At 44.2% G+C, this 56,180-nt stretch overlaps 2 protein-coding genes across 2 annotated transcripts; one reads left to right on the top strand and one right to left on the bottom strand.

Annotated features, from left to right (window-relative positions):
* The first annotated feature begins 16,113 nt into the window (after positions 1-16,113).
* On the top strand, positions 16,114-42,752 carry TRIM14 (tripartite motif containing 14). The gene is made up of 6 exons (XM_030566834.1): positions 16,114-16,494; positions 25,212-25,307; positions 28,231-28,464; positions 30,605-30,767; positions 33,723-33,815; positions 40,030-42,752. The coding sequence occupies exons 1-6, from the start codon at positions 16,114-16,116 to the stop codon at positions 40,563-40,565; spliced, it is 1,503 nt and encodes a 500-aa protein (XP_030422694.1). The 3' UTR covers positions 40,566-42,752.
* Positions 42,753-42,785: 33 nt separating this feature from the next.
* NANS (N-acetylneuraminate synthase) lies at positions 42,786-54,831 on the bottom strand. The gene is made up of 6 exons (XM_030566161.1): positions 54,621-54,831; positions 52,047-52,262; positions 47,216-47,315; positions 45,681-45,835; positions 44,328-44,594; positions 42,786-43,586 (listed from the first exon to the last, which is right to left on the bottom strand). The coding sequence occupies exons 1-6, from the start codon at positions 54,750-54,752 to the stop codon at positions 43,377-43,379; spliced, it is 1,080 nt and encodes a 359-aa protein (XP_030422021.1). The 5' UTR covers positions 54,753-54,831; the 3' UTR covers positions 42,786-43,376.
* Between the last annotated feature and the right edge of the window lie 1,349 nt (positions 54,832-56,180).

Raw genomic sequence — 56,180 nt, 5'->3', positions numbered from 1 at the left:
ATATTAGCTTTCTTTCTATTGTCTGAAACTTCCACAGTGTCTAAGACTTATTGAAAGTCAACATTAACAGCAACTTCCTCAGCCAGCTCTTTTTCAACTCTTTTATGCAAGTTATCTGGACTTGCTGATTTTAAAATGTCTAATTTTAGTACCTGCTGTTTAACACCTTCCCTAGGTGCTAGTGGAATGGAGAGTGTGTTTATATGACATGACTACGTATTTACTTCTGCCTTTTCTGCATTTTTGATACTGGTCCATGGTAAAATTGTTAAAATTGTTTTTTTTTTCCCCGATATACTTTAAAAACTCCTTATTGTCCTTAGCTCTGCAGCTCATAGATTTCTCCTTGTGTCCTTTTGCTTCTCTGACCAAGTTTTTACAATTCCAAGCTTCTGATTTATATTCATTACTATTAACTTCCTCCTTTCTTCCATTTGCTATATATTTTATTTTTCATAGCTTCCTTCACTTCCATTCTAAATCAGGTTATTTTCTTAACCAGTGCAGCTTTCATCCTCGATTGTGGATTTGGGGCTATCTGGTTAAATGTTCTTAAACAATTCTCAAGTATCGTTCACATTTTTGTGATTAAATTCTTCCTCCCAGCTGATTTGGCTCATAATTGCTTTCAGTTTTGTGAAACTGGCCCTTTTAAAGCACCAAGTATTTACATCATTGGTCTGGACTTTATACTGTATGCGCATTATAAACGTGATCAAGCCACGATCACTTACACCTAAGTTACCATTAATTTTTAGTTCTGTGATCAGTTCCTCTTTATCTGTTAAGATGAGGTCTAACAGAGAATTCCCCCTGTGTTGGATGTAACACTCTGAGTTAGGAAGTTGTTGCCTATAATATTTAGAAATTCTGAGACTGTCTTAATACTAACATAACATGCCAGGGGAACTCTGAGAGCAATTCTCTCTTCCTGTGGCAACCCCTCAGTTCCTCCAGGACTGGCATGATTCCACACAGGCCTGAACACTGCGATGGACAATGGTGCCACAAGCTAATATTCACACGTCGGATGTTTTTAATTTGCATTCATCTGTGTATTTGGTTGCTGCTTACGTTGCATTGCACCGCACTGCACTGGGGGCCAAGTTAATCAGTGTTTACTTCCAACCTGTCAATGTTGTAATAGTGTCATTTGTTTATCTTACTAGTCTTGGAAGGATGCACTCAACATACAGTCTGGTAAGCCAGGTTGATACTATTAAGGCACATTCCCAGTTACTGCCTTTTCTGTCCTGGAGTAAGAACCAGAGGCCACGTTTCCAGTGAAAAACCTCAGGATGTCCCATAATAGGCTCCCTCACTGTGGTGTGCTGTCCGCTGCTTTCTGTCATAGGCCTGGTCCACACTCTAGGGGCTGGGGGAACGATCTAAGTTACGCAACTTTAGCTGCATGAATAAAGTAGCTGAAGTCGACATACTTCGATCGACTTACCGTGGTGACTTCACTGTGGTGATTCGACTGCTGCTGCTCCCCCGTCGACTGTGCCTGCGCCTCTTGGGAGTTGACGGGAGAGCGCTCGAGGGTCGATTTATCAAGTCTAGACTAGATCCAGTGAACCATAGAATATCAGGGTTGGAAAGGACCTCAGGAGGTCATCTAGTCCAACCCCCTGCTCAAAGCAGGACCAATCACCAGACAGATTTTTGCCCCAGATCCCTAAATGGCCCCCTCAAGGACTGAACTCACAATCCTGGGTTTAGCAGGCCAAACCACTGAGCTATCCCTCCCCGCTGGATCGATTGCCGCCTACGGATCCGGCAGGTAGTGTAGACATACCCATAGTGTTGTGTCTATGGGACCAAGAGGAAGGTAAATGTAACATACACCACTCTCCCATACGCTGCTTAGCCTGGCACTATAACACAGTGCTGGGTATCCCGATGAAACCGTGCTTATACAGCAGCGTTAATGCTGATTGTTTAATACAAGGAGCTTTTGCTTTCAAAACTAATTAATCCATTAAACTTTTTTAAATTAAGGGGTCATAGTACAGGGATGTTGTGAAGTAGCTGAAGCACTTTAGGGAATACACTGCCTTTTACAGCGACCCTGACTAGCCTTAGCAAAAGGAGCTGATTCCTCAGAAATGTCCCCATTTCTGGTATTCTGGTTTCTTTTCCTAAATTGTTTTTGTATGACTCTCCCTGGGTCTCCCTCTGATTTTTCCAGAACAAATTAATGCACTAATTGGGACAAGAAATGCTCCTGTTAAGCTATCAGCAATAAAGTTGCCATACAAATATGGTGGCATTGGGATGCCCATAATCAGGGATGTGGATTTTTATCATTTATTTTTCTTCTTGTGGTCGCGAGCCCAACGCAGATCAGGGCCCCACTGCACGAGGGGTTTGCTATGTACAAACACATAGTAAGGGGCAGTACCTGCCCCAAAGAACTCTCATCTCAGTAGACAAGAGGGGGAGAGGGGAGTATTCTTCCTGCTTTCTAGAGAGAACATTGAGGCATGGAGAGACGAAGTGACTGGCCCAAGGTCACACACAATGTCCGTGCTAGAGCTGGCAACTGAACCCAGCTCTCTGGAGTTCCCAGTCTGATGTCCTACCCAAAAGTCCCCCCTCTTATGCCATGGGGTGTTCCCAGGCAGGAAAAGCAGCTGAGGTTCTATATCACTTTTTATAGACACAATGCTGAGCGCTGGCAAAGGGATGCCATGCCACGGCTCTAACCGGGTGTCACTCAGAGCGGGAACTGGGTGTGCAGAAGTCAGATGGGCTGTGGATGATTGTTGGGGGTGGAGGGGAAGAGTTGGATGGAGGGCTGCTTAGAGGAGGAGGAGGAGTGAGAAGTGGGAGGGGCTGGAAATAGCAGGGGAGAAGCAGCTCAGACTCTTCCCCACCCCATGGTTCTTTGGAGACAGCATGGGGCAAGGTGTGAGAGAGGAGGGAACGGCCTCCGGGAGAAGGAAGCCTGGTTTCTGAGAGCAGGGGAGGTCACTGATGGCAGCAATAAAGCAAGAGAAGGTGGGCCTGGGTGTCAGGCCAGAGGCACAAGGTGGGGAGGGTAGTGGCAGATGGTTGGAACATCGCTCAGAGGGAAGTTGGCTGGGAAAGTGAACTCCATTACAAACCAGAAAGGCCGCATACGCTGGATAGCAACCAAATCAATACAGCAACCAAATGGATACAGCAGCAAATGGTTTGCAGGTGGGTCGATAGGGTGAGGCGAGGACAGCTGGCTGGGTTAATGATTGAGCAGGGCAGGTAGCTCTGGGCTGGTGGAAAGGCTGCCAACAACCACCGCTGGGGCAGTGAGCCAGCAATGTCGGTAGGGGGCAGATCTCAGGCTGTGGAGGAGCTAAGCAGCTATGGACGAGGTGGGGCAGCTGCCTTGCTCCCAACATTGCATGTTATGCTGAGTAAACAAGTCACATCTTAGTCCTGGTTATCCTCAGGGCAGGGGCAAGGGGAGTATTGGCATTTGGCCAGGACAGAGGGCCAGTGTTTACAGAGCGGTTTCTGGCCTGGCAATGCAGAGATCCAGCCCTCTGCCTTGCGACTAACCTGAGCAGAGGGCGTGTGGAACGCCACTCAGCTGCTCGAGTGGAGGGAGGAGGATGGGAGCTTGCGTGTTTGTTCCAGAGCACAGTACCAGCACGCTGTAATAAGTGTCAATGGCTCCAAGGTGCTTCCCTTCCCAACAGCCAAATTCAAACAGGGCTCACTATGGAGGAGCCGGGACTGAAAACTAACCCTTAGGTCCCTCCTGTGGCAGCACTGGGCTGGTCAGAGACTGATGCACAGCTGAGGGCCCTTCCCGTTTTGCTGAGGTGGGGTGTGGAACTAGCAACAGGAGTCATCTTGGGGGCTGCAGAGAGGGAGGAGCTCTCAGAGTCTGGCCTGAGTTTGGAGCCTCTGACTGGGGAGAGGAGGAGCTCTGTGCAGGGACAGGCCTGAGGGGCCAAGCGTTCTAGCTGGGAAGGACTCTGCCTCTGAGTGCTTGCCCCAGAGATGCACAGATGCCAAGCGGATTGAGGTACCCACAGGGGCTTACTGCCCCCTTCTCTTGGTGTGTCTGTGTGGGCCTGACTCGTGTTTGGTTGTGTTTGTTGTTGCATGGTTGATTTCCCAGGATCCCCCACAGGCTGGGAGAGAAGGTCCCCATGTATGAGTGCCATGCCTGTGGGGACCCAGCAAGGGCTAGGAGCTACCTGCAGGACTTGTGGGGTCATGGTCCCAGCAAACCAATTGCTTTGCCCTGCTGCTTACACAGGCTCTGAGCCTGGGCCTGTGTGAGGGCAAAGGCGGGCTCAGTGACCGTCTCCTACAAATCCCGTATAAATTCCCAGGATGGCTCTTACCCTGGCCCTGTAACTCGGGGGTAGGCAACCTATGGCACGTGTGCTGAAGGCAGCACATGAACTGATTTTCACTAGCACTCACACTGCTCGGGTCCTGTCCACTGGTCTGGGGGGGCTCTGCATTTTAATTTAATTTTAAAGGAGGCTTCTTAAACATTTTTAAAACCTTATTTACTTTACATACAACAATAGTTTAGTTATATATTATAGACTTATCGAAAGAGACCTTCTAAAAACGTTAAAATGTATTACTGGCACGCGAAACCTTAAATCAGAGTGAATAAATGAAGACTCGGCACAGCACTTCTGAAAGGTTGCCAACCCCTGCCTAACTCCTGCCACTGGCTGTTTGTCAGCCCCGGGGGACAATGGGACACTGATCTCAGCTGCTTGGTGCTAAGGGAATATCAATACTTTCTCCCACCTTAATACTTTCTAGGTCTGGGAAATTGAGCATGTTCATCATCTCAAAAATCCTGAAATAAACTTGCTTGCAAGAGAAATCCTTTTTGAGGCTGTCAGTTTTTGAAGAAGCTGTGATGATGCTGTCTCAGTGTTACTCTGGCACTACGGCACACAGTACATGTGCAAACAGGGCTCTGAAAATAGTCTGGCATTTCTGTGTGAAAGATTATCACTTTGCAGTTGTGTGTTTTGTGGGTGTGTCAACAGGACTTTCACCTTTGTGCTTTGGATGGCTAAACACTAGCCTGCCTTTGTCACTTGCTCTTGTTCAAACTTTTCCAAATTATAAACATTTGCAGTGGGATAATTCTGTTGTTTGATGTTGAATTATAACCCAAGCTAAAGGCCCAAACTCTTCCATGTTTGAGTAACTTTACATGCATGAGTAGTCCTGTTGCTTCCTCAAGTTGGAAGTGGGTCAGGTAAGACTACACTGAAGGGATAATAATTTGTGGCATGCATAATTGTTTTGGATATTTTATATTCTGTTGAGAAGCCAAACTACCTAGGTATTAGACCTTGTGGAATTATGAGCAGCAATAATACATTCTAATGCTGTGTAAAGCCAGTGGAAAATTTTTTCCATGAAAATTCACGTTACATTTTTCACCATTTCAATCAGTGTAGGTGTGACTGAAAGCACCCCTGTATTCACACCTTACACACTATTAAAATCTTTGCACAAAATATGCTTTCTTGATGTATTATTGACTAATAACTCTGGTCAATAATATCATGGTGAAATGTATGTAGCAACATTATATGTAAGGCTACAATTGGAAGCCTCCGATTATGGTTATAGCACATGTTCAAAACCACACAAAAAGAAGTATTCTGAAGGAAGAAATGTGTTTCTTTTGAGAGAATATTTTGAGGTATGTAAAGTCTGGGATATACACATTAACACTCTCAAAACTGCCTTCACCAAACAAGGACACTCCACCAGAGAAGCAGATTGCATCATGAAATGAGCTACCCCAATACCCTGAGAGAACCTGCTTCAATACAGAAATAAAACTCCCTCCAACTGCCCATCCCCAGTTGTCACCAACCACCCCACACCGGAACAACTACAACCCACATATGATGGGGACCCCACCCTGAAAGAAATCTTTCCTGAATTCCCTTTTGGCCTTCCAACAATCCCCCAACCTCTCCAAACACTTCGGAAGTGGCTCCCCACAGACAAGGACACACCAACTCAAAGCGGCAGCAGAACCTGCCAGAACAACACATGCAAAACCTGCAGACATCTCTCCATTGCTACAATGATCAAAAAACCCTCAACACATCTTTCAAGATCCAGGGGTCCTACACATGCCTATAACGTGGTGTACCTCAGTCAGTGCACTAAATGCCCCAATAGCAACTATGTGGGGCAAACCAATCACCCCACTCTCGAACTCACACAGGAAAATAAGATGACTCCTTATCACCTGTGGGTGAACACTTTTCAAAAAGTGATCACTCTATATCTGACCTATCAGTCCTCATCCCCAATGGAAATCTGCACACCACTTAAAAAAGGTGAGCCTGGGAGCTTAAATTCATAACTTTGCTAGATACTAAAAATCATGGACTGAATAGAGACACTGGACTTATGGGTTATTACAACAATCTGTAACCCACTAGCAACTACCACCCCTGGCTGCTTTTTCTCCCCCCACCTCCTCCTTTCCTCCCTATGATTGGAGCAGTCACTTTGAATGGTCCTTTAAAATGTGTAAACTACTTATGCTAAACAATCTTTTTCACCTTGTATTTAGCTGTGACACTGTGAGTACCATTCCCAGACCTGGAGAAAAGCTCGTGTAAGCTTGAAAGCTTGTCTCTCTCACCAGCAGAAGCTGGCCCAATAAAAGATATTCCTTCACCCACCTTGTCTAAGATCCTGGGATTGAGATAGCTACAACATTCCATATAACAGCAGAAATGTCAAAAAAGTGGGAAGCTAAAGAGGATTTGACTCCTCATTCTTCTCTCTGCTCTGTACCTTCTCTGCCTTGCACATGGTGGCTCTGGGCAGTAGCTGGTGGCCCCTTTTCCTCCTTGAGAAAAGTGAGCTGTTCAATTTCTTTAAGTCTAGAACACTGGATACAGTTCCATTAACTCATGTTTCCAGTGAGAATCTGTAGCTTTGGCCTTCACTTCTCTCTCCAACAGTTCTTAAGCGCAAAGCCCTCCGCTCTCCACAACGTCACACACATTAAGGAATTCCAGCTGTCTTGGTTGCAGCACTTAATTTGGAAGGCATATATCTCGACCTAGTCCTCGGGGAGTGTGGGACTTTCTGGAGAGCAACTGTGATTTTTCTAGTCAGCCAGAGCATCTGTCAAGGTCTTTTGCCAGGAAAGCTGCTTTCATTTGGGGAACCGATATGAGCTATACCAGCTAAAGCATCTGCACTAGGAGGGTTTGCCGCTCTAGTTACATCAATATCGCTGCACTGGCAAAGCTTTTCTAGTGTAGACCTGGACTAGCTCTTGGTTTGGGGACAATTACAACACCTGGGAAGGCATTTTACCTTTAAGCTGCTCTGAACCTTAAATTGATCTTAACATCGTTTTTTCTTTCAGAATTATTTACCGAGATTGCAGTCAGAGCGCATGCTGTAAAAATGCTACAGGAAAAGACAGACCCATGCTCCAAGGATCTTACAATCCAGGCTGGACAGAGAACTCCTTTCAGATACGCAGTGCTCCATTTGATCAGGTGACATTCAGAACTCTGTGTAGTGAACTTATTTGTTTTAATCATATACTTCTGAAGGGCAGGGCCTGGATGGTCTGTCCTTAGTGTGCTCTTAAATCTTCTGTGTGTTGAGCTGGTGTTTGTGTGGAGTCTGCCATTTTAACAAATGGATTATTTTAATAAGGAACTGAATATAATATGTGAGGAATGTGAAAAAAATCTGAACTGCAGAACCTCTGCTTAAGTGTATTTTTAAACCATCCTGTTTGCATTTTACAATAATCATCCCAAAACCCTTTCTTGAGGGAGAGAAACTTGCTCTATTTCACTAACCAATGGCCATATAATTTAGAAACGTGCTTAAAAATTCAAGTGCACAGAAATAATTCCAACGCTGCATTGAAAATGCCACATCCTGTAGAAAAAGTGTTTCCTAGTAACTTTTAAAAAAAAAAAAATAGCAAGGCGTATATACGCCTTGCGTAACTGGAATTTTGCATAAGTTGGAAATATATACCCAACCATTACGCCAAAAAAAACCAAACCACCACTATTTCTAGCTTACGGAACTTTTTCCGTAAGTGTGGATTTCCGTAAGTCAGGTTTGCGTAACCCAGGGGGCATCTGCAAACTAATATGTTTCTTATGCCCCCATTCCCCCCCCTCCCCGAAAAAAAAACACACAACTTTCTACTTGTTTAATTAAGAAAAATAGAAGTAATCAACTCAGGAAAATAATTCTTGCCTTCATTTATTTTCCTCATGAAAATGTTTGGGGGAAAAAAGTACAAACAACATGTAATCAATGTAAGTCAAAATTGGACCTTCAAAGCTTTTTTTATGTTTGAAGAAAATAAAAATTGAACACTAAGCTTTTGCAGCACTATTGAGGGAACTTTAAAGGCCTTCTAATCTTTTGTAAAATTAAATTACTTAAAATACGCAGACTCAGAAAAGAGATCCCTACAGGTTAGCCTGACCCACAATGAATCTGCAGTAATTAAAATAAACATTCTGTTCCTCGCCCCACCACTTCTCAGCAGTTCCAAAGTGGTTAACCTTGAAAAATAAACTAATTCTCCAAAGAGTCAGGATTTTGCTTGAGTGACGTTTCAATCATTGAATTCACACTGGTCTAGGGTGACCAGATGTCCCGATTTTATAGGGACAGTCCGGATATTTGGGACTTGTTTTTTATATGAGGTCTTATTACCCCCCACCCCCGTCCCGATTTTTCACACTTGATATCTGGTCACCCTACACTGGTCTCACACAAGGGTATGAAGCCAGGTGAAAAATGCCGTTGACACACACTAGGGCTGCAAACCAACTCCTCAGTCCTGCACACACTTATGCATCTGCTTGATTTTGCAAATGTGATTAGCCCCAGTGACTTCTCAGGTGAGTAAATTTAGTCATGTGCATAAAGTTTTGTAGGAGCAGGCTCTAGACTGCTCACCATTAAAAGCAGGGAGGAGGCTAGTTTTAAATAGAACTGGTTGGAAAACTTTCATTGAAAAATTTTTCTATTGGAAATTGCCGTTTTGAGAAAACTACAGAATTGTATCAATTTTGACAAAACTTGATTTTGAAAACAATTGGGGGGAAGTTTTAAAATGTCAGTCCCATTTCAACATTTTTAGAATGAAAAGTTTTGATTTTTTGTTTTGAAATGATTTTTTGCTTACAAATGTATTTGATATTTAAAAGGGTTGAAATAGAAACAAAACATTTCAACTGACCTGATTTTAGGATAAAATTTTTCAAAATTTGAATTTTTTAGTGGGACGGAAAATCCATTTTCTTACTAGTTCGATTTAGAAATCATTAAACGAATGCTACTTTGCTTGCTATGATTTTGAAGGACTAAACAATTGGGAACAAAACAGGGAGGAAAGCTGATGGCCTTGGCGTTAAAGCACTGACCTGTGACTTAAGAAACTTTGGGTTCAGTTACTAGCTCAGCCACTCACTCGTCTGGCAGCAACCACTCGCACGCAAATGCTTAAGTACCTTCCTGAATCAGAGTCTTAATCTCTCTGACTCCATTCCCCATCTGTAAAATGGATCAAGATACTTCCCCACATCACAGGATGCTATAATGCAAGACACTTGGTTACTGCCGTTATAAATAAAAGAGGTTTATGTATTTTTAAATATTAAAATACATTCTCATTGCTTAGAAATTCTTAAAATTCTTGGAACATTTATTAATGCAAGATCAACTCACTGATCCAGCTCTTTTTGATGGCTGTTGACCTAGAGAATTCAAATTATGCCTCACTTAAGCCTGCAAATAATAGACAGACTAGGGCTGTCAAGCGATTAAAATAATTAATCGCATGATTAAACAATAATAGAGTTAACATTTCTTTAAATATTTTCGATGTTTTCTACATTTTCAAATGTGATTTCAATTACAACACAGAATGCAAAGTATATAGTGCTCACTTTGTATTTATTTTTATTACAAATATTTGTACTGTAAAAAACAAAAGAAATAGTATTTTTCAGTTCACCTAATACAAGTACGGTAGTGCAATCTCTTTATCATTAACTTTGAACTTACAAATGTAAAATTATGTACAAAAAAAACTACATTGTTTTATTTTTGAATGTAAAACTTTAGTGCCTACAAGTCCACTCGGTCCTACTTCAGCCGATCGCTCAAACAAGTTTGGTTTCAATTTGCAGGGAATAATGCTGCCCACTTCTTGTTTACAATGTCGCCTGAAAGTGAGAACAGGCATTTGCATGGCATTGTTGTAACTGGTGTCGCAAGATATTTACATGCCAGATGCACTAAAGACTCCTATGTCCCTTCATGCTTCAACCACCATTCTAGGGGACATCCATCCATGCCAATGACTGGTTCTGTCTGATAACGATCCAAAGCAGAGCGGACCAACACATGTTCATTTTTCATCATGTGAGTCAGATGCCACCAGCAGAAGGTTGATTTTCTTTTTTGGGGGTTCAAGTTCTATAGTTTCCGCATCTGCGTGTTGCTCTTTTAAGACTTCTGAAAGCATGGTCCACACCTCATCCCTCTCAGATTTTGGATGGCACTTTAGATTCTTAAACCTTGGGTTGAATGCTGTATTTTTAGAAATCTCACATTGGTACCTTCTTTGCATTTTGTCAAATCTGCAGTGAAAGTTTTATTACCTATCATCTCTGTGTTCTTGGGGAACCAGGACACAGTACGCAGCCTGTCTGACTCACAGAAGACCCCCCCTCCCCCGTCCACCAGCCTCTGCTTGAAACAAAGCCAATCAGGCGAAAGACTTATGAAAATCAATGAATAGGCAGTGGGAGACGCACCTAAACCCCTGGGACAAGGATGACAGGACTAAGAAAACTCGCCAGCCTCATTTGCATCAGAGATAGGACAGAGAGGCATCTCCATTAGCATACAGAATGGAGAACAGAAATTCCAAGGCAAGAACCGCAGGGAACTCTGGGACCAGAAAAGCAGGGAAGCACTGCATGCTGGGGGATCTCTGCTCCACATGTTAATGAGCCCACGCCTGCACACACCCAGCTCAGTAGTTATCAGACCAATTCTAGTAATGAATCCTTTATTGGTATCCAAAATAATGAAGCTCCCTAATTGCATTGTGAGCTCCCTCCAAGAAAGACCACCCATAGCCAGGAATGATCAGTTCCTATTGTCTAGCTTGAACAAAACAACTTTGGTGTACTCCCTTGAGCTATCAGTTTACCCATAAACAAATCTAGTGTTCTCCCTTGAACCATTGTTGTTTCCCTACAAAAATCCCTACCCACGCTCAAGTAAGTGCTCTGATGCCTGGATCCAAAATCTGCATCAGTTCCATTGGGACTTCATCTTCTCCTGACTGATCATGCTGGGGGCTCTGCTTATCTCCAGCATTCTGGACCCACAGCTACCACCACCACCTGGGACCCTCGATCAATTCAAGCTTCAAGGAGTGGTGAGAATCCAGCTCGCGCTCTCTCTCAGGACAGCCTTCTGACTCTGATTTGTGCGATCAGTTATAGTTTTCTAAACCTGACTTTTATAATCAAATTTAAATTAGATTTAATATAACTGTTTTGTTTGGCTCCTCTATGGTTATTACGTGGCAATAAATAACTTCCATGATTAAGCTTCCCGAGGCATGATGGAATGCAACACAGCGAACCACTGGCCAGGCGGTCCAGGCGAAACGTCTTCACGGGAGGTACAAGCTTGTGAGTGCTCTGCCGAGCACACGGGCCCCTTCCTCTTTTAAGGACCTGCTCCTCATGGCCTGCAGCTAGAGATGACTTGGCCGCATCTGGTTGGTCACACTCCAACTCGGGCAGTGTCCATGCATTGGGCGGGTGATGGCTGCCTAATCAGAGTGCCAGACACCTTGTTTACCTAGGAGCTCTTCTGATCTTCCAGCTGTTCAAGCAGCCCATTCATCCCACAAGCATTCCAGGAGGGAGGAGGAGGGGGAAAGCCACTTCACAGGTATTTAAAGAGGGAGAGGAGACAAAGGGGGAGGGGAAGTGTAACAGACCTTTTGAACATACAGGTTATACAGAGCATACAGATCACTGCTGCTCCTACAACAAAAGTGAGCATTGTACACTTTGTATTCTGTGTTGTAATAGAAATCGATATATTTGAAAATATAGAAAAATATCCAAAATATTGTTTAACAGTGTGACTTTTTTGGAGTGAATTGCGTTAGTTAACTGCAATTAATCAACAGTCAGAGGATGAACAAAATAACTGCACTGCACTTTAAAAACTACATCTTGCTCAGACCAGACTTATACAAGCAATTTACTACACAAAGAAACAGACAGGCTTTAAGAAAAATTCCTGTTAGTGAAACAAAACCTGCAAGCTGCTGGTCTAGACTGAAAAGCCCTGTGTGTATGTACTTACTATTGTTTTTACTTTGAGGCTGGAAATGAAAAGTGGCCTCCTGCCTCAGTTTCCTTCAGCCTGACTGTCCTCCTGCTTACTCTAGTCATTTCTGCCTGTTGGGTGGAATGCACATTTCTAGTCATATATGCATTCTCCCTGATGGGAAACTCTGAAGTGCCCAGTGTTAGTGTTCACAAGGAAACTGAGACAGGAAGCCATTTTTTTTCTAGCGTATAGTTCTGATGGACCGCTAGGTCAGTGCATGCAGGATTTATAAGGATGGATTAGAAGTCTTTGCAGGAGGGAAGTGGTGTATTTGCATAGGAGACTTCCCTTATTAATGTTTAACATTCTGTCCTTCCTGTGCCATTAGATCGCATGTCCTCTGTGTTAAGTTCCAGTGTTTGACACTGATGGCATTAATGCTTTTTTTTTCTTTTTGCAAAGCACTTTCACCAACTTCCTTTGCCGTTGAGTATCATCCCCATTTTTCGAACAAGCATAGTGAAATACAGAGAGGTCCTGGGGCTTGCCTTAGTTAGGCCATACAAGAGGTCACTCTCAGAGCTGGGATTAGCACTAGCCAAAGGGCTGGCAGTGGCTTCCTAGTCCCATTCCCACTGCACCGTGCTACATTTCCTTCACGGCCTGATGGCCAGGCAGATGTAAAGGTACCCAGAGGGTGAGAAGCCAGGACACCTCACTCCTCAGCACGGACTACTCTGCTGCTTTCACCTGCCTTTTGCTTTGACCTTGCCCTCTCCCCTAATTGTTCCCTTTGGGTGAAATTCACCACAGTGACAAGTCATCATGAGGCTGGCTACGGGGAATTTACACCCTATGTTGAAGGCTTTGCTGGCCCTCTGCGCAGGGGTTAAACCTCACTGATCAGATGCTTCCCAATACACATTGCAACCATATCTGGTTAGAGATAACAAGACAGCTGCATGACGATACCAGCCAGAGGACTTTGTTAAGGTTGAAAGTACATATCTGTGACTTAAGCATTAGAGACCTGACAAGCACACTGGAATACATAAAAACAGGATCTAAAACTAGGACATTCAGAATCCAAGTGACAAGAAACTTACAAGAACTTTGTAGTTTTTTTAGTAAGCATTCCTCCCTGCCCCCTAAACTCTTAAATAAGCCAGGAAGTCTAACATTCCCAAGCCCACCACTATTTAAAAGAGGAAATTCAGCATTCAGGCTGTCAAACTGCCTGAGAAGTGAGACCCTGAAAACATCAGAAACTCCAAGACTACCTTATTCTTAAACAATTTCATATCGAATAAGTGATTATAAAATTTAGAATATCATACTCTGAGATTCAGAAGCTGTGCTGACTAGCCATATGCACTTCATAGAAAAGAGTGTGCTTTACCAATCTCTGATTAGCCAAGTAGCTTCTGACTTCACTGGGAGTTCCACCCACTTTCACTCCATATCCTCATTAGTTTACAGTATCCTTTCTGCTCTTGTGTGTGTCCTTATCTTCCTGCAGGCATTGACTACCTATACCATATACCAATTTGGTGTCTAAGGCCCCAGTCCTTTAAACACTTATGAACATGCATACTGTCCTAACTGTCAGGGTAGTTAAACACTGGAATAGATTGCCTAGGGAAGTTGTGGAATCTCCATCTCTGGAGATATTTGAGTAGGTTAGATAAATGTCTATCAGGGATGGTCTAGACAGTATTTGGTCCTGCCATGAGGGCCGGGGACTGGACTTGATGACCTCTCGAGGTCCCTTCCAGTCCTAGAGTCTATGAGTCTATAACTTTACTCATATGAGTAATGCACAAGTGTTTGCTGAACCAGGGCCTAACTTTCTATTTTCAGCATAAGATTTTGGTTCAACCTTCAGGTGTCTGTGTAAGTCCCTTGTGAAGTCATTTTGGCTGCTACTTGTTCCTTCCTCTTGCTCCCTTGGAGGAACTGAATTATTCTTTTCCTTAGTGATCAGGTGTTTTAGGGTTCTCCCACCTCTTTCAAACTCATTAATATTAATACTCCTTTCTGTTACTACCTAATAATTGCATTTGACCCTTGCATTGCTTCAGTCTATGAACCTCCTTCTGATTTTAAGTCATGTAGCTTGGGGTGAGTGGTATCAGATTTCCCTATTATTCTTTGTCAATTCTCTATTAGGAAGTAGATTTAGGATTAGTAGATAGATTTGGATCTATTACATCTCTTTGCATGTCTGTCTGTATTTGTTACTTAACAGACATTTGTGGTTGTAGACATCACTGTGTGGTTTCCTGTTATCTTACTGACTTTTTCCTTGTGTGCAAATCCTCTTAAAGACTTATTGGTCCTGATTCTTATTGAAGCTCTGCTAGGGTGCACAGGGGCCTTATTTACAGCCAGGCCCATTTATGCGCCTAGAGTGGTGCAGAAGTCCCCGAGCGCCAATGTAAATCTGGTCAAGTGTGGATGCTTGTGCACATCTTCCCAGATGTAGGAAGCACAGAGATGACTAAAAAGGATGTTTAGAAATTCCATTAATATAAATCCTATGTTGGGATGGAGGGATAGCTGGCTTTAGAGATGAGCAGCAGGAATGTCTGTGAAGATGTTTGAATACAATACAGTTGTGTCTGATAGGGGCCTATCTTATATGTGGGGCAGTAACACTCAAGACTAGGAATGTAGGAATTGCCAAACTGCTTCAGACTTGTGGTCCACCTAGTCCAGTATCCTGTCTCTTGCAGAGGCCAGCACTGGATGCTTCAAAGAAACATGCAAGAGCCCCTCAATGAGCCCCCCTCCCTGCTATAGGCCTCATTCTGATCTCGGAGGGAGGTTAGACATAGGCTTAACCCCTGAAGCATGAGCATATATCTCTTCCAAAAATCCATTAGCATTAATTAGGATAAGTGGGGTTAATCTTTTTGTGAAGAGTCTCTGCTCTAGAAAGGGGTGTGCCAGTGTGGCTATCTGGCAAATCCCCATCATGAGGAGACAATTTATACCTGCAACTGATGGGATGGTATAATTTATACCAGTTCTGCCCCCCGCGGAACGAGCTATTCCCCTGAAATGATTCTGGTGCCTCTACAACCGTACTTCTGGCGGGGCCTTTGCTGGCGTAGCCGGGTAGGTGCACATCACCAGCTCTCATGGCAATGCCAGCACAGCGGTTTGTTCAGAGCAGGCCGAATGGGGCCCCAGGTTGTTGGGGATGCGGATTTGTGGCAGGCGCTGGGTGGATCTGATGAGGCGGGGTGCAGGGCCCTGGGTGGATCTGATGAGGCGGGCTGCAGGGCCCTGGGTGGATCTGATGAGGCGGGCTGCAGGGCGCTGGGTGGATCTGATGAGGCGGGGAGCAGGGCGCTGGGTGGATCTGATGAGGCGCGGTGCAGGGCCCTGGGTGGATCTGATGAGGCGCGGTGCAGGGCCCTGGGTGGATCTGATGAGGCGCGGTGCAGGGCGCTGGGTGGATCTGATGAGGCGGGGTGCAGGGCCCTGGGTGCCATGGCCTTCAGCCCCTCGTAAGGGCCCCCCACCGCCAGCTCGCGTTTCCTCCAAGGGCTGGTCCAGGCAGGGCCTTCGCGGCCTGAGGCGGAGCCGGGGCTGGCTGGGCGGGGCTGGCTCCCCGCTAGCCGCTCTCCCGCTGCCCTGGGGCGGCTCCGCGGGCTGAGGCGGGGCTGCCGGGCCCGCCTCCTGCCTGCGGCCGGCGAGTTTCGGTGCCCGGGCTCGGCGGGAAGGCGGCGCGGCCCGGCCATGGCGCAGCCCGAGCCCGAGCGCGGCGCCGCAGCCCGCGGGGAGCCGGGCCCCCGCTGCGAGCTGTGCCCGGCCGGCGCGGCCGAGTGGAGCTGCCTCACCTGCCTGGCCTCCTACTGCGGGGCCCACGTGCGGCCGCACCTCGGGGAGCCCGGCGGGGCTCCCGCCTTCCGCGGGCACCGCCTGGGCCCGGCCGGGGAGGCGGCGGCCGAGCTGCGGGCGCTGCGGGAGCGGGGCCGCTGGTGCCCCGAGCACCGGGAGCGGCCCCTGGAGCTGTTCTGCGCCGACTGCGCGCTCTGCGTGTGCGCCCTGTGCCCGGTGCTGGGCGCCCACCGCGGCCACCGCGTCAGCCTGGTGGGGCAGGCCGCGCAGGGCACCAAGGTAACGGGCGGGGGCGTGTGGACAGGGCTCCTGCCTGGAGCTCGATCCTGTGTGGACCCCGCGTGGTGCCTGACTCTGGTTCACCTGCACGGTCCCTGCCTGGTACCCAGCTGTGTAGACGGGCCCATCCCGCTTCATTGCCCCGCTCCGAGTGAGTTACTGTGGGTGAAGCCCTGGAATGGGTTCCCTGGGGAGGTGGTGGAATCTCCTTCCTTAGAGGTTTTGAAGGTCAGGCTTGACAAAGCCCTGGCTGGGATGATTTAGTTGGGGACTGATCCTGCTTTGTGCAGCTGGTTGGACTAGGTGCCTCCTGAGGTCCCCTCCAACTCTGATAGTCTATGACAGGGAGCCAGGTTGTTTTGGCTGTTGTGAGGCTGTGGGGCTCACTGGTGGGAGAGCAAACTGAGGGTCATCACCCCCAGGAGCCCCCGACCCTGGAAGCCTGCCCTGTAATGACCATGGACCGGAGAAGATTCCATTTGGTGATCTGCCTACGGGCTGCAGTTGGGAAGCAGGATCAATCCCTTTCTTAAGGAGGTTGTTTAATAGTTCTGATTCTGTGACAGTAAAGAGCATGTTAAGTGTGTCTCCTTCATGCCTCAGATACCCTTTAAGCAGAAAAAGCCCTCCGTCGCCCAGTAACTGAAACAGTTTTCCTTACAGGTTCCAGAAAAGTTACTCTTGGGTTGGAAAGTTTCAGATTCAAAGCAGCATGTTTCGGAAAGATATGAGCAAGTGAAAATGGGGGAGGAAAGAATAGTTATATTCAAAGAGTTTCAAAATATAAACCCAGCACTCGCAAGTTAAAATCCTACGATTCTGTTTCGCCACTGCTTTGTGCCTTGTGTAGTCATTTACACCTAAGCAAAGTGAGTGCAAAGTAGGGTCAAATGCTGCTAGCTATTCTGAGATGCTAGAGTTTGATGTATACTTTGCACCAGTGTAAATGACTCTTGCAATGAACTTGGCAGTGGAGAATCAAACCTTTGGGCTGCTTACCTTGATTCTGAAATGGGAGCTTGAGCTCTTTTGAACCTCTGGCTCCTGATTGTGAATGCTGAGCTCTTTAGAGCTTCTGGCCCTAAATATCTAGCCTCTGCTGACATCTGCTGGTTTCTTGTTGATGGAGATTTCTTTTTTGACTGTGGATTCAGTAGAAGAGAAAGAGGCACTCTCCAGGACATGGCATCAATTCTTAGGCTTTCCCTACACTGCCAAGTTGTCAACAAAACTTTTGTCTTTCACGGGTGCTTAAATAGACCCCTCCTGCCCCCCGAAAAGACAAAAGTTTTGCCATGTCAAGTGGCAATGTGCTCCTGCCAACAAACTGCTGCCGGTGGAGGTGGAAGTATTTTGTCTGCAAAAGTTACAACAAAGAGCGTTTGCACACGCTGACTGTAGACAAGCCCTAAGTGTAGTTGGTGAGCTGGGATATTGGCACACCAGCCTGGGCTCTGGCATTGTAACCCCTGATTTCCATCCAAGCTGTCTTTTCTGACAGTGTCGTCGAATATGCAGACTGAAGACATTGCTGGTCAAAATTTTGGGTTGCTCTGTGAGGTGGGCTCCTCCCATTTGTATTGGAGACAGTGTTTTAGCAATACTCCTGAAGCAGTGTGGTTATCTTGTTCATCCTCTGTAAAAAGTGAAGACCTCGCAAGCAGATGTATGCTGGGACTCAAATTGAAGCGTTGCAGAAATGTTCTCCAGGCAGTTCTAAGTACTCACTTATGATCAGTGCTGCAGTCTGTATGTGTGTGCATGCGCTTGCATTTGAAGCAGGGGGGGTGACATACGTGGCAGGAAATTCTGCAGGTCCTCCTCTCGGAAATTCCACTGGATCATGGAATCATAAAATGGGAAGGGACTTCAAGAGGCCATCTGGTCCAGTCCTCTGCACTCAAGGTATTATCTAGACTATCCCTGACAGGTGTTTGTCTAACCTGTTCTTAAAAATCACCAATGATGGAGATTCCACAACCACCCTAAGCAATTTATTCCAGTGCTTAACCACTCTGATAGGAAATTTTTCCCAAGGTCCAGCCTAAACTTCTCTTGCTGCAATATAAGCCCATCGCTTCATGTCCTGTCCTCAGAGGTTAAGAAAAACAATTTTTCTCCCTCCTCCTTGTAACAGCCTTTTACGTACTTGAGAACTGTTACCATGTCCCCCCTCAGTCTTCCCTTTTCCAGACTATACAATCCCAGTTTTTTCAATCTTCCCTCCTAGGTCATGTTTTCTAGACCTTTAATCACTTTTGTCGCTCTTCTCTGGATTCTCTCCAATTTGTCCACATCCTTCCTGAAATGTGGCACCCAGAACTGGACACAGTACTCCCAGTTGAGGTCTAATCAGTGCGGAGTAGAGGGAAAGAATTACTTCTCGTGTCTTGCTTACAACACTCCTGCTAATATATCCCAGAATGATGTTTGCTTTTTTTGCAACAGTGCTACATTGTTGACTCATATTTAGCTTGTGGTCCACTATGACGTCCAGATCCCTTTCTGCAGTACTCCTTCCTAGGCAGTCATTTCCCCTTTTGTATCTGTGCAACTGATTGTTCCTTCCTAAATGGAATACTTTGCATTTGTCCTTATTGAATTTCATCCTGTTTACTTCAGACCATTTCTCCAGTTTGTCCAGATCATTTTGAATTATAATCCTATCCTACAAAGCACTTGCAACCCCTCCCAGCTTGGTATCATCCACAAACTTTATAAGTGTCCTCTGTATGCCAGGGGTAGGCAACCTATGGCATGAGTGCCGAAGTCGGCACGCGAGCTCATTTTCAGTGGCACTCACAGTGCCTGGGTCCTGGCCACCGGTCCGGGGGGGCTCTGCATTTTAATTTAATTTCAAATGAAGCTTCTTAAACATTTTAAAAGCCTTATTTACTTTACATACAATAATAGTTTTGTTATATATTATAGACTTATAGAAAGAGACCTTCTAAAAACGTTAAAATGTATTACCAGCACACAGAACCTTAAATTAGAGTGAATAAATGAATACTCGGCACAGCACTGCTGGAAGATTGCCGACCCCTGCTCTATGCCATTATCTAAATCTTTGATGAACATATTGAACAGAACCGGACCCAAAACTGATCCCGGCGGGATCCCGCTTGTTATGCCGTTCTAGCATGACAGTGAACCACTGATAACGACTCTCTGGGAATGGTTTTCCAACCAGTTATGCACCCACCTTATAGCAACTCCATTTAGGTTGTGTTTCTCTAGTTTGTTTATGAAAATGTCATTTGAAACAGTATCAAAAGCCTTACTAAAGTCAAATATACCACGTCTACCACTTCCCCCCATTCACAAGGCTTGTTACCTTGTCAAAGAAAGCTATCAGGTTGGTTTGATATGATTTTTTTTTTCACAAATCCATGCTGACTGTCACTTATCACCTTATTCTCTTCTAGATGTTTGCAAATTGATTGCTTAATTGTTTGCTTGATTATCTTTCTGGGTAGAGAAGTTAAGATGACTAGTCTGAATTACTGGTCAGGCAGACTCAGTTTAATCATAGCTTTCTACATGAAAGTGCATTGTGAAATATGCTGCTCAAACAGTTTCACTTCTGTTTCTACTGCCTGTCCCTCCCGCCTCATATGTATCTCCAGACTTCTCCTCCTTCTCCAGATTTAGTCCGCCCCAGCAATCTTCTATTCATTCAACTTTTTGAAACTTTGCACTTTTAGAGAGAGTTAAGGGATTGACTCTGTGTGTACACAGATTTGCAGAGGGACAATGGGACAATAAGGTTGGGGTCTGTTATATCTTACCTCTACTATTTATTTATTTAAAAACATTTTTGCTGTTAACAAGCACGTTATCTCTGGTGACACAAATCCACAGTTTGAGCTTTGCAAAACTCAGCGTCTAATGGTATCTTCTAGACTGAGCACTGAGTCCCTTTGGGTAGATAGAAAGATTAACCTAAATCTATACAGAAGCCTGTGGAACCCCATAAGATTGGGTCCCTAATCCATGAACTATTGGAACTCGTTTACAAAATTTTTCTTAAACATTACATATTATAGAATTAGAATTTATAATCTCAATTCCATGATGAGATATCTTTGAGCTATAATGTATCTTAATTAAAACTCTTTAGATAGGTTTTTTCCTCAAAAAAGCATTTTATCAAAAAAAAAATCAAATTTTTTACATTTAAAAAAAAAACACATTGATTTTTATCCACACTGCTCTGAAGGCAGATTACTCCTTCTGTGCCCCAATCAGAGGTCTAATGGGATTTCTTTTCCTCTGCTCTCAGAGGCCAAGAATACCTAAAGTTTAGGCTCCTAAATCTATACCTAGCTATCTAAGTAAGTAGTTTGACTTTCAGTAGTGTCAAGCCAGGCCGCATAGATGCCTAAATATGGACCCAGGAGTTTAACTTCAGGCAACCAGCTTTGAAAATCTTAGTCAGAGAAGACAGTGGTGTCCATGGTGGCCAAACAAAGCAAGTCCTACACTCAACTTGATAGCATTTCTCTGTGCATATAACACAATAATTTTTGAACACTGCATCTGATCTCTTCCAAAATTTCAGGGAAAATTTTAGGCCTCAGTGGGCAGAAGCCTATTGATTTTGATAAAAATGGGAAAATGAGAACAAGGAAATAAGAAACCCTCAGAGCCTCTGGAATGCGTATCTCTCATCTTTAACCAGGTCTCTAATTGTCTATAGATCAAAGAACTAAAGGATTAAGACCTTTCAGCATAACAATACGGCATGCCCCTGTCTCAGCTTTGCCCTTCCTCCAATGCAGTTTCAAATGTCAACACCCTGAATGACTGATTTCCAGACAGAAAGGAAGGAAATAATGTAACTATTGACAAATTTTACACATGTATAATTTGAGGGGTATGGAAGAAGAGCACCTAGGAACCTAGTTTTGTGGGGATGGAGGGATGCAAGGAAATCAGCAGGTGTATAGAACATGCAGATCTGATGGTGCCTCTTTTCTTTCGTCCAAGCACTGAGCACCGCCATTAAAAAGCACCCATTTCAGAGGGAGCTCTGTGGGGGAGCATTTATATCACAAATATTTGAAACTGGGGTCTTCAATCTAGCAGAGAAAATTATAACAGTCTTATGGCTGGAAGCTGAAGCTAAGACAAATTCAGACTGGAAATCAGGTGTGATTTTTTTAACAGTGAGAATAATTAACCATTGGAACAATTTCCCAAGGGTCGTGGTAGATTCACCGTGACTGGCCATTTTAAAATCAAGACTGGATGTGTTTCTAAAAGAGCTGCTCTAGGAATTATTTGGGGGCAGTTCTCTGGCCTGTGTTACACAGGAGGTCAGACTAGATGATCCCAGTGGTCCCTTCTGGCCTTGGAGTCTATGAATGGATCACTGTGTGTGCAATGAGCTTGGCCTGCAGAAGCAACGAAGTGCAGGACATCCTGTACCAGACTCAGCCAAGTAGTTGTTTTCTTTCACTCTAATAAAACTGTAATTGGATGTGGTTTGTTTTAAACAGAGCATCGGTTATAGACATGCATTCTAGAGAGGAACACAATTTTTACTTGATATTTGCAATTCATACAAGATCATGCACAGCAGCCAATCTCGACTCAAGCTTCGTTGTGTACCATGGCAGAGAAGAGAAGTGTGCACAAACATTATCAATTTCCTGGGTAGTCAACAGGCACAACACTGCAATAGGTTAAACTGGAGGAGATCAGCATGGGGCAGCTTGTCACAGTCTGACCCAGTTAAACTCACTAGAACTCAGCAGTGTCTCTCCAGCCATCAGCTAATACATACTTTTGAGAGCTTTAAAAATCTGCATTATCACCCTTCTGTGCAAACTGAGGCAGTGTTGAGACTTCAAATCTCTCACAACTGACCTGCACAGTCTGTTCTGGTCCCTTCTGTACTGGAGCTGGTTGGCAATTTTTTCAATTAATCACTTTTTTTTTACCCCCATCAAAAAATACTAATTTGTTGGAACCAAAACTGGTCATAAAGCAGGTTTGGGTTTGATGAATCTCCTGACTTGAAAAACAAAAAGTTTTGAAGCATTTTGACATTTTCTGAATGAAAAATTGCGTTTTTCTGATTTGAAACAACTTTTTGTTTAAATAATTAAGCTAAATAGATTAAAAAAGAAAATGTCAAAATCAGAACAAAAGGTTTTGAAATTTTCTAAATGAAACATTCTGATTTACTTGAACTGGAATTTTTTGTGTGCTCTCAAATATTTTTGAGATTTTGACTTTTCATTCTTATTTGAGATGAAAAAAATTTCAAACTCTGAAAAATATTCAAGGGATTGAAAAACTGTTCCTAACTCTGATTCTCTAAAAAGAAAGGAAATTCGCATTCAAAGTGTGTCAAAAAATTCATATTTGTGTTACTGTCACCGACCATGAGCCTTCACTTTATATGTATATTAGGTTAATTCTGTTCCTCTTTTCACTCTCTAGCTCATTTCTTTCTGTATGTGTTTTCACATCGCAAGTTAAAACGCTGCTGTATCTCCAAAACTGCAACATGTCCGTTTCAGAGTCCATTGAAGTTCCGAGTGCTCAAGGGCACACTTTTGGGAGTTTTCAATGGCAAGAGGTTTACTGCTATTAACTGTGATTGTTAAAGGTTTCTGAATCCCTTATCGTGCTGTATTATTAGAGTGAAACTAACAATGTGAAAGGGTTACTTGGAACATGGTGTGGCTTTTATGTTTAAAATCACAATTTAAGCTGTTAATATGTAAAAAACTAATTAAGGGCTTCATCATACAAACAGTTACTCACGACTACAGTAGGAATCCGTGTGGAATGGGGTCTATAGGAATGCTGGAAACAAGCTGATTTTCCAAGCCACAAAAGGGCAGATAGGCACCCAGGCCCAGATTATAAAAGATATTTAGGTGTTGCTGTGCTCAGCATCGCAACACCTAACTGATTTAGGAATCTAAATCCCGTCATTGATGGAATTTAGACTTCTAAGTGCCTAACTCCCTTTTGAAAATGAGATCTAGGTTCCTAAATCAGATAACTGTTCAACGCTGAGCTCAGCAACACCTAAATAGCTTTAACAGTGTGGGTGCTGATGGCCATCGACTTCCAATGGGAGCCGGCTGCCTTAGGAAATCTCCACCTTAATCTCTGAGGTCCGGATCTCAGACCCTTACTCATGGGGAGCAGTATTTAACTGCAGATAGCCTCACTGAAATCAGCAGGGCTACTCACAGAGTAAAGTACTAACCAGTGTAAGGATATCAAAATCTGACCTGAATTAGTAGTTCAGCCAGCAAACAAAGACACACTTTAAAATATTGAACCATGTTAGGAAAAAAATCAGTGTGTACCCTTTTTAAAGTTACCCCACCATTGCTATGTCTTGCAGTCATAGAATCATAGGGTTAGAAGGGACCGCAAGAGCCATCTAGTTAACCTCCTGCCAAGATGCAGGATTTGATGTGTCTAAATCACTCGAGACAGATGGCTCCACCCTCTTTTAAAAAACCTTCCATGAAGGAGCTTCCCCGACTTCCCTAGACACTTTGTTCCATTGTCCTGCTGTTCGTACCATTAGGAAGTTTTTCCAGAGATTTAATCTAAATCTGCTGTGCTGTACTTTGAACCCATTGCCTCTTCCTCTGTGGCACGAGAGAACAGTTTTCCTCCATCTTTTTTATGGCAGCCTTTCAAGCATTTGAAGACTGCTGTTATGTCCCCCCTTAATCGACTCTCTTCCAAACTAAACATATCCAGTTCCTTCAGCCTTTGCTCATATAGCTTGCATTCCATCCCTTTGATCATCTTTGTTGCTCACCTCTGGATCCTTTCCAGTTTGTCTGCATCCTTTCTAAATAGTGGTGACCATCATAGCTGCTTGTCATAAACAACCCTATTGAGGAACAGGGCTGATATGTAAAGGAAAATCTGCCAGAATAAATTTGCTTAATCTTTACATAAAATTTGGTAATAGTACAGCCTCTATGGTACGTACTAAAGCAGAAAATATCTATTGCAACTGAAAAGTGTCACACACATTCACTGGATTTTGAATCGAGGCAAGGTAATAGATCCTGGGTGATTTTCCAAATGAAAATGCTCAGCTGGGATCCTTTAACTGCTAAACACGTATGCAGGTGGTATTATTTCTGTCTGAGCAACAACAGAGATTTCAGGGTGAAAAATCCGGCTCTCCCAGTGAGTTTCCCTATGGGCTGGTCTACACTGGATGGGGGGTTGATGTAAGATACACAATTTCAGCTACGGGAATAGTGTAGCTGAAGTCGACGTATCTTATTTTGATTTACCTCCCATCCTCATGGCGTGGGATTGACAGCTGCGGCTCCCCCATCAACTCTGCTTCCGCCGCTCACCTGGTGGAGATCCGGAGTCGACGGGCGTGCGTTCGGGGATCGATATATCGTACGAGACACGATATATCGATCCCTGATAGATCAATTGCTACCCGCCAATCCGGCAGGTAGTCTGGACGTACCCTATGTCTTGCAGAAGTGATATCAGCTTGTACGTGTCTGAACTGTGCAAGAGCTAGCACAGATGGGCTGCTTAAATGTTCAAATACGTGATCTAGTTAACAAGTATTGATATTTACCTCGTATAAACACGTGATCTGGGCAGTTTCTGACTATTCTGCTGTAGAAAGAAAAAAGTATAATTACGTTTGTAACCATTGTTTATGACCAAGTATGTATTTCGTTTTACATGAACAGGAATTCATGACAACGTACTTGAAGGAACTAGAATTGAAAAAGAAACAGGAAGTTGGCAATATAAGACATATAGAACAAGCTGTTAATGACCTTAAGGTAAAGGGGAAACTTGCTTATTTATCAGGGAGTAGCAGCTTTCAGATGCCACCCATGCTGCAGCTTAGACAGCTACTCAATCACAAGCATGGTTTTCTAGAGCGAAAGTAAACTTGCTGTGAAGTTTCTGTTGTAAATGATATGATTAACTTTTCTGTTCCCAGTTATTTTGTTAACTGGCAAAGGGCTTGTCTGTGTGGGAAGATTATATGGGTATAAGGTAAGGTGTGACTATAAACTGCTGTAGCTATGTCAGTATAACCACCTGTGTGGACATCCATAGAAGAGGGCCTATTAGCAGTGTAGTTTGTCACTTTGGGAGCGTGTGATGGGTGTTCCTGGGGTGCAGCCTGAACTGGGGTACTGCTGAGCCCTTTGTTTCACCAGCCTGGGTTCCTACCCACGCTGTGACAAGCTGCAGACCTTTCCAGGTCTTGCACTCATACAAACATTCATGTGTAGGGGCAGGCCCGAGTCACATAAATGCTTTTGCCAGTCATTTGTGAACCAACAATAGAGAGGCTTCAGCCAGTTCCCCCCAGCCTAGGACCCTAGAACTGTACTTCTTGCCCTGGTCAAAAGCCTGACCAGGGTAAGTTTATTAACCCGTCCGCCCCTCCTTCAATATGGAAGGAACATGGCACAAGCTTTTTGTTAAATGAGCTAAGATTTTTCATACTGTTCAGTCAGACCACACTGTTTTTAGGTAAAATGTAAAACAAATGTATTAACTATGGAAAGAGGTTTTAAGTGATTATAAGTAATAAGTGTACAGATCAAAGTAGATTACCTATGAAATAAAATGGCAATCTGAGTTCTATAAATTAGCCAGGATTTGAATCAAGTGTTGTCCTCTCACTCTGATAGTACAAACAGTTTGCAGATCTTTCATACATAGGCTGGAATCCACCTTTCCTGCCTGGGACCCCCTCCCCAGTCAAAGTCTTTGTCCTCTAGTCATGTTTCCAGGTGTTGAATTGTGGAGGGAGAGAGGCCAAGTGAGGATGTCCCTTCCCCTCTTTTATAGCTTCTGCCATGTGGAGGGAACGTCATTGTCCCAAACAAAGTCCCCAGCCCAGTTTGTGGAAAAATGCAGACGCAAGATGGAGTCCAGGATCACATGATCTAGTGACATGCCCTTGCATGCTTTGATGAATCATAGCAGCTATTATCCATATAGTGACTGAAGTGTTCACAGGAAGACCAAATGGGTGGGTTCCTTCATGGGCCATCCCCTTGGATAGTCCACTCACAATGTGCTGGCTAGACTGGATGTAAACTACCAGGGGGGTGTCACCCCCAGAGCAAACACATTTGAAATAGTGGTACATAGTCAATATTTATAACTGCAGATACGATGACAGCACATACAATCCAACAGGATATTAATGTTCAACAGATCAAGACTTATAGAATGATACCTCCCAAGGCAGACTTTGTACAAATCATATATCATAATCCTATCACCGTGGTAAATATGGGGGTGCAAGGGTGTTGCTTTGGGGCACAGAGTTTCACAGAGGAGTTTAAGCTAAACTGAAAAAAGCCAGTCTTGCAGAATAAGAGTGTCCACATGGGGAATTATACCTGTTTAACTGTACTGGTTTAACCGGTAAAAGTTTCCCATGCAGACAAGCCCAGTGTCAAATAGCAATCACAGTCAAACTGATACAGAGGGCTTGTCTACACTACAGAGTCGTGGCCAGTATAGTAATGCTGCCAAAGCCCCCTAGTGTAGATGCAGCATAGCCAACAGAAGGAGTTTTGATGGTATAGCTACGCCACCTCCCAGAACAACGTTAGCTCAGCTGAGAAAAGTACTCTTCCGTCGGGATAGGTGCATACCCCAGAGTGTTTGCTGGCGTAGCTACGTAGGCTTGGAGTGTGTGTAATTTTTTTTTCACACTTCTAGTGAACATAGCTGTGCTGGCAAACTGGGCGTAGTGCAGACTAAGCCATAGACCCATATTGTCTGTTGTTAGGGAGAATTAGCCAACCACTGCCCACCTCAGAGTGACATCACAGCTTCAGCTCTGCAGCAGAACAGTGCATTTCCTGTAGGCACCTGCACCTGGCGTTTACAGATACGGGGGCTCGCCTGAAACAGAAATCCTGCCCCTAGTTTCAATTCTGCAATCAGCCACTTGTTAGTGGTAGCAGAACATACATATCTGGGAGCGCTGTACTGAAATAATTACACATAGCAAATGACAAACCTCCTCAGCTGGTGTAAATTGATATAGCTTTGTTGAAGTTAATGGAACTACACTGATTTACATCGTGAGGATCTGAGTCCAATAAAAACAGGAAACTATTACTAATTCTGTGTGGAGAACTGTCAGTGTACTCATCCCTGTAGAGATGGTCTCAGGAGCTTATGCTTTGAAAGCCTTTTGCTGGGTACATTATGGAGATGCTATCAGTGCGATCCGGAGACCTTTCCATGTTGGTTTGACACTGGCTGTCCCTCACATTAAGATGCCCTCGTTCCAACAATTCTACTTACCTAACTTGTTTGATAATGGGACATAAAATATTCCCTTTCAAGCATACGCAGAAATCCAGATCCCATGTCTGCCAGACTTCTGGAGTCTGCCTGGTGTCACTCCAGACACTGCCAGCTAAGGGCTAGATTCTGATGCCCTTTCTCACAGTGAGTAGTACTGTGTGAGTAGTCCCACTGAAGTTAAGATGCTGTCAATGAGAGTAAGGGTATCAGAATCTGTCCCTGAGCCTTTTCACCCAGGACAGTAGCAGGAACACCCCAAACAAGTGTGGTTGTCTGGACTGTGGCTATTCCATTTTTGTAAAGGAAAGCTACAGATCAGTAAAACTTTGTGGGACTGTAACTTTTAAAGTCTGACAGAGACACATCAGAGCACTTATACTCCGAATGTGTCTGCCATTCTGTTTTTATCTGTAGGCACACGCCTCGGCTAGTAAAGCATCTCTGGCAGGGAAGCTCACCGAACTCCGGTTACTACTTGATGAAGAGGAGAGGTTGACAAAAAAATTCATAGATGAAAAGACTCACCAGGCCCTCATGATGTATGAGCAGCAGACGGAGACATGTCAAGAACAAATTCAAATCATAGAGAGCTTCTCAGACCGGATCAGGCAGATCCAGCAGCGAAGTGATCCCATTCAGTTATTACAGGTAGCATTGTACTCTCTTCCTGCCTCTGATATTTAATGGTGAACCACTTTGGAGGCTTATTGAATTGGCTTCTATACCTATATATGTACAAAGTGCCTTATCCTCTCTTTCCCCCTTATTACTGCCTCTCTCTTGGTGAATAGTCTAGCTCCTGTCCTTCCAGTTAGTAAACCACACAGTCACGATTCCACCTTTACACTGGGTTTAGAATGCAGGGGGTCTCACAACAAATTTTTTGGTGGCCTCAGAGTTGAGTCACCAACTCCTGCTGTGTTTTCCTAAAATACTTAATTAACTTTAGGAGAAATAAATACATTTGCGCACATACGTGTCCAAATCATTGTAATTTATTTACATAGGTATTTTTTTTTGCAAACTTGATAATAAAAACAATGTACAGTTGTCTCTGTTCTTTACTGGACATAAACTGAATAGAAACACAGATAAGGTGCTTTGCATGTTCTTGTCTTTTGTGGTGGTAGTTGTTTCTTTTGCACTTTTTAATTTTAGACTTCTAGCTAGCCGGAAGGCAGTGAAAAGCGATATTAATGAACCTGTAAATATCACCTGTCACGGCAGACTTACTCATCCCTGGCAAGCTGGGGGACAAATTAAGCCCTGGATGGGGAGGCAGTGGGGGCCAGTAGCACTGGGTGGCTGGGTGAGAGCTAATGGGAGGCAGTGGGGGGGCCAGTGGCAATGGGGAGGGTGGTGAGCCCAGGACCAATGCACAAAGCCTGGGGCTGGAGGACACAGCAGGGGCCAGCAGTAATGGGCGGGGCAGGGCGGGGCGGGGGGGTTGAGCCTGGGGTCAGAGCCCAAAGCCCAGGGCTGGAGGAGGCAGTGGTGGCCTGGGGTGATGGGCAGAATGGAGGGTTGGGGGATTGAGCCTATGGCTGGAGCCCGAAGCCCTATGATTGGAGGGCTGTCACCTGCCACCGAAGGGCTGAAGCTGGAAGCTGGAAGCCAGAGCCCCACTGCTTTCATCCCCCGCTCACCCCCTGCAGTCACTACCCAGGAGGCTGTGGCTGGAAGAAAAGCCCCTGGGGTGACATTTGAGAAACGCTGGTTTAGCTCACATGGATCTTTACCATTAAGTGAAAGAGAGGGGCAAAATTATACCCACTTTTCCTATATCCCTGTACGTCTTACAAGGTCAGCACCTCCAGCCCCCTCCCAGTGCAGAGCACGCCCAGCTGAACATCTGAGGAAAGAGATACCTGGGAAGAAACCTGTGAGAGCTGAGTGTTGTCAGTTGTTCTCTTCACTTACGCCACAGAAGTTCCTAGAGTCTCACAGATGACAAGCATCATTTTCTGGAAGGCGGGGCCTACACTATCGCCTACTGGTAGATGCTACCCTTATCTCTCAGTGATCCTTTTCATACAATGGCTAAAGACCTGAAAAATTATGGCACAAATGCAGGAGGACGCTTGATCTGTGATGTCAGTTGCTTGGGAAGGCCTGTGTTTGCTCCTCCCAAAGCCTCACAACCTATATTTTATGAGGGATTCCTGGACTGTACCACTCTGCAGTAAGAGCTGTGCGTCAGATTTTCAGACTTGCTCGGTACCCAACAACCTCCATTGAGAATAGCAGAGAGTCCACCTCCACCCCACCCCAAATGAGACCAGTAGGAGCTGCTGGGCGTGGAGCGCCATTGAAACTCTGGCCACTTCATTTTAGGCACCTGAATAGGAGCTGAGCTCTTGGCAGTGTGGCCTATGCACGCTGCAGGGGTAGGAAATTCAGAACCTGCCCTTGTATGTTCTGCACTGAACCCTAACAAGGCTATAGGCAGGCCAGATTCCCTTCGTAATTCAACATTTCCCCCAAGATTGCAGTAGTACCCAGCTCTGCACCACTAGAGGAACCCCTTACGCTGGGATGCAGGCTGGCTGCACCAACACGTGGGCTTTTGCTACTGCATTAAGCAGCCCAAACGTGGGGAGAATTGAAGGGTATGGTTATTATGGACAGTAGGTTTTGCTGATTGTTTTTGATATATCCCTGCTTGCTGGAGAAAGAGACTGCAGATTTGTGACTCCACCTCAGCTTTTGAGCCTGGGTGGGGGTTTGGAGAGGGAAGAAATGGCCAAAAGGTATTGCCTAACTCTAGGATTTGATTTTGTGTCCTTAGGACTACACTGCATCAGAAAAAGAAATACAGCAGCAGAGGGCTCCGGCGGAACAGTGGCATCCGGTGCCTATGTCATTTGAGCATGTTATGAACCATTACAGGGGCTTAGCAAGAGCTATGCAGTCCATTCTGCAGAAACCTTTAGAAGCTCGTCTGAAAGAAGGTACCATTGACCGTGCCTTGTTTTTAACCCTTTCGATTTTGCAGCCTCATGCTATCTGCTTACGATTCTTTGTTCACTACTGGCACTCAATAGTGCTCGCAGGCAGACAGGCACCATATAGCAGTAGTGTAGCCAAGGGTAAATGGAGGTAAACTTTTACCCGCTTCTCATTTGGCAAGTAAGGAGTTTAGCTTAGGTTAGCGTTACCCACTTTGCCTTTTACCACTGCCATGTAGTCAGTACAATTGAACGTGCAGTACTGTTGCTCATTTTACATGACACATGCAACATGTGTCTGCCTGTTGCTGGCAGTTCTGCAAAACCTCTTTGGTCTTGACTTTTCAGTTGCTCTTTTTGACCAAATGTAAACCAAGGTGGGTTAGATGCAGGTTCCATTTCCCAAAAGCCACCAGGATAAATGGTTCTAGCTTTGGCCTCTGTCTAGCTACAAACTACTGAAAATAGGGACTTAAGACACAAGGTGCTGGGAACTCTCCAGTCCCAGTGCCTTCAGGGAGAGCAAAGGGTGCTGAGTGACAGCCCTTCAGGACGAGAGAGCCAGCTCACAGAACTGAGAAAGGCCTGGGAAAACCACTGGTCCTTCAGTAGCAATGGAACTTACACTGTCACCTTGGGGACATCAGGGAGTTTCCCTTGATAGCCTAATTTTCCTGTTACATTTTGTCCCATTGCTCTTGTAGGGTCCTAACTATTTCTTGTCTGTCTTTGGGGCTGGTATCCTTCACCTATTGTAGTCTTGTGTCCTCCCTATAATTGCCTCATAGGGTCTATCTACCCTGCAGTCAGAGGTGTGACTGCAGCATGTGCAGACATACCCAAGCTAGCTCTAGCCAGTTCAAATAACAGTAGCCCTGAAGACATGGCAGCATGGGCTAGCTACCTGACTACCCAGGGTCCCAGGTGGGCTTGTACAGCCATGCTGCTGCAGCTTCACTGCGATTGTTGTGTGAGCTAGTTAGATCCAAGCCAGCTCCAGAGTGTTTACTCATGCTGCAGTCACACTTCTGATTGTAGTGCAGACATCTCCTCCTCCAAGCTAGCCATATGTAGCTTTTCTAATCTTTCCTCCTGAATCAGTCCCTTCGGTGGCTCATAGAATATCAGGGTTGGAAGGGACCCCAGGAAGTCATCTAGTCCAGCCCTCTGCTCAGAGCAGGACCAACTCCAATGCAGGACCAATCCCCAACATGTTTCTCCTGAGTTGTGAATAGTAATGTAGAACCTAGTAAGATGTTCCATTAGTTCAGATTATTCCCAGAATTCCTTTGCACCTCACTGTAACCTACTGGCTCTTTAGTGCTACAGCCATCATGTGTGCCAGCCATAACATAAACACTAAATTTCATCTGCATGTTGTCTCCTGTATTATTTAGGAATGCCTTAAATGCATATACAGTGTGTTAGAGTACCTTGAGAAATGTCTCTCCTATAGCCTTACTAGTCTAGAGCAGTTCCTCATGCTCATCTCTCCTTTGTTTTTATCACGACTCTCTCTGTGACGGCAGTTTAGCGCTTTCTGGACTTCTAAGTACTTTAGCTTTTTTAGTGATAAATACACGCCTCTTCCTCCCTTGGTTTTTTTCTACATAATATCTACCTGTCGGTATTAACATGCCTGCTGAGAGACTCATCCTACGCAGCTCCAATGGCCATAGCTTAGTAACATTTCTCATGCCTGTTTTCCATGTTCCAAATGGATGGCTATGCCAATACACTGAGCGTCGTCTTCTACTTTCGTTTTCGATCAACTCTGTCTTCTGCCATACTCTGTTTGTTAGAAGTGCCCTGTTACTGAGTTAACTGAAAGAGCTCCCAGTCTCCCCCTTTTGTTGTTGTTATGATTCATGGCGTTATTTATTACGTGTATTGTTGTAAAGCCGGTGAACCACACAGATCAAAAAGACAGTCTCTGCCCCAAAGAGCTTCACATCTAAGTAATAACCTACCTAGTTTAAAGTCTCCTCAGAAGGGCTGCCTGATTTGAATCTAGGAGTCCCAGGCTCCCATAGCTGCACTATCTCACTCCTAATCACACTGTGGCTAGCTCAGTGTGTAAGACAAGGTTATACTCTGTAATACTGTTAAATAGCAGTGCTATAATAACCGATATTCTCCCCAGAGTATTGAATGCGTTCTGAACTGTAACACTTTTTGAGCTAGCTTCTTTTGTTACATGTGGCTGATATGCATTTTTAAGGATAAGGGTACCCCTGGTGGAATATAGGACCATGAAGAAAAACAACCTCCTCACCCCAGCCATATGGAAACCCCAACTGTTCATAGATTCATTGGTTATGAGGCCAGAAGGGACCAGTAGATATCTAGTCCGACCTCTGGTATATCACAGGCCACCCAGTTATCCCTGAGTTGACCCCTTTGTGAAAGATGCACTAGACAACATTGAGTCAAGTATGGCATGATACAACAGGATGGCTTCAAGAGCAGTGGGGAAGCCTGGAAGGTTATTGGTGATGTAATGAAGGGATCACATCACCTTTGCACGAATCATCAACTCTCTGGCTACATTCCATTTCACAATCATCTGTATAGGGAGAATACACTCTCTGGTGTGGTTTTTTTCCCCTTGATGCTTAAAAACAAGAGATTGAGTCCTGTAGCATGATTAGTGGAGTGTGTTGCATCCCGGACTCTCTAATGAGTGGCTCTGTTGTGTGTTATGCATATCCATGCGAGCAAATGGATTTAGGGTGGGAAGTAGAATTTTGTACAAAATAAACTCTCCTTCCACTAGTAAAGAGAATTTATAGTAATTGTCAAGCAATCAGTTTGGAAAAAGGGAATGTGAAAATTTGCTTTGCCCAGATTGCTGTTAGAATTTAAACCACTTTCCCCTGCAAACTCCCCTTATAAGCAGCAGATACGTTCTTCTTGGGAAGACATTTTCTAAACAGCTTCTTTTCATTTATGCCCTAGACATTTTCAGCAGCCTTAATGCCACTTCAAGGAAGGAGCCTGGTGCATTGCTGAAAACACGATCTACAGTTGATCGATCGTTATTTTTAAAACGTAAGTAACATTAAACCAAACTTTCCTGTGTTCCCAGAACTAATAACGAAGGTCAAGATTTTCAGAAGTACCTTGAGTTTGGATGCCTCAGTTTTTGGGGACCTATCTTGAGACACCTTCAAAGGGGGATGCTCAGTACTTTTTGAAAATCAGACTCCTCTATGGTGTCTCATATCAGGAAACAAAAATTGCTGTCACTTTTGAAAATCTTGACCCAGCATTTATATTTACACCAGCAAGCATATGAACTGGCTAGTGTATCTAATGTAGCTTCTTTAGATATTTCGTATTCTGTGCACCCTCATGATAGTTGCCTTTCTTAGGGCTTGTCTACATATGAAAGTTAATCTGGAATAAGGTAGGGTGTGAATTAATTAAATTCAGCAGAGCAGCCCCACATGGAGTTTATCAGGAATAACTCCCCACGTGAACAAGACCTTTCAGAATGACATGGGTCCACCATGTGGCCTATTTGGTGTTGATTTTTTGGTGGTTCTCTCTCTCTCCCAGAATACGGAGGAACTGGGAAGCCTGGGAAGTAAATTGTTTTCTTTAATTTATTATCATCAGTAGTGTGTGTTGTGGGAATGTTCTGAGCTTTGCATTTTATCCGGAACATGCATTTATCCGGTTTTGTGGCTACTCCAATTTCAAGGCCATGAGCGAGTCACTGAGAAACAGCTGTCTCCTGCTCTTCTAAGTGTCACCCTGGTTGTTAAAAATTCCATTGTCCTTGGTGGCAGAAGGTCAGAGTAGCCTGGGCCCAACCTATTTTAGACCATGAATCTCAGAAACAGAACCTTGAATCCACACTGGAGGGTCAGTGCCATATCGGGAATGGGATGTGCTCATGCTGTCTTGTGTTGCTTACCTACTGGATGGGCTGCCATATTCTGAATCAGTGGAGCAGTCTTGGGACTGATGCCTTCATCCCAACTCTGTTGCACTGCACTAAATTAGCCTGTAGATCATGACACTGTGGATCTCTCTGGCTAACGTACATGGCCTCTGGCGAGACAGAAATGGAAGAATGGGTTTCCAGCAGCTGTTACTGTTTGGGAATCCAGCAGCAGTGGCAAAGCCTCTCTATTGAGAATGATATGCTCTTGGGTAGTTCTCTTTCCACTTGCACCACGTCTGTCTTGCCTGGGGTCAGATACTGCTATCTGCTTTTCATCTAGACACTGATCCTGCTTAGGCACTGAATCTACTGGGAGGTGTCGCTATGAGCATTTGAAATTAAGGATAAGCAGAGCTAGGTGTTGTTAAGCTGTGACTTGAACCCATGATTTGGGTGATTGGCATTTGGCATCTCTCTATTTCAAGAGAGATGTTTGCAGAGTCAGGAAGACAGCACTGCATCGGTTTACATTCGCTTTGCATTTGGGAAGTTACCTTTGCAATCATAAGGGCTAGAAATACAATTTCTTGGCTACACAAAGCTGACAATGCTGGGTTGCTTGCGGGAGTGTTCAGTGCTCCACAGGCTGGTGGATTTGTAAAGTCCTAGTTACAAATAACACTGTGGATTATTAAAATTCTTCCAGTTTTATTAATAATACACTTTACCTTTCACCAGTAACGTACCAATAAACCAACAGCATTTCTCCCTTTGGAGAATGAAAACAGCCAAGCTCATTTTGTTTGTTCAAATCAGTTTCAGCACTTTGCTAGAATTTTTAGCTTAACTTGCAGTGGAATGTTTGTGTGTACACACACACACTCTCTCTCACTCTGATCCCATGGAAATATTTAACTGAGAGTTTACATTCTTTTTAATCTCAAATTTTGAGCCCTATTTAATAATAATAGGAGATATACCTATCTCCTAGAGCTGGAAGGGACCTTGGAAAGGTCATCAAGTCCAGCCCCCTGCCTTCACTAGCAGGACCAAGTACTGATTTTTGCCCCAATCCCGAAGTGGCTCCCTCAAGGACTGAACTCACAACCCTGGGTTTAGCAGGCCAATGCTCAAACCACCGAGCTATATTTGACCTGACAGTATATCCCGTCAATTATTTTCTACAACTTTACAAGCTGTACCTAGAAAAAGAGTAACTGGATCCAGACTTCTCAACTGCTTCTCATTTTGAAGGCCATCATCCCTTTTAGTCCCAGAGTTACCTCCATTCTATACAAATTTGGCATCCCTTCGTCTTTTATTGCTAAAGATTACTGACCTCAGCAACGTAGACTCATTGAGCCAGAGATTCTAGAGAGAGTTATTTACACCAAGTGAAGGATTCCCCCGGCTTGTTATGTTTCCTGCAGGAGTAATTTTTTTGTCTCCGTCATCTGGTGTGTCTGTCACAAAATGTATCCCACATTTGGGCCTTGGTTGGTAGGTCTGTGCAACTTAATAAAGCCAGTTCAGTCTCTTTTTGTCATCAGTGTTTCATCATTGGATGGCAGTAGAGACTGCCAAGAGGAATTGCAGTAGATGTATTTTTTATAACTATTTATTTATTTAGGAAGTTTTAACAGGTTTACAAATCACTGCCATGTAAATATCAGTAGCACAACAATATTGGCTATGGGTCAGCTTCTTTTTCTGTTTAGAGAAACATTCCGCAACAATTAACATCCACTGCAGGCCGATAGTGTTCTCTCTCTCTCTAACCAGTGTCTGAAGGAAGAACAGGGGTACAGAGCCCTCCAGGCACAGTATTCAGCAGTGGCTTCCTCTGCACTTATGCTGATAGTTAGCCCAGTGCAAACCCCTTTTCCTTTTTATTGTAGAGTGTGTTCAAGATTGGAGCTGGTTGGGAATTTTTTTGTGAAAGGTTTTTGTGGGAAAATGCTGATTCTTTGAAACCAAAACTTTTTGTGCGAATGTCTCTCAGGTTCAGGATGGTATAGCGGGGTAGGGGAGTAGATGCCAGAATAGCCAGGTTGTTAGGGCACCTGTGTTTTGGGAGACCTGGGTTCAGGTTGCTGTCAGTTGTTAGCTCTGTGTGTGTGCTCTCTGTGTGGTGCACCAGCACTGCACAGATCACGGATGCAGCAGACCTCGATCGAACTGCCCAAGAAAATCACTGACTCCATTCAGTAGCAAAGGCGCCCAGCCAGGTTTATCGTCAACGAAGCACGGTAGTAGCACCCGGTAGATTATGGGGATATTAAGACATGTATGCCTGCGACAATGGACTTGGCTCAGTGAGCGGCAGGACTCTCCACTCCCCCTCGGCTGGACAAAGATGCTCCCTCTGTGACCCCTCTTTTATACACTGATACAAACAAGTTAGATATTGCCCCTGTCAAGCCTGGTTCCTCACGCTGGCACTCCGAGCGCAGAAAGTGGGGGCCCGCAAGGATTCTAAACATTAATACTGGCCACTCCAGGCTTGTATTAAACTCCCAAGGTTACAGCTTCTCTCTGACCTTGGATGGGTAGATGCTGCCACCACCTAAATGCAGAACCCCTTTGACAGCCCAGGAAGGCACACTTGGGAATTCCTTCCTGTGGGGGTACCCCTGCCCCCCAGGGAGGAATTGCTGAGAAAGAAAACAAAGGAAATTAGCTGTTGCACCAGCCAATTAAACAACATAGGCAAAAACCTCTTAAGGACACACAAATCCAATCCTGTTCTTAAAAGAAGTAAATTTTATTAAAAATAACAAGAAAGAAAATACATCTGGAACTTTGGTTTTTGCTAGGTTTAAAAAAAGATCAATTACAATGATTAAGCATCAAGATAGCTTCTTGAGGTCCAGCTTAAAGGTTACAAGCAAAACAAAAGCACCAGGAGTTAGCACAAAGGAGTCCACAAGACATAAAGAGAGAAACCTAATTGCGTCTTCCTAGACATTTCCTGATCTACTTACATATCTGTAGTTTCAAATGAGGAGTTTCTAGGTATGATCTGATGATTTTCATACCTAGCCCAAGCATTTACAGCATAGCTCCAGCCCAGTCCCTGCTCTCTGGGAGGACAACCAGACAGACAAAGGGGAAGTTTTTTCCCAATTTGAAAAAATTCTAGCCTTCCCATTGGCTCTTTTGGTCAGATGCCCACTCCCTTCCTTTTACTTACGGGTTTTAACCTTTTACAGGTAAAGGAAGTAGAGAACAGCGACCAACAGGGATTTTATAGCTAACAGCCTGGCTGGGGGTCCATAAAAGAGAGCTCCCCCCTGCCTTAATTTATCACAGCCCCTCTGACGTAGTTACACCCTTTACCTTGTACATGTGGGTTCAATCAAAACATCTCTATCCTTCACCCTGCCACCCCATCCAGTGTGTCCCCTTTGGGGAGTGCGTTTACACCATAGCCTTGGATCGGGGTGTTCTAGTACTATCCTTCTGGAATGGGTTTAAGTGAACACTTAGTGCCTAGGAGTGCTTGTGTTTTTGCAATGCCAGCCCTGTTCTTGCCAAGTTCATGTATCAGATATTGAACCTGCAAGCAGGCATCTGCTTTGTCACAGGGCCTGACTTTAGTTCAGGCCTCATACCAGGCTCCTTATACCAGACCTAATGTCTCAGGCTCTCTCTTTCTATACATTGGTCTCTCCTCTGTTTGATTAGGAGCAGGTACTTGAACCTGGGTCACCCACATCCCAGGTGAGCCCTAACCTCCAAGGCTTGTACAACTGATTGTGTTCAGCCCTGTATAGAGCATAATGGAAGACACAACCCTCAGCCCAAGGAATTCACTGCCTAAACAGGAAACAGTTCAAACACACACAAATGGGTGACTATATAAAGATCAAATCACAAAGAATCCAGTTTGTTAAAAATTCTAAGCACTTGTGTCTCTAACTATCACTCAAGGCTTTGTGGACAAAGTAATTTGCTAAGAAAGCGTGTGGAGTGCTGCTTTGGGCGAACACCTTTAATAAGTTGTCATTTTGCTTTTTAAACTAAGGGCCGATGAGGCTTTAACTAGGCTAGGAAAAACGTCAAAGCAGCTAACATGAGCTGGCTAAGCTCAACCTAAACTCGACCACCTTTCCTTGTCTAGACAAGGCCTAACTTTTTCACAGACAGTGTAAAAGACTTTCACTTTGGAAAACACACTGATATACATATATGTAAACACATACTTTGTACAAGGAAGTGACTAATTGGCTCTAGCCATTTGCACCTGTACTGACTGCAAATTTGAAGTAAAATACCACTAAATCAGAATGGTAGAATATCACACCCACTTTGGACTCAGCTTACACTGGTGTAAATAACTACATAAAGTCATTGGAAGAATCAGGTCCACAATGTGTATGTATAACTATTGTGTGTGTACAAAAAAAAATAAAAAATCTGTTTTCCTGTCATTATTCTTTATTACTAAGGCTGTTTGCATAAAACACAAGCTCTTGCTGTTTATTCCTCACTTAGCCATATTGTATTAGTTTCCCCTTCTGTACAACTAGAAAAATTATACTTGCCCACTTTTGTAGACAGCTTTGAAATCTAAGGCCAGATCTTCAGCTGGTGTAAATTCACACCCTTATTCTGGCCTTTGCTCATGAAAAGTACTGTGTAATGACTCTGTTATCACTAGTTATTAACATCAGTGCCCAAATATGTCATCACAGTATTGTCATGTGTGACAATGGAGGACAGGTGGATGTTTAAACACCATTTATCCTATTTACAAGCAAAATATCCTGATAATCTTCAGAGAGGGAGGCAGGGAGGAAAAATAATTCAGCAAATATGGCATGCAGCAGCAAAACCATTACTAATTAGAATGTTTACTTAGTTTTCCATGAGGCATCTGCAGCTATTTGAGTGAAGTAGAAAAATCAGTTCTAAGAAAAATAAACTTGTCCTTAAAATCTACAGCAATAGTTAGTATTATTTTGTTATTTAAATGTACTGAATTTGGTTAGGATTTGGTTCTCCCTGATATTGTGTTCTCCAGTCTTATGCAAAGCAGTTTTCCTTGGTTACATTTTACTACAAATGTTTTAAACCAGTATGTAAAGAAACAGGACACTGATTTATAGTTTGTTTTTAGGGCCTCTCCCTTGACAAGTTTCTTAAACTACAAGTAATCAAAAATGCAGTTTTCCTCTCCCCCCCAACCCCGTTTTTTAGTTGCATTTTCCCAACAAAGTTACAGTCCTCTTACCCCAGTCACTTTCAGCCATCTGATAGACTTGCCATCATTCATAGGAATCAGGCCTGACTTGTCTCAAGAGATCTCTATTAGTCACTCATGCAAGTTTCAAGTAATTACATGTAACGTACTTATGGTTTTGGTTCTAGATGCGAGATCTCCAACCCTGGAATACGATAGCCTTCATCCTAGGTTGAGTTTGTCTGAGGATCGTCTTACAGTAAGCTGCAGCTGGAGGAGGAAATTTTACCCTTCTAGCCCCCAGAGATTTGATAAATTATGGCAAGTCTTGAGCAAAGATGCTTTCTTCTCTGGGAGCCATTACTGGGAGGTGGACGTGCTTCACGCTGGACAAGGATGGTGGATTGGAGCAGCATACCCTTCCATCAAGAGACATGGAGACTCCGAAACTTGTCGACTAGGGTGGAACAGAGCATCCTGGTGTATAAAAAGGTTTGACCTTGAATATTGGGCATTTCACAAGGGAGAGAGGACCCTGATCCTGATAGATGACGATCCAGAACGAATTGGTGTTTTCCTGGATTACGAGGCTGGCATCCTCTCGTTCTATAATGTAACGGATGGTATGGTCCACCTGCATACATTCCGCTGCAAGTTCACAGAGCCTCTTTACCCAGCACTTAGGCTATGGGAAGGTGCAATAACAATCTGCAAACTGACTTAGGAAGTGATGAGACGAAGACATGAACTGGAGCCTGCTGCTTTTCAATTATTTGTATGTAAAACCACTTTAAAAGGAGTTATAAATTAGTTCTTGCCGATTACTGCAACCATGCTGTAAGGCTTTAAAGGGTTTAGCTACAGGTACATTTCTGACCACTAACGTGATTCTTAGTACCCAGTATAGATAAATACTCAGGTCTTCGTCAAATCAAATACTCCAGAAGATACTATTATAGATAAGTGATTTTTACACAATTGTATTTTCAAAGTGCTCTTCTGCCATTTATGAATGGCACTTCAGGTTATGGAATTGTAAGAATCCTCCTCAGGGTGTCTAAAAGACTAAAGCAATTTTACACTATTTTTGTAGTGGATTGTGACTTACAAAATAGAACACAGTTCCATTTTAATTACATGATAGCCATCATAGTTTATGCAATAGACATTTGGAACAGGAGCTAGCAGTCCATTTTATTAAACTACTACCTTACCTCCAGCTGGCTGGAGAGATTACCATCTTGCATAGGTATTACTCTGAGCTTGGCTTATGTAGGGTACAACTTTTAGTTTAATTTTGTTATTTCAGTTTGAATTTGGAGAACAGATCCAGTAACTGCAATCGCTCAGGGTAAAAAGCTTCATCCACTTCCAAGAACAATCAAAGGGTTGTTTTCATTGTTGCCTAAAACTCATTTCAGATTTTCCTGGAGTGAGGACTTCTATATCTACGCTAACTAGCTAGTGTTATTTGGGGTCCAGTAACTAGAGCTTGACTTGAACTGATTTAAGTAGTACAGCACACTGGCCACTGGGGGAAGCCTGTCCTACTGTTTTACAGTGAAACTTCCTGTAGCTGCCTCCTTCTCCAGAAATGCAGACTGCAGCAGGTCTGAAGGTGGCCACCTTTCACCCATATACTAGCAAGGTAGTGTGGGAGGAAGCACTATGATGCTGTACAGCCCCCATCACTCCCCATTTGGAAGTCGGAGGCATGTGGAAAAGGACCATCTCCACATTAGAGTCTAGCTACATTGTCACTTCCATTGCAGAGCTTAGGGAGCTGGGAGATAGATATTCCTTTAATTTCTCTCTAGCTTTCACTTCCAAAGGCACTCAATTAGTGCTGCTTAACGAGGACAGTGTTTTACCACACTCACATGTAAGCAGGTTGTTGACTGTTGCTCTTAAAATTGCGTATGCATAAGAGTGGTGGTTTGTTCTTTTCCCAAATCCGTAATACTTAAAATTCAGAAGGATTTCTCAGACTGTATCCAGAGAAGTCCTTTTTCTAGTGTAGACCCACCTGTACTGCTTTAACTACTGTATTCACTAACCTTGTGAGAGCACAGGCCTAGAAGACACCTTGGTTTCCAATGCCAGAGGCACACCTACACTAATGTTCTCATCTGTGCATGGGCTATTAAGAAAAATGCAAAGGCTAGGTCTCCTCTTTAAAATGAAATGGCAAAGTAGCAGCTTTTATTTGACAAACTTGATTTATTTTTGTTTTCAATAAAAATGTTTCTTTCAACAATCATTTAGTGCCATCTTCTATTAAGGCAAGCATCCTGCATCAACTGAAGCTCACAATCACAGTTCATACAATTTAAGCAAGAAGCTGAATGAAACAACCTCTTCCCATCTTAAATGAATAGCCACACAGTCTCCTGGCACTGCAGTAGTACGTTTAAAATAAACATTAAGCAGCCCACAGCTCTGCTTATGTTGTCAGGGTGTCTCAGATACCTAAAGTCATAAAGGCAGAACGTTCTATCACCATCACTGATAAAAATGATTTCTGCTATCAATTAATTAAAATGAATTCTAATAAGGTATTGCTTCAGTTATTACAGTAATTGAAGAGTGTTTGACCTGCAGCCCATAGCTGCCATTTCTTCTAGCCTATATCCCTGCTTCCTTCATGCAGGAACAAAGCAGCGGCAATTAGTAAGTGCACAAGTTGGTGAGGCGCATGGGCTGCTGCAGCAGGAGGCTGCAATTCTCACGGTAAAGGAGATGATGGGGTGGCGACAGACCAAAGGACAGAAAGGTGGCAGGGAGACACAAAGGAGTTGTCACCGTGGAGCAGAGATGCTGGATGTAGGACGATACCAGGGTTTAAAAGAGAACTAGATACATTCATGGCGGTTAAGTCCATGAATGGCTATTAGCCAGGATGGGTAAGGAATGGTGTCCCTAGCCTCTGTTTGTCAGAGGGTGGGAATGGATGGCAGGAGAGAGTTCACGTCGTCATTACCTGTTAGGTTCACCTTCAGTCTGGCCATTCTTATGTAATCCAGTCTCTAGCATCAGACGATCTGATTGAAAGGTGTTTATAAGAAAAAAAATGGCCACCAGGAATATTTACTGCATAATTGTCTAATGAGAGAAGTTTCTGCTAGGATAGTGCAACTGAGATTGGTATGCGCATATTGACAGCTTAGATCTAGATCATCCCAAAAGGAACCAGTACTTACTGTTCACTGAAATAAACCCACACACATCTTCTCACCCAACTAACCATTACTGTGATATCCTGACAATGAGCAGCAAACAAGACACTTCTGAACGGGCTCTTTGGTGATTATATCCTTTTTTAACGCAATATTACACAACTTTAATAAAACTGGGTTCATAATTTCATGTGAGTTCGCAGAAAATATTCTTGCCAACATGAAATAGAAATTCTGTTCAGATTCTCATACCTAAATCCCTTCATTTTTAATCTACCATGCTATTAATTCCAAAGAGTATGGCTGCAGTATTGTCCTGCACAGCATGTTATGAATAATACAGATGTGAATGCTTACATTTAGCATTTCACTTTTTTAACATGATTTTCTATTGCATCCTCAGTGATTGTTTCATCTTCTTCAATGTTTATTTTGACCTTTTTGCCAACCAGATCAAAAATTTCTTCTGGGAGGTATCCTTTAGGTTCTCCTACCTTCACTGTGAGCATGTCAAGAGCCAGCACCGTACCTTCAGGGATAGTCACTTTTGCCACCACAGACTTCCCCAGCTACAGAAATACCAACAGAAGAGGGTTAGTTTATTGAACCAAGTCCATTCTAATTCATAAAGTATCAAGGACAAGCAAAAGATTGAAAATCAGGTCTTTCTTACCAGCTGCAAAGCAAACTCACTGACTTTCCTCTCCCCTGTCTGCTCTACTTTGAAATGCACTCACTTCAAATCAGTTTAGTGAAAATGTTTTAGTATGGAAATCTTCACTGTAAATACAGCTGAATGCCACATTGTATTGAGGGCACAGGTGTCATCCAAATCCTTTCAGAAGTGTGAATGACGGGGGTGGTTCTAGTTACAGTGAAGAGAGCCTGCTGCCTTCCCCAAGACTGGTCAGGTTACTAGAAGAGAAGAGGTCTACGAATGCCTAAGGCTCTAGCCTGACTACCAGAGGGCACTGTCACCAACCTTTGGTTAAGTGGAGCTGCACTGCACTTGCCCACCTTGGCAAGATTGTCAGCAGAAATAGTTTTATGCTGACAAAACTAATGAATGAATTATATGCGGTAGTAAGTCTGCTAAGAAAAACTCTGCAGCATTAGGAGTGTCTACACACGAATGCTGTTGCTGCCATCAAGGGTTTGGGATGGGAAGGCAGAAGGAAATATATTAATGGGAGTAGAAGAGGATCTGTAGTTACAGTTTGCAAGTTGCTTCTCCTACATACTAAACCAAGAACAATTAGTTGTCAGTCTAGTTGGCCTTTAGCTACATGTGAATTCAAAAGGAAAGTTACCTTTTCATTACAGGCCATTTCACAGGGCAAGAGCTGTTTTACTGGAGACCCCATTGCTCTTTCCACCAAACGGATTGTTCTCACTAATTCTGCCAGTTCATTCGGCTCCAGGGATGCCTGGTGATCATTTCCTTTCCATGTTTTGTCCAAAGTCACATGGCGTTCCAATACTTTAGCACCCATAGCAACTGCTGCTACTGAAATGGCTATGCCAGTCTCATGTCCAGAATAGCCAATGGGGATATCTGGAAAGGCTGACTGATAAGCCTGAATGACAACAAAGTTGATCTGAATTATAAGGATATCAATTCCAGAGTCACAGAGAGCAAATGTAACAATGACTGTTAAGTGAATATACAGACGACTAGTGTCATAAAACAAATGGTTGGCTGTTTAACAGGTAAATCCTGCTTTCAGCTAACACAAACTGGCTGCGCTGCACTACTGACTAGCCTGATTTTGTTTAAGGGGTTCACTGGGACAAGCAGCATGAGTAAGGAAGGGTAGGCTCCTTGTACCTTAAAACTTCTTTGGTGTTTTTCCTAGTTAATTTGTATCCATCAGCACCTAAACCCCAAAGATAGTGGGTTACACTAATAATGTTTCTCTGTTCCCATCCAAAAGTCAACTGGACTGAACCAATTTAAAAATGTCTATAAAATCCTTTGGATACAGATTAACTTTAAAATAAAGCACCACATGTAACATTGCAGCCGAGGATACTTCAGACTTGATCCTAAAAGTGCTTATATTTGCACAAGTGAGTAGTCGCACTGAAAACAATGCCACTACTCGTGCATTTAGTTAAGCATGCGCTTAAATATTTTGCGCAGTTTTGCAAACAAACATTTTTTTCTTACTGCAGTATCCTTAGTAATCACAAATATCCATGTGCCTACTACCAACAGGAGCATACTGCCTCAGGGCACAGATGCATTTTGGTCATGTTCCTGCTTTTCATTGGAAATATTTTTAATTAGACATTTTCTGACCTGACCTACTATCTAAACTAGGTTCTTAATGTCTGATTCCCTACACATTTTTGTCTTATGCCACGTTAGAGTGCAGGCACAAGATAATATTTCCATGCACATTTCACACCCAGCACTATTTAAGTGTTCATGTGTTGACTGGTAATAACTAAATCAAATTCCTTGATACCAAATTTTGCCGATCAGGGCTCCAGCAGAAGCTTTTACTTTGACCCTTAGGGGAACTAGAAAAACATGACATTTCTGCCCCCTTAGCAGCAAATACCAGCATCACCAAGATCTAGAAATCTAAGTAAAAGTGCATTATTTCATCTGTGCCTTGCCTTCCCAATACGTTGTGTATTACACATGATTCACTGACCGTTATCACACGGAGGTTGACATCTTCAGGCTGAAGAGGGTAAGCACTGGTGCACTGGAGAATGCAGAAGTTGGGATTGATCGGTTTCACAAGCTGATAAACCTTGTGCATTGTGTCCATTGACTGCATCCCACTGGAAATTACCATTGGACGACCTAGCCAGTAAAACAAACAGGGTCATTTTTCTCCCAAGGCTTCATGACTTAAGGTTAATCTATATATGAAAGTTGATTGGTTTAACATAAAATGTGAATTTAAACGGATTTGGTTAAACCAGTGCAAAATGTTGACTATCGCTATTTCAGTGCAAAAGTAGCTTATTTTGATGTAGCTGAAACTTGTTCCAAACTGATTTAAGCTAAAACAATATAAGGCTGGTTAAACTAAACTAAGTGTATCCACACAGCCTTTTGCACCAGTTTAATTAAATCAGTTTAAAAAAAAATAATCACACCTTTAGTTAAACCAGAGTAACAGTGTGTGTAGAAAATCCCTTAGACGGCATAGCTGCTAGATCACCACATCTAAGCATTTCTCAAGGATTTCATTTTGCTGTCTGAAATTAGTTAAACTAGAAAGAATGTTATGCCAACAACAAAAACACCATGTCTGTTTTTCACTTAATGCTAAAATACACTGCAAGCAATTGCATTCTATTTAAAGATGCATTACTTTAAGTGTGCCTGATTGCTAACACTGATGCTGTGACAGGTTGGGGGGATGTCTGTGTTAAATTGCTAACTCCATTTTGTTTCACGGGCTCTAAGCCAAGAGGGCAGAGAGCAGGGAGGAAGCTGGAACCCAGAACACTCCTAGCTAAAGGACATGGGAAAAAGAGGAACAGAGACTGTTTTAAAACAGGGGAGCTTCTCTAAGAAAGGGGCCAGACTATAGAGACATACAAGAAAACCAGGCTAAGGAGGTAGGACAGGCTGACTAGCCTATGGATGCTGATCACACCCAGGACTCATAGGATGGGGGGCACTGCATTTAGGACTGTTTGTTATTTTCTAAAGATCTATATCTCTCTACTGTCCTTTAAGAGTAAATTGTTTGTGATTAAGAAATCCTGTTGCTATGCCAGTGTTCCTTGCTTTCCTGCCATGCTGTCACTTAAAGGGCTAATAAAGAATCTCAGTGCAGCACTTGGATGGAACATGTCCAAGCAACTGGGGCTTGGGAGAGCTAGATCACTGGTTTTGGGGTCTAACATGGCTGGACTGCAGGGTCCCGCTGCCCAAGGATATTAGACATGCACTCTACACCTGGGAGTGTGCTTGAGAAACCCAGAGCTAGAACCAGGGGCATAGAAATATGTGGGATCCAGCAGTTGGATTCGTGCATAACAGACTGGTGGTCCATTCAGAGAGAGAGATTGGGCCAGGCTGTAACAGACCATATCTAAAGGAATTCCCAAAGAGACATAACTTGAAATTGAGAAGTTAATGAAACTTTCAGATGGTTGTCTCAAGTGGGAGGGAAATGGCTGGGACCCAGTGATGGTTAATAAAACTGTCAAAAATAAAACCATTCACCTTTCTTTGCTGTTTTTTCCAAATATGGAAAATTGTTAGTGTCCCCTGATCCTACTTTAAAAAATGGAACATCCAGTTCATGCAGAAACTCGACCGCCATCTATGAAAAGAGAACACTTCTTTTTAATTCCTAAAATTACCAGTCCCCCTCCTACTCAACATTAACAAAGAATCACCCACAGTGGATAACTGAGACCTTCTTTTCCATAAGAAAGACTAGGAAATTGTAACAAAAGTATTTGAAGTTCAAGACCATGCACACACATACTCCAATGATCACATCACTTCCCACTCCCAGATCAGAGACAACATAGTGAATGCATGGGGCCAAATTCTGAAGATTAACCCTGTGAAACCCCAAACAGCACTGAATTTGGCCCAAGAAGTTTAGGCTAGCAAGATTAAGTATAGTGTCTACAGTGTGACTGAATTTACTGGTCAGGAAATGTGCTCGATAGATAGCACTAGAGACTGATATCTGCTGTCCGTGAATTGCTTTGAGATCCTCAGTGCTTTATCAAAGTATCCATGTTGCTATCCACAGAATGAGCAGCAAAATCACTAACTTCACTACACAGATTTGCCCATGTGCTTCCACCATGAACTGAAGGCCCCACCTCTAGGCATCGCAGAGTAGTGCAGCTTCCAGGTGTTTTTAATCTTTGGCCTCTCTCACCTGGTGTTAATCAGATTCAGCTGAGCTGGTGATTTTTCTTTCAGGTGGTAGTGTAGTCATCATATGGGGGAGGGGGGATAATATCTTTTGTTGGTGAAAGAGACAAGCTTTTGAGCTTACTCAGAGCTCTTCTTCAGGTCTGGGAAAGGTGCGCAGTGTGTCACAGCTGAATACAAGGTGGAAACATTTTTTTAGCATATGTAGTTAACATATTGTAAGAGACTGTTAAGGTGAAGTGGCCAGTTAACACTTCCACAGTCATAAGACAAAGAAGAGTTAGTGGGTTACAGGTTGTTGCAGTAATAAAGACACTGGGATTTTTTGACTTAAGTCCATGATTTTTAGTGTCTAACAGTTATGAATTTAAGCTCTTAGGCATGTCTTTTGAAGGTATTAGGCACGTTCCCTTTGAGGATGAGGCCTGAGCGGTCAGATATGGAGTGATCATTTTGTGAAAAGTGTGCACCCAGAGGTAATATGGTGTTTTTGACTTATTTTTCTGTGTGAGTTCATTGCAGAGCATAGCGATTGTCCGGTTTCACCCACATAGTTGTTACAGGGGAATTTAGTGCACTGGATGAGATATAACACACGTCGTGATAGGCATGTGTAGGACCCAAGAATGTTGAATGGTGTGCTGTGGGGGGATATTGATCATCATAGCAGTAGAGATATGCCTACAGATTTTGCACCTGTTGTTATGGAGAGGGTCTGGGTCCCTCTTTGAGTTTGTGTGTCTTGGCTAACAGGGAGCTTGCTGGTGAGTTTTGTGACCTTTGTCCACTAGGAATGGACTGAGATCAACTCATTTCACTCATCAAATGGTAACAACTTTCAGCCAGGGCTGGATTTGAATCAATGACCCAAAAGATGAAAGGTATCACCAACTTTCTGAACCAGTGACCAATTCCTCTCTTAGGACTTTGTTTTCTGGAGGCCCAGATGTAAACTACCAGGTGGATGCTTTTATTTATAGAATGCTTTCATTCTAAAGAGAAGGGATCCCCCCCCATTCCCCATTTTTTAAATAAAAAAGTCAGAATAGAAATGTTACAAGTCTCAAAACTATTGAGAGGTTCTATAATTGTATAGAAGAGCTGTTTATTCGGTAGTTAGAGGATGGCAAAAGAAAAAATTATTCATATTATGGGGGAAATTACTTCAGAACTGTTAAGTGGCCTCTGGAAAAAATGTTGCCACCCTAAATTGGAAGACATTTCTACTTTTATAAATGCAACTAAGAAGCTAAATATAAAGCTGTACCAGAACACATGAAATATCAACAGCTTCTCGAAATGTTAAATATATTCAACCCTCTTCTAAAAACATACATGCTGCAGACAAAATAATTCAGGTATTATCAGAGATCATGCAATGACTGCCATTACAATTGTAATTGGCCTCTTAAGTAGAGGAGTCAACTGGAGGAATTAAAAATAAAACCATTAATCAGCAGAGCTGTTACAAAACTCCTCCATGCTTGCTCTGTTTTGGGAAGACATTAGAATAGCTATACAACCTTGTCAATGCTGGAAAGGACAGCAAATTCTGCAACTCATTCATTGTAGTTACGGCGTTTATTTAGAGGTTAAGGCCCACATCCTCAAAAGGTATTTAGTCACCAAACTTGCATTGAAATTAACAGGAGTTAGGTGCCTAAATGTCTTTCAGGATCTGGGTCTAGGATTTCTGCCAGAAAGAGGAAAGACAAAAGCAACTGTGTTCTATTCTAATTTGCCCTGCCTCTATGATGCTAAATCAAATTTCTTGTGCTTATGCTGTTGTGGATCTTCATAATTATTTGAACTAAAACAAATTAGATTTGTGGCCCCCCGTTACCATTGTAAGGGCTTGGGGAATAATAACAATATATAATAATTGGAGATATACCTATCTCCTAGAGCTGGAAGAGACCTTGAAAGGTCATCAAGTCCAGCCCCCTGCCTTCACTAGCAGGACCAAGTACTGATTTTAGCCCCTGATCCCTAAGTAGCCCCCTCAAGGATTGAAATCACAACCCTGGGTTTAGCAGGCCAATGCTCAAACCACTGAGCTTTCGCTCCCCCCCAGATTACACAAGAGATATGGAGCCCAACCCTTCTTAAGCATAACAGCTATTTTCTAACTCTGTGCTCATTTTCTAAAAATATATGTTCTAAAAATTATTTGTGGGAAATTCTATGATCTGTGTTACTCAGGAGATCAGGCTAGATGATCACAATAGTCCCTTCTGGCCTTGGAATCTGTGAATCATTTCTTATGAAAAGTTGGCAAGTCGTATGGGAGAGATTCAAGGAACGGGAAATAACCTTGAATGACGCACACGGTACACATAGTGGTTCACTGGAACTCTGTTTTGTTTTCACTAAAAATTGGAACATAGAGTAAATAAAGGAGTCACTCACTTCCTTTCTATTTACTTTACATTAATTAAAATTTCTTCCTCATATCATTAAAAACTTAACTCTACGTCTTCTATAACACAAAATTCCATTTAGTTATGTTCAGCTTATATTACTAATTGAAAAAAATTATTTCACGGCATGAAGCATTTACAATGAAAACACATTAGTCATGATGAGACCTGCAGGCAGCTTCTTAGACAAATACATTATGCATTTTCAGGGGCCAATATTGTCAATTGAATTAGGATGGCTGCCTCAGTCACAAGACATCAGTATCCAAAGTAAAAAAGGAAATAATCTTGGAAGGTGCTAAGCAACTTCAGCTAGCCATTGGGAGTTGAAGTGGCTCGACCCTTCATGATAAGCGTTTCACACTTCGTAGATCAAACACCAAAAAATGAAAGGTGGGGTTTTCGAAAGTCTCTCTTCAAAAAATTCCACTTTAAAATCCCGGATGTAAGAGCACATGGGGGATTGTTAATGTAAAAGTTCAATATCCATTATTTAGCAAGCCTCCTTGACTTGAAGGCAGCATGAAGAGACTCACAGCAGTACTTATGCTCATCTGTTTCTAGGCCAAAATTGAAAAAGCAAAGTAATCCTTGAACTTTATCCGGTACTTCCACTGAAAATAAGACTGTATCTGTCAAATTTTCCAGTTAACAGACTTCAGCTATACCTCATGTTCAAAGGATTATGTTAACATCAAGATTATGTAGTTGCTGAGGTCAGTTATGCACAACAGCTGAGGATTACAGAGGGCTTTTTTTTATTTCTTTATACACACACACACCTTTGATGGAAGCAGTATGAATTATAGGCTTCGTGGAGAAAATGTGTTTATAGGAGAGGACTTGAAGGTAGAGTGGCTGAGAGACCGTCAGACAGGATCAGGGTGTTTCAGGAGGAGGGAGATGGATGGAAGGATTCCTGACCAAAGAGTAGGAGAAGACAACAAAAGGGACCATTAGTTTTGTGGTTTGGGTCAAGGAAAGGGGGTATGGTGGGTAGCAAACAGAAAATTGCAAAATAGCAGCAGGAGCTCAGATGAGAAAGGCTTTGACAGGAAAGGAATTTGATGCAAAGTGAAGGCTGAAGGAACCTGAAAGGAGGTGCTGACCATAGAGAGGGTAACATGTAATATGGGAGAGTTGCCAAACTCTGTTGTAACCAGGTTTAAACTGATAAAGAGCAAGTTATTCAGAGTTCTGGAAGAGGCCTTTTCTTTAATTTGCTCCATTGTGAGTAGGCACTTCAGCATATTAGAAAATGTATTTGGGGGACACTGGGTAGGAAACATGCAACTGTAATTGGGGGCTAGTCTACACCGGCAACACTAAAGTGCTGCTGCAGCAGTGCTTTAACATGGCTTGTGTAATGATGGCAAAGCGCTAGGAGAGAGCTCTTCCAGTGCTCTAAAAACCCACCTCCACGAGAGGTGCGGCTCCCAGCGCTGGTGCACTGTTTACACTGGCGCTTCTAGAGCGCTGAAACTGGCTGCGCTCAAGGGGATGTTTTTTCACACCCCGAGAGAGAAAGTTGCAGCACTGTGAAGTGCCAGTGTAGACAAGCCCTGACACACAATGGGACTGATTAAACACAAAAGTTATACATTGGCTCTAGATTTCATTTGTTTTGTAATTTAGAGTCTAGATCCTTGATGTTAGTTTTACATATGAATTATACAACACTACAACTGTATTAATGCAAGAATTGCATTTTGCTTTCTGTACCATTACAGCTCATGTACCTCATCCATGCCAGAGGCTGTGAAGTAGATGCCTATCTCCTTTGCATACTTCTGTAGCTCTCGATACTGGTCATGACTGAACTCCAGGTGGCGCTTGTGCTCTCCATAAGTCTTTCCCCAGGAGTGTTTGGAGGTATAGGGCCTCTCCAGGGCTTTCTTGTTAAATTTGTGCTCCAGTTCACTCTTTTGGAACTTGGCACAGTCTGCTCCACACTCCTGCAAGACATATCATCATCTCAGAATCTGCACAAGACAGGTGCCACTGAATCTATAGTTCGTAAGTACTGCTGAAAAGAAATACATAGAACCCAAGTAACAGTCTGGCTAACATTCTCATACGTGAAAATAAGACTGAAAATAACAGTGTCTTCCTATCTTTGACAGAACTAACGTAAATAATTGTGTGAAGGTGTCCATAAAAATAATTTAGGATCGCATGCAACAAAGACAAACATTTTTAAAAACCATGTATGTGTACTGACAGCTAATCACATCAATTATTTCCTTACTGAACATCAGCTTTAATAAGGAAAACACTGATCCTCTATAGACATACTATATAATATAAATAAACTGTCAAACTACTAATGTAACTTTGTAATTTTAACAAGATTTCCAATTATATCAAGGTCCAATGATTCTGGAAGGAAAAATAAAAACCATCTGGGGATTTATTAGCTTGGATTTGCTCAATCTAACCTTTATTGTAAATGTGGACTCTAAAACCAGTATATAGGGTTTACATAAGGTCAAGCGTCCAAATAAATTCTGCTCGTATTTCTCCCCCAAGTTCAGCCTGCTAATCTCTAATAGCTGCTGTTATAGGTACTGAAGTCAAGGAAATTTCTGAGGTTGACTGTAGGTCAACCTTTAAAGAAAACAAATATATAAAGCAGCCCAACTCCACTGAGGTCAACATCAAGAGAGACAGAACAGCTGGGAAATCACAGGGGTTCACCTCACTAAAGAGTGCTGTTTGGAAGTTCAGCTACAATAATATAAGTCAAAAGTTGCTGTGCCAAGTGGACAGCAATCATTCATACACTAACATATATAGTATAGGGAGATAGGCCTTTTTCAGTTTCTTATAAGATTTTTACAATCTCTTGCTTTATTAGCTAAAATCTGACACATTTGTTCAGTCCCTGATTAATTTTTTTTAAGTTGGGAAAATGGTTCAGATGTTTTCAATTGCAGATAGTGGAGGAAATGAGCTATTTTTCTATTTAAGAATGCAGCTTTAAAAAAAACAGCTCTGGCATCTCAGTGGGAGATGAAAGAAACTTAAAATTTGACAGGGACATAGTGGCAAATGTGCCTTTCATGGATACTTTTATTATAATTACAAATGGCTCCACACATGTATTCAGTTATATGGTGAATGAGGCAGGATCCTGCATAAACAGTATGTGATCCCTGGTAGGTTAACTGGGCCACTTCCTGCTTTTGAGCTAACTTTAGTGTTCCTGTAACACAGCTTTAGATAAATCTCTTTCAATGTGACACATCACCAGCTGAGAGACGACTATTGTCCTGCCTCTAATCTTGTGGGGCACCTTGGCCAGCTCAGAGCTCCACTGTGCCAACCCTCTCACTGACCTGCACTCCCCGGGCTCACTGATCCCTGTAGAGGGTACACGGGAAGGCAGTGATGCTGTTGGGGAGCGGTGCTGAAATTCACTGCTTGCAGGGAGCAGTGACTAGGACACCTCACCCCCTTGCAGGGCTTCTGGGGTCATCCCTGCCCCTAACACCATTGCTCCCTGATAGACCCTTCAACACAGCATCCCTGCCCCACTCCTCTCCCAGCACCCCTAGAGTCCCCAGCAACCTAGCTCCTCTCCAAGCACTCCTGCTCCTCTCCAGAGTCCTCCCCCAAGTGCCCTTCAACCCCACTCACTTCCCCCAGGGTCCCTGCTCCCCAGACCCCTCTTCCCAGCACCCTCCAACCCCCACCCACCCCCCACAGACCCCTCCCCCCAGCGCCCTCCGACCCCCACTCACTCCCCCCCAGCACCCTCCAACCCCCATACACTCCCCCCAGCTCCCCAGACCCCTCCCCCCAGCACCCTCCGACCCCCACTCACTCCCCCCCAGCACCCTCCAACCCCCACCCACTCTCCACAGACCCCCTCCCCCCAGCACCCTCCGACCCCCACTCACTCCCCCCCAGGACCCTCCAACCCCCATACACTCCCCCCAGCTCCCCAGACCCCTCCCCCCAGCGCCCTCCAACCCCCACTCAGTCCCCCCAGCTCCCCAGACCCCTCCCCCCAGCGCCCTCCAACCCCCACTCAGTCCCCCCAGCTCCCCAGACCCCTCCCCCCAGAGCCCTCCAACCCCCACCCACTCCCCACAGACCCCTCCCCCCAGAGCCCTCCAACCCCCACCCACTCCCCACAGACCCCTCCCCCCAGCGCCCTCCGACTCCCATAGACCCCTCCCCCTACAGGAGCCCCGCCCCTAGACCTCCCGCAGCCCGTCCCCCACAGAGACCCCGCCCCCTAGTTCCTCCTTCCCCCTCAGCAGAGCCCGGGTCCGGTCGGCCCGGAGCCCCGCCTCGGCCGCGCGCACCTTGACCATGCGGATCATCTGCTTGGCGACGGCGAGGTCCCCCTGGTGGTTCTGGCCGATCTCGGCGACGATGAAGCAGGGCTGGGCCCCCCCGACCCGCCGGCCCGGGCACAGCTCGAACTCCAGCGGCATCGCGGCGAGCGAGCGAGCGCGAGCCCGAGAACAACGGCCGCCAACGGCTACTGCCCCAGCCCGGCGCGCCCCCACCCCAGGGAGCCCGGGCTACGTCACCCCGAGCCTCAGCCAATCCCCGCGAACGAACTTCGGCGCAGCCCAGCCAATCAGAGCGGCTCATGCGCACACGGAAGGGTGGGGCTAAGAAAGGTCGGGGTCAGGTTCGGCCAAGTGTGGTGTGATCGCGCGCCCTGTGAGGCGCTGGTTCCCGGGGTAACCCAGCGCGCGCTGCCAGCCGGGGCCCAGCCCAGCCCAGCCGCGGGCTGCGCATTGCAGCGGGGAGCGGGGCCCACGCGGCCCTCAGCCAGACTCTGAGTGACTTGATCCGTATCAGCCTAAACCTGGTGACAGCGGAGTTCGGCCGCTCTCCCGACTCACGTGTTACCTGTCTGTGGGCAGCGCCTCCGCCGGGTCCCCTCGGCCTTCGCTTTGCCTCACGGTCCTTTCCCGCCTCAGCCCCAGGAGGTTGACGCTGGTGTGGGGAGTTCCAGAGACAGTATAATGAATGGGGGGAGTTGGAGCTGTGGTGGAAATCTGTGAGGGCGTTTAAACCAGAGGTCCCTAGTGCGGTGTCTGGGGGTGCCAGGGTGCCTGCCAGCAGGGCTGGCACTTCCATTTAGGCGGCTTAGGCAATCGCCCAGGGCGCCAGCATTATTAGGGGGCGGCACTTTGCTGGAGGAGGCGGGAGGCGGCTCCAGTGAGCTGCCGCAGTGGTGCCTGCGGACGGTCGGCTCGTGCGGCTGCAGTGGACCTCCCGCAGGCACGACTGTGGCAGCTCCACCGGAGCCGTGGGAGCAGCCGACCGTCCGCAGGCAGGACTGTGGAGACGGGGGACCAGCGCGCGGGGGCTGCGAAATGCCCGTGCGCCTAGGGCGCTCAAACCCCTAGCGCCAGTCCTGCCTGCCAGGGCGTCCAAGTGTGTCTGCGTACTGGCTGGTGGACGAGCATCTGCCAAAATGCTGCCGACACCTCTGGATGATGCCACTTATCAGTGGCATTTCCGCTCGTCGTCTGGCAAAGATTGGGGACCACTGGTTTAAACCATCTGTCCAAATAATATCAGCCTCTCTCAGATGTGTCCTACAGATCCTGGTGTATTTGTCCAGAAATCCTTCTTCAAGGTGGTCCATGAAGAGGTTGCCTATTGGGGAACCCTTACCCATGGTTTTGACAAAGTGTTTGTTGTTGAATGTAAAATTGTTATGGGTGAGGATGAAATAGATGAGTCTGGCAGTGTGTTTGGGGTGGATATCTGAGGGTTGTCCGTTTTGTAAATATTTGAGGCAGGCAGCTACACTATCATTGTGAGGGATGTTGGTGTATAGGGACGTGACATCTATAGTAGCAAGCATAGGCATTGACTTTCCCTCTTTTCCCTGGGTGCTT

Source organism: Gopherus evgoodei, chromosome 6 (genome assembly GCF_007399415.2).
Source record: "Gopherus evgoodei ecotype Sinaloan lineage chromosome 6, rGopEvg1_v1.p, whole genome shotgun sequence".
NCBI classification, from domain to species: Eukaryota; Metazoa; Chordata; order Testudines; family Testudinidae; genus Gopherus; species Gopherus evgoodei.
Note: the sequence above shows the minus strand (reverse complement) of the source record. Positions and strands in the feature narration are given on the sequence as shown.

Coding starts and splice junctions, on each gene's coding strand:
- TRIM14 (XM_030566834.1), top strand. CDS start 16,114: ATGGCGCAGCCCGAGCCCGAGCGCGGCGCCGCAGCCCGCGGGGAGCCG. Junction 28,465..30,604: donor ATCCCATTCAGTTATTACAG/GTAGCATTGTAC, acceptor TTGTGTCCTTAG/GACTACACTGCATCAGAAAA. Junction 33,816..40,029: donor TCGATCGTTATTTTTAAAAC/GTAAGTAACATT, acceptor TTTTGGTTCTAG/ATGCGAGATCTCCAACCCTG.
- NANS (XM_030566161.1), bottom strand. CDS start 54,752: ATGCCGCTGGAGTTCGAGCTGTGCCCGGGCCGGCGGGTCGGGGGGGCC. Junction 44,595..45,680: donor TCAACCTCCGTGTGATAACG/GTCAGTGAATCA, acceptor GTTGTCATTCAG/GCTTATCAGTCAGCCTTTCC. Junction 43,587..44,327: donor AAATGGCCTGTAATGAAAAG/GTAACTTTCCTT, acceptor GTATTTCTGTAG/CTGGGGAAGTCTGTGGTGGC.